Source organism: Amaranthus tricolor, chromosome 10 (genome assembly GCF_026212465.1).
Source record: "Amaranthus tricolor cultivar Red isolate AtriRed21 chromosome 10, ASM2621246v1, whole genome shotgun sequence".
Lineage (NCBI taxonomy): Eukaryota > Viridiplantae > Streptophyta > Magnoliopsida > Caryophyllales > Amaranthaceae > Amaranthus > Amaranthus tricolor.
The window spans coordinates 23,729,130-23,801,218 of record NC_080056.1 but is presented as its reverse complement, the minus strand read 5'-3'; the positions used below and the strand labels follow the sequence as shown (position 1 = coordinate 23,801,218).

Sequence of the window (72,089 nt, the reverse complement as noted above, 5' to 3'; positions counted from 1 at the left end):
TAGTTTCAAGCATACGACTATCTGTTTTTATTATAATCAATTCATCACAAAAAGGTATACCAAATAGTGTTTTGTGCCATGTTTCGTGTCAAATAAACCATGTTTGAACCACTTTATTCGAGAAAGTGCTAAAAATACTAAAAAAACCTAAAAAATGCAACTTAGCACGTAATTTCAAGCATCTGACTATTGTTTTTGATTCTAAACATTTTAAAATTATAACATACACCAAATATTTTTGTGTGCCAAGTCTCGTGCCAAACAAAACGAGTTTGCACCACTTTATGCGAGAAAGTGCAAAAAAACGCTAAAAAACCTCAAAAAATTAATATAGCATGTAATTTCAAGAACATGTCTATTGTTTTCGATTCCAACCATTTCAACACAATAACATATAACAAATTGTATTATGTGCCAAGTTTGGTACCAAACAAACAAAGTTTGAACCACTTTATGCGAGAAAGTGGCAAAAATGCTAAAAAAAACCTCAAATACCCAACTTTGTACGTATTTTCAAGCATATGACTATTGTTTTTTATTCTATCCATTTCAACACCAAAAAATATACCAAATGGTGTAGTGTGCCAAGTTTTGTGGCAAACAAACCAAGTTTAAACCACTTTGTGCGAAAAAGTGCCAAAAACGCTAAACTACCTCAATAACGCAACTTCGCATGTAATTTCAAGCATATGTCTATTGTTTTCGATTGTAACCATTTCAAAACAATAACATATAACAAATTGTATTGTGTGCCAAGTTTCGTGCCTAAAAAACAAACTTTGAACCACTTTATGTGAGAAAATGCGAAAAATTCTAAAAAAACTTCAAAAACGTAACTTTGCACGTAATTTCAAGCATATGACTATCTTTTTTGAGTCTAACAATTTCAAACCAAAAGAATATAGCATATTGTGTTGTGTGCAAAGTTTTCTGGCAAAAAACCAAGTATGTACCACTTTATGCCAGAAAGTGATAAAAACGCTAAAAAAAAACCTTAAAACGTAATTTCAAGCATATCTCTATGTTTTTTGATTTTAACCATTTCAACACAATAATATATACCAAATAGTGTTGTGTGCCATGTTTCGTGCCAAACAAACCAAGTTTGAACCACTTTGTGCGAGAAAGTGCCAAAAACGCTAAAAAAAACCTTAAAAAGGAAACTTAGCTCGTAATTTCAAGCATATGACTATTCATACTGATTCTAACCATTTGAACACAATAACATATACTAAATAGTTTTGTATGCCAAGTTTCGTGGCAAACAAACTATGTTTGAACCACTTTATGCGTAAAAGTGCCAAAAACGCAAAAAAAACCTCAAATAAGCAACTTAGCACGTAATTTCTAGCATATGATTATTTTTTTGGTAGCTAATCACTTTAACACAATAACATATGCCAAATAGTGTTGTGTGCCAAGTTTAGTGGCAAAATAACAAAGCTTGAACCACTTTATGCGAGAAAGTGCTAAAAACGCTAAAAAAACCTTCAAAACGCAACATAGCACGCAATTTCAAGGATATGACTATTGTTTTTGATTATAAACATTTAAAAATTATAACATATACCAAATAGTGTTGTGTGCCAAGTTTCGTGCCAAACAAACCAAGTGTGCTCCACTTTATGCGAGAAAATGTCAAAAACGCTGAGCAACCTCAAAAACGCAAATTCGTGCCAAACAAATTGTATATTGTTTTCGATTCTAACCATTTCAACACAATAACATATAACAAATTGTATTGCGTGCCAAGTTTCGTGCCAAACAAACCAAGTTTGAACCACTTTATGCTAGAAATTGCCAAAAATGCTAAAAATCTTCAAAAAGGTAACTTTGCACGTAGCTTCAAGCATATGACTATCTTTTTTGAGTCTAACCATTTCAACACAATAATCCAAATAGTGTTGTGTTCCATGTTTCGTGTCCAATAAACCAAGTCTGAACCACTTTATTCGAGAAAGTGCAAAAAACGCTAAAAAACCTTCAAAAACGCAACTTAGCACTTAATTTCAAGCATATGACTATTGTGTTTGATTCAAAACATTTTAAAACAATAACATATACCAAATAGTGTTGTGTGCCATGTTTCGTGCCAAATAAACCAAGTTTGCACCACTTTAAGCGAGAAAGTGCAAAAAAACGCAAAAAAACCGCAAAAACGCAACTTAGCATTTAATTTCATGCATATCTCTATTGTTTTTGATTTAAATCATTGCTACACAAAACCATATAAAAATTGCATTGTGTGCCAAGTTTCGTACCAAACAAACCAAGTTTGAACCAATTTATGCGAGAAAGTGGCAAAAATGCTAAAAAAATCTCAAAAACCCAACTTTGCACGTAATTTCAAGCATATGACTATTGATACTGATTCTAACCATTACAACACAATAACATATACTAAATAGTTTTGTATGCCTAGTTTCATGGCAAACAAACCATGTTTGAATGACTTTATGCGAGAAAGTGCTAAAAACGTTAAAAATACCTTAAAAACGAAACTTAGCACGTAATTTAAGGCATATGACTACCTTTTTTGAGTCTAACCATTTCAACATAATAATATATACCAACCAGAGTTCTGTGCCTTGTTTCGTGCCAAACAAACCATGTTTGAACCACTTTATTCATGAAAGTTTCAAAAACGTTTAGAAAACCTCAAAAACGCAACTTAGCACGTAAATTCAAGCATATGACTATTTATTTTGATTCTAACCATTTCAAAACAATAACATATAGCAAATAGTGTTGTGTGCCATGTTTCGTGCCAAACAAACCAAGTTTGCACCACTTTATGCGAGAAAATGAAACTTCGGATGTAATTTCAAGCATATGTCTATTGTTTCGACCACTTTATTTTGTGCCAAGTTTAGTGCCAAACAAACCAAGTTTGGACCACTTTATGCGAGAAAGTGGCAAAATGCCAAAAAAACCTCTAAAACCCAACTTTGCACGTAGTTTCAAGCATATGACTACTGTTTTTTATTCTAACAATTTCAATACAAAAAAATATACCAAATGGTGTTGTGTGCCAAGTTTCGTGACAAACAAACCAAATTTGAACTACTTTATGCGAGAAAGTGCTAAAAACGCAAAAAAACAAACATTAAAAACGCAACTTAGCACGTAATTTCAAGCATATGACTATGTTTATTGATCCTAACCATTTCAACACAATTATATATACCAAATAGTGTTGTGTGCCATATTTCGTGCCAAAAAAACCAAGTTTGAACCACATTGTGCCAAAAACGCTAAAAAAAACCTTAAAAAGGAAACTTAGCACGTAATTTCAAGCGTATGACTATTGATACTGATTCTAACCATTTTAACACAATAACATATACTAATAATTTTGTATGCCTAGTTTCGTGCAAACAAACCATGTTTGAACTAATTTATTCGAGAAAGTGCCAAAAACGCTAAAAAAAACCTTAAAAACGCAATTTAGCACGTAAATTGAAGCATATGATTATTTTTTTGGTAGCTAACCATTTCAATAAAATAACATATGCCAAAAAGTGTTGTGTGCCATGTTTAGTGGCAAAAAAACCAAGTTTGAACCACTTTGTGCGAGAAAGTGCCAAAAACGCTAAAAAAAACCTTACAAAGGAAACTTAGCACATAATTTCAAGGTTATGACTAATGATACTGATTCTAACCATTTCAACACAATAACATATACTACATAGTTTTATATGCCTTGTTTCATGCCAAACAAACCATGTTTGAACAACTTTATGCGAGAGAAGTGCTAAAAACGTTAAAAAAACCTTAGAAACGCAATTTAACACGTAATTTCCAGCATATGACTATCTTTTCTGAGTCTAACCACTTCAAGGCAATAGTATATACCAAATAGTGTTGTGCCTTTTTTCGTGCTAAACAAACCGAGTTTGAACCACTTTATTCGAGAAAGTGCCATAAACGCTAAAAAAACCTTCAAAATGCAACTTAGCACGTAATTTCAAGTATATGACTATCTTTTTTGATTCTAACAATTTCTACACAATAATATCTACCAAATAGTGTTGTGTGCCATATTTCGTGCCAAAACAAACCTAGTTTGAACCACTTTGTGCGAGAAAATGCCAAAAACGCAAAAAAAAAACTTTAAGAAGGAAACTTCACACGTAATTTCAAGCATATGACTATGGATACTAATTCTAACCATTTCAACACAATAACATATAGTAAATAGTTTTGTATGTCTAGTTTCGTGGCAAACAAACCATGTTTGAACGACTTTATGCGAGTAAGTGCAAAAAACGTTAAAAAACCCTTAAAAACGCAACTTACCACATAATTTCAAGCATATGACTATCTTTTTTGAGTATAAAGATTTCAACACTAAAATATATACCCAATAGTGTTGTGTTCCTTGTTTCGTGCTAAACCTCAAAAACCTCAAAAACGCAACTAAACACGAAATTTCAAGCATATGACTATTCATTTTTTATTCTAACCATTTCAAAACAATAAAATATACCAAATAGTGTTGTGTGCCAAGTTTTGTGCCAAACAAAACAAGTTTGCACCACTTTATGCGAAAAAAAATACCAAAAACGTTAAACACCCCAAAATACCAACTTTGCACGTAGTTTGAATCATATGTCTATTGTTTTCGATTCTAACCATTTCAATACACAAAAAAATGTACCAAATGGTGTTGTGTGCCAAGGTACGTGGCAAATAAACCAAGTTTGAACCATTTTTTTCGAGAAAGTGCTAAAAACGCAAAAAAAAATTATTAAAAACGCAACTTAGCACGTAATTTCAAGCATATGACTATGTTTTTTTATTCTAACCATTTCAACACAATTATATATACCAAATAGTGTTGTGTGCCATGTTTCGTGCCAAAAAATCAAGTTTGAACCACTTTGTTCGAAAAAGTGCCAAGAACGCTAAAAAACCTTAAAAAGGAAACTTAGCACGTAATTTCAAGCATATGACTTTTGATAGTGATTGTAACCATTTCAATACAATAAAATATACTAAATAGTTTTGTATGCCTAGTTTCGTGGCAAACAAACCATGTTTGAATCACTTTATGTAAGAAAGTGCTAAAAATGATAAAAAAAACCTTAAAAACGCAACTTAGCACGTAATTTCAAGTATATGACTATTTATCTTGATTCTAACCATTTCAACACAATAACATAAAACATATTGTATTGTGTGGCAAGTTTCGTGCCAAACAAACCACGTTTGGACCACTTTATGCTAGACAGTGTCAAAGATGCTAAAAAAACCTCTAAAACCCAACTTTGCACGTAGTTTCAAGCATATGACTACTATTTTTTATTCTAACCATTTCAACACAAAAAAATATACCAAATGGTGTTGTGTGCCAAGTTTCGTGGCAAACAAACCGAGTTTGAACCACTTTATGCGACAAAGTGGTAAAAACGCAAAAAAAACATTAAAAACGCAAATTAGCACGTAATTTCAAGCATATGACTATGCTTTTTGATTCTAACCATTTCAACACAATTATATATACCAAATAGTGTTGTGTGCCATGTTTTGTGCCAAAAAGTCCAAGTTTGAACTACATTGAGCCAAAAATGTTAAAAAAAAACCTTAAAAAGGAAACTTAGCACGTAATTTCAAGCATATCACTATTGATACTGATTCTAACTATTTTAACAGAATAACATATACTAAATAATTTTGTATGCCTAGTTTCGTGGCAAACAAACCATGTTTGAACCACTTTATTCGAGAATGTGCCAAAAACGTTAAAAAAAATCTAAAAAACGCAACTTAGCACGTAATTTCAAGCTTATGATTAATTTTTTGCTACTTAACCATTTCAAAAAAATAACATGTGCCAAATAATGTTGTGTACCAAGTTTAGCGGCAAAAAAACAAAGTTTGCACAACTTTATGCGAGAAAATGCTAAAAACGCTAGAAAAACCTTCTAAACGCAAATTTGCACGTTATTTCAAGCACATTTCTATCTTTTTTATTCTAACTATTTCAACACAATAACAGATAATAAATTGTATTGCGTGCCAAGTTTCATACCAAACAAACCATGTTTGAACCACTTTCAGCGAGAAAGTGGCTAAATTACTTAAAAAACCTCTAAAACCCTACTTTGCACGTATTTTCAAGCATATGACTATTGTTTTCGATTCTAACCATTTCAACATAATAAAATATACCAAACGGTATTGTGAGCCATGTTTCGTGGCAAACAAACCGAGTTTGAATCACTTTGCTGCGAGAAAGTGCTAAAAACGCTAAAAAAAACCTTAAAAAAACAACTTAGCACGTAATTTTATGCATATGACTATCTTTTTTGATTCTAACCATTTCAACACTATAGTATATACCAAATAGTTTTGTGTGCCATGTTTCTTGTCAAAGAAACCAAGTTTGAACCACTTTGTGCGAGAAAGTGCCAAAAATAGTAAAAAAAACCTTAAAAAGGAAACTTAGCACGTAATTTAAAGGATATGACTAATGATACTGATTTTAACCATTTAAACACAATAATAAATACGAAATAGGTTTGTATGCCTAGTTTCTTGGCAAACAAACCATGTTTGAACAACTTTATGCGAGAAAGTGCTAAAAACGCTAAAAAAACCTTAAAAACGCAATTTAGCACGTAAATTCAAGCATATGACTATCTTTTGTGAGTCTAACCACTTCAAGACAATAATATATACCTATGAGTGTTGTGGGACTTGTTTCATGCTAAACAGACCAAGTTTGAACCACTTTATTCGACAGAGTGCTAAAAACGCTAAAAAAAATCTTCAACGCAACTTAGCACGTAATTTCAAGCATATGACTATCTTTCTTGATTCTAACAATTTAAACACAATAATATTTACCAAATAGTGTTCTGTGCCATATTTCGTGCTAGAACAAACCAAGTTTAAACCACTTTCTACGAGAAAATGCCAAAAACGCTAAAAAAAACCTCAAGAAGGAAACTTAGAACGTAATTTCAATCATATTTCTATAGATACTAATTCTAACTATTTCAACACAATAACATATACTAAATACTTTTGTAAGCCTAGTTTCGTGGCAAACAAACCATGTTTGAACCAATTTATGCGAGAAAGTGCTAAAAACGCTAAAAAAAACCCTTAAAAACGCAACTTAGCACATAATTTCAAGCATATGACTATCTTTTTTGAGTTTAATTATTTCAACACAATAATATATTCCAAATAGTGTTGTGATCCTTGTTTCGTGCTAAGCAAAACAAGTTTGAACCACTTTATTCGAGAAAGTGCCAAAAATGATAAAAAAAATTCTCAAAAACGCAACTAAGCACGTAATTTCAAGCATATGACTATTCATTTTTTATTCTGACCATTTCAAAACAATAACATATACCAAATAGTGTTGTGTGCCAAATTTCATGCCAAACAAAACAATTTTGCACCACTTTATGCGTGAAAAATTGCGAAAAACGCTAAACACCCTCAAAAACCAAACTTTTCACGTAGTTTCAACAATATACCTATTGTTTTCGATTCTAACCAGTTCAATACACAAAAAAATTTACCAAATGGTGTTGCGTGCGAAGTTTCGTGGCAAACAAACCAAGTTTGAACCACTTTATCCGAGAAAGTGCTAAAAACGCAAAAAAAAACATTAAAAACGCAACGTAGCATGTAATTTCAAGCATATGACTATGTTTTTTGATTCTAACCATTTCAACACAATTATATATACCAAATAGTGTTGTGTGCCATGTTTTGTGCCATAAAAACCAAGTTTACTTTGTGCGAAAAAGTGCCAAGAACGCTAAAAATAACCTTAAAAAGAAAATTTAGCTTGTAATTTCAAGCATATGACTATTGATAGTGATTCAAACCATTCCAACACAATAACATACACTAAATAATTTTGTACGCCTAGTTTCGTGGCAAACAAACGAAGTATGAACCACTTTATGCAAGAAAGTGCTAAAGACGCTAGAAAAACCTTCTAAACGCAAATTCGCACGTAATTTCAAGCATATTTCTATCTTTTTTTTATTGTAACCATTTCAACACAATAACATACAATAAATTTTATTGCGTGCAAAGTTTCATACCAAACAAACCATGTTTGAACCGCTTTCAGCGAGAAAGTGGCTAAATTGCTTAAAAAACCTCTAAAACCCAACTTTGCACGTCGTTTCAAGCATATGACTATTGTTTTCGATTCTAACCATTTCAACACAATAAAATATACCAAATGATGTTGTGTGCCATGTGTCGTGGCAAACAAACCAAGTTTGAACCACTTTGCTGCGAAAAAGTGCTAAAAACACTAAAAACAACCTTAAAAAACAACTTAGCACGTAATTTTATGCATATGACTATCTTTTTTGATTCTAACCATTTCAACACAATAATGTATACCAAATATTTTTATTTGCCATGTTTCGTGCCAAAGAAACCAAGTTTTAACCACTTTGTGCGAAAAATTGCCAAAAACGCTAAAAAAACCTTAAAAAGGAAACTTAGCACGTAATTTAAAGGATATGACTAATGATACTGATTCTAACCATTTAAACACAATACAAAATACTAAATAGGTGTGTATGCCTAGTTTTGTGGCAAACAAACCATGTTTGAACAACTTTATGCGAGAAAGTGCTAAAAACGCTAAAAAAAATTGTAAAAACGCAATTTTGCACGTAAATTCAAGCATATGACTATCTTTTGTGAGTCTAACCATGTCAAGACAATAATATAAACCTATTAGTGTTGTGTGCCTTGTTTCGTGCTAAACAGACCGAGTTTGAACCAATTTACTCGACAGAGTGCTAAAAACGCTAAAAAAAACCTTCAAATGCAACTTAGCACGTAATTTCAAATATATGACTATCTTTTTTGATTCTAACAATTTCAACACAACAATATTTACCAGATAGTGTTGTGTGCCATATTTCGTGCCAAAACAAACCAAGTTTAAACCACTTTCTTCGAGAAAATGCCAAAAACGCTAAAAAAACCCTTAAAAACGCAACTTAGCACATAATTTCAAGCATATGACTATCGTTTTTGAGTCTAATTATTTCAACACAATAATATATACCAAATAGTGTTGTGTTCCTTGTTTCGTGCTAAACAAACCAAGTTTGAACCACTTTATCCGAGAAAGTGCCAAAAACGATAAAAAAACCTCAAAAACGCTACTAAGCACGTAATTTCAAGCATATGAATATTTATTTTTTATTCTAACCATTTGAAAACAATAACATATACCAAATAGTGTTGTGTGCCAAGTTTGTGCAAAACAAAACAATTTTGCACCACTTTATGCGTGAAAAAATGCAAAAAACGCTAAACACCCTCAAAAACCCAACTTTTCACGTAGTTTCTAGCATATGCCTATTGTTTTCGATTCAAACCATTTTAATACATAAAAAAAATATACCAAATGGTGTTGTGTGCCAAGTTTAATGGCAAACAAACCAAGTTTGACCACTTTATCCGAGAAAGTGCTAAAAACGCAAAAAAAAAAAACATTAAAAACGCAACTTAGCATGTAATTTCAAGCATATCACTATCTTTTTTGAGTCAAACCAATTCAACACAATAATATATACTAATCAGTGTTGTGCGCCTTGTTTCGTGCCAAACAAACAATGTTTAAACCACTTTATTCGAGTAAGTTTAAAAAACGCTAAAAAAACCTTAAAAACGCAATTTAGCACGTAAATTCAAGCATATCACAATTTATTTTGATTCTAACCATTTCAACACAATAACATATACCAAATAGTGTTGTGTGCCATGTTTCGTGCCAAACAAACAAAGTTTAAACCACTTTGTGCGAGAAAATGCGAAAAACACGAAAAAAAACCCTTAAGAAGGAAACTTAGAACGTAATTTCAAGCATATCACAATTGATACGAATTCTAACCATTTCAACACAATAACATATACTAAATAGTTTTGTATTCCTAGTTTCGTGCTAAACAAACCAAGTTTGAACCACTTTATTCGAAAAGTGCCAAAAACGATAAAATAACCTAAAAAACGCTACTAAGCACGTAATTTCAAGCATATGAATATTCATTTTTCATTCTAACCATTTGAAAACAATAACATATACCAAATAGTGTTGTGTGCCAAGTATCGTGCCAAACAAAACAAGTTTGCACCACTTTATGCGTGAAAAAAATGCCATAAACGCTAAACACCCTCAAAAACCCAACTTTGCACGTAGTTTCAAGCATATGCCTATTGTTTTCGATTCTAACCATTTTAATACATAAAAAAATATACCAAATGGTGTTGTGTGCCAAGTTTCATGGCAAACAAACCAAGTTTGAACCACTTTATCCGAGAAAGTGCTAAAAACGCAAAAAAAAAACATTAAAAACGCAACTTAGCATGTAATTTCAAGCATATCACTATCTTTTTTGAGTCAAACCATTTCAACACAATAATATATACCAATCAGTGTTGTGCGCCTTGTTTCGTGCCAAACAAACAATGTTTAAACCACTTTATTCATGAAAGTTTCAAAAACGCTAAAAAACCCTTAAAAACGCAACTTAGCACGTAAATTAAAGCATATGACAATTTATTTTGATTCTAACCATTTCAAAACAATAACATATACCAAATAGTGTTGTGTGCCAAGTTTCGTGCCAAACAAACAAAGTTTGCACCACTTTATGCGAGAAAATGTCAAAAACGCTAAACAACCTGAAAAACGCAACTTCGTAGGTAATTTCAAGCATATGTCTATTGTTTATGGTTCAAACCATTTCAACACAATAAAATATAACAAATTGTATTGTGTGCCAAGTTTCGCGCCAAACAAACCAAGTTTGGAACACTTTATGCGAGAAAGTGGCAAAGATACTAAAAAAACCTCTAAACCCCAACTTTGCACGTAGTTTCAAGCATATGACTATTGTTTTTTATTCGAACGATTTCATCATAATACAATATACCAAATGGTGTTGTGTGCCATGTTTCGTGGCAAACAAACCATGTTTGAACCACTTTGCTGCGAGAAAGTGCTAAAAACGCTAAAAAAAACCTTAAAAAACAACTTAGCTCGTAATTTTATGCATATGACTATCTTTTTTGATTCTGACCATTTCAACACAATAATATATACCAAATAGTTTTGTGTGCTATGTTTCGTGCCAAAGAAACCAAGTTTGAACCACTTTGTGCGAAAAAGTGCCTAAAACGCTAAAAAAAACCTTTAAAAGGAAACTTAGCACGTAATTTAAAGGATATGACTAATGATACTGATTCTAACCATTTAAACACAAGAAAAAATACGAAATAGGTTTGTATGCCTAGTTTCGTGGCAAACAAACCATGTTTGAACAACTTTAAGCGAGAAAGTGCTAAAAACGCTGAAAAAACCTTAAAAGCGCAATTTAGCACTTAATTTCAAGCATATGACTACCTTTTGTGAGTGTAACCACTTCAAGACAATAATATATACCTATTAGTGTTGTGTGCCTTTTATTTCGTGCTAAACAGACCGAGTTCGAACCACTTTATACGACATAGTGCTAAAAACGCTAAGAAAAACCTTCAAACGCAACATAGCACTTCTAGCCAAAACCGCAGCAAATAATGGCCAAAAACCGCTGCAAATGAGTTTTTTTCCACTAGTGATCTAATTTCAAGCATATGACTATCTTTTTTGATTCTTACAATTTCAACACAATAACATTTACCAAATAGTGTTGTGTGCCATATTTCGTCCCAAAACAAACCAAGTTTAAACCACTTTGTGCGAGAAAATGCGAAAAACACGAAAAAAAACCCTTAAGAAGGAAACTTAGAACGTAATTTCAAGCATATCACAATTGATACTAATTCTAACCATTTCAACACAATAACATATACTAAATAGTTTTGTATTCCTAGTTTCGTGCTAAACAAACCAAGTTTGAACCACTTTATTCGAAAAGTGCCAAAAACGATAAAATAACCTAAAAAACGCTACTAAGCACGTAATTTCAAGCATATGAATATTCATTTTTCATTCTAACCATTTAAAAACAATAACATATACCAAATAGTGTTGTGTGCCAAGTTTCGTGCCAAACAAAACAAGTTTGCACCATTTTATGCGTGAAAAAAATGCCAAAAACGCTAAACACCCTCAAAAACCCAAGTTTGCACGTAGTTTCAAGCATATATGCCTATTGTTTTCGATTCTAACCACCCTCAAAAAGCCAACTTTGCACGTAGTTTCAAGCATATATGCCTATTGTTTTCGATTCTAACCATTTTAATACATTATAAAATATACCAAATGGTGTTGTGTGCCAAGTTTCATGGCAAACAAACAAGTTTGAACCACTTTATCCGAGAAAGTGCTAAAAACGCAAAAAAAATCATTAAAAACGCAACTTAGCATGTAATTTCAAGCATATCACTATCTTTTTTGAGTCAAACCATTTCAACACAATAATATATACCAATCAGTGTTGTGCGCCTTGTTTCGTGCCAAACAAACAATGTTTAAACCACTTTATTCAAGAAAGTTTCAAAAACGCTAAAAAAACCTTAAAAACGCAACTTAGCACGTAAATTAAAGCATATGAAAATTTATTTTGATTCTAACCATTTCAAAACAATAACATATACCAAATAGTGTTGTGTGCCATGTTTCGTGCCAAACAAACAAAGTTTGCATTAATTTATGCGAGAAAATGTCAAAAACGCTAAACAACCTCAAAAACGAAACTTCGCAGGTACTTTCAAGCATATGTCTATTGTTTTTGGTTCAAACCATTTCAACACAATAGAAAATAACAAATTGTATTGTGTGCCAAGTTTCGCGCCAAACAAACCAAATTTGGAACACTTTATGCGAGAAAGTGGAAAAGATACTAAAAAAACCTCTAAAACCCAACTTTGCACGTAGTTTCAAGCATATGACTACTTTTTTATATTCGAACCATTTCAACACAATACAATATACCAAATGGTGTTGTGTGCCATGTTTCGTGGCAAACAAACCATGTTTGAACCACTTTGCTGCGAGAAAGTGCTAAAAACGCTAAAAAAACCTTAAAAAAACAACTTAGCACGTAATTTTATGCATATGACTATCTTTTTTGATTCTGACCATTTCAACACAATAATATATACCAAATAGTTTTGTGTGCTATGTTTCGTGCCAAAAAACCAAGTTTGAACCACTTTGTGCGAAAAGGTGCCTAAAACGCTAAAAAAAACCTTTAAAAGGAAACTTAGCACGTAATTTAAAGGATATGACTAATGATACTAATTCTAACCATTTAAACACAATAAAAAATACGAAATAGGTTTGTATGCCTAGTTTCGTGGCAAACAAACCATGGTTGAACAACTTTATACGAGAAAGTGCTAAAAACGCTGAAAAAACCTTAAAAGCGCAATTTAGCACTTAATTTCAAGCATATGACTACCTTTTGTGAGTGTAACCACTTCAAGACAATAATATATACCTATTAGTGTTGTGTGCCTTTTATTTCGTGCTAAACAGACCGAGTTCGAACCACTTTATACGACATAGTGCTAAAAACGCTAAGAAAAACCTTCAAACGCAACATAGCACTTCTGGCCAAAACCGCAGCAAATAATGGCCAAAAAGCCGCAACAAATGAGTTTTATTTCCACTAGTGATCTAATTTCAAGCATATGACTATCTTTTTTGATTCTTACAATATCAACATAATAACATTTACAAAATAGTGTTGTGTCCCATATTTCGTCCCAAAACAAACCAAGTTTAAACCACTTTGTGCGAGAAAATGCGAAAAACACGAAAAAAAACCCTTAAGAAGGAAACTTAGAACGTAATTTCAAGCATATCACAATTGATACTAATTCTAACCATTTCAACACAATAACATATACTAAATAGTTTTGTATTCCTAGTTTCATGCTAAACAAACAAAGTTTGAACCACTTTATTCGAAAAGTGCCAAAAACGATAAAATAACCTAAAAAACGCTACTAAGCACGTAATTTCAAGCATATGAATATTCATTTTTCATTCTAACCATTTGAAAACAATAACATATACCAAATAGTGTTGTGTGCCAAGTTTCGTGCCAAACAAAACAAGTTTGCACCACTTTATGCGTGAAAAAAATGCCATAAACGCTAAACACCGTCAAAAACCCAACTTTGCACGTAGTTTCAAGCATATGCCTATTGTTTTCGATTCTAACCATTTTAATACATAAAAAAATATACCAAATGGTGTTGTGTGCCAAGTTTCATGGCAAACAAACCAAGTTTGAACCACTTTATCCGAGAAAGTGCTAAAAACGCAAAAAAAAACATTAAAAACGCAACTTAGCATGTAATTTCAAGCATATCACTATCTTTTTTGAGTCTAACCAATTCAACACAATAATATATACCAATCAGTGTTGTGCGCCTTGTTTCGTGCCAAACAAACAATGTTTAAACCACTTTATTCAAGAAAGTTTCAAAAACGCTAAAAAAACCTTAAAAACGCAACTTAGCACGTAAATTAAAGCATATGAAAATTTATTTTGATTCTAACCATTTCAAAACAATAACATATACCAAATAGTATTGTGTGCCTTGTTTCGTGCCAAACAAACAAAGTTTGCATCACTTTATGCGAGAAAATGTCAAAAACGCTAAACAACCTCAAAAACGCAACTTCGCAGGTACTTTCAAGCATATGTCCATTGTTTTTGGTTCAAACCATTTCAACACAATAGAATATAACAAATTGTATTGTGTGCCAAGTTTCGCGCCAAACAAACCAAGTTTGGAACACTTTATGCGAGAAAGTGGCAAAGATACTAAAAAAACCTCTAAAACCCAACTTTGAACGTAGTTTCAAGCATATGACTACTTTTTTTTATTCGAACCATTTCAACACAATAAAATATACCAAATGGCGTTGTGTGCCATGTTTCGTGGCAAACAAACCATGTTTGAACCACTTTGCTGCGAGAAAGTGCTAAAAACGCTAAAAACGCTAAAAAAACCTTAAAAAAACAACTTAGCACGTAATTTTATGCATATGACTATCTTTTTTGATTCTGACCATTTCAACACAATAATATATACCAAATAGTTTTGTGTGCTATGTTTCGTGCCAAAGAACCAAGTTTGAACCACTTTGTGCGAAAAGGTGCCTAAAACGCTAAAAAAAACCTTTAAAAGGAAACTTAGCACGTAATTTAAAGGATATGACTAATCATACTGATTCTAACCATTTAAACACAATAAAAAATACGAAATAGGTTTGTATGCCTAGTTTCGTGGCAAACAAACCATGTTTGAACAACTTTATGCGAGAACGTGCTAAAAACGCTGAAAAAACCTTAAAAGCGCAATTTAGCACTTAATTTCAAGCATATGACTACGTTTTGTGAGTGTAACCACTTCAAGACAATAATATATACCTATTAGTGTTGTGTGCCTTTTATTTCGTGCTAAACAGACCGAGTTCGAACCATTTTATACGACATAGTGCTAAAAACGCTAAGAAAAACCTTCAAACGCAACATAGCACTTCTGGCCAAAACCGCAGCAAATAATGGCCAAAAAGCCGCAGCAAATGAGTTTTTTTCCACTAGTGATCTAATTTCAAGCATATGACTATCTTTTTTGATTCTTACAATTTCAACACAATAACATTTACCAAATAGTGTTGTGTGCCATATTTCGTCCCAAAACAAACCAAGTTTAAACCATTTGTGCGAGAAAATGCGAAAAACACGAAAAAAAACCCTTAAGAAGGAAACTTAGAACGTAATTTCAAGCATATCACAATTGATACTAATTCTAACCATTTCAACACAATAACATATACTAAATAGTTCTGTATTCCTAGTTTCGTGCTAAACAAACAAAGTTTGAACCACTTTATTCGAAAAGTGCCAAAAACGATAAAATAACCTAAAAAACGCTACTAAGCACGTAATTTCAAGCATATGAATATTCATTTTTCATTCTAACCATTTGAAAACAATAACATATACCAAATAGTGTTGTGTGCCAAGTTTCGTGCCAAACAAAACAAGTTTGCACCATTTTATGCGTGAAAAAAATGCCAAAACCGCTAAACAACCTCAAAAACCCAGCTTTGCACGTAGTTTCAAGCATATGCCTATTGTTTTCGATTCTAACCATTTTAATACATAAAAAAATATACCGAATGGTGTTGTGTGCTAAGTTTCATGGCAAACAAACCATGTTTGAACCACTTTATCCGAGAAAGTGCTAAAAACGCAAAAAAAAAACATTAAAAACGCAACTTAGCATGTACTTTCAAGCATATCACTATCTTTTTTGAGTCAAACCATTTTAACAAAATAATATATACCAATCAGTGTTGTGCGCCTTGTTTCGTGCCAAACAAACAATGTTTAAATCACTTTATTCAAGAAAGTTTCAAAAACGCTAAAAAAACCTTAAAAACGCAACTTAGCACGTAAATTAAAGCATATGAAAATTTATTTCGATTCTAACCATTTCAAAACAATAACATATACAAATAGTGTTGTGTGCCATGTTTCGTGCCAAGCAAACAAAGTTTGCATCACTTTATGCGAGAAAATGTCAAAAACGCTAAACAACCTCAAAAACGCAACTTCGCAGGTACTTTCAAGCATATGTCTATTGTTTTTGGTTCAAACCATTTCAACACAATAGAATATAACAAATTGTATTGTGTGCCAAGTTTCGCGCCAAACAAACCAAGTTTGGAACACTTTATGCGAGAAAGTGGCAAAGATACTAAAAAAAACCTCTAAAACCCACCTTTGCACGTAGTTTCAAGCATATGACTACTTTTTTTTATTCGAACCATTTCAACACAATACAATATACCAAATGGTGTTGTGTGCCATGTTTCGTGGCAAACAAACCATGTTTGAACCACTTTGTTGCGAGAAAGTGCTAAAAACGCTAAAAAAACCTTAAAAAAACAACTTAGCACGTAATTTTATGCATATGACTATCTTTTTTGATTCTGACCATTTCAACACAATAATATATACCAAATAGTTTTGTGTGCTATGTTTCGTGCCAAAGAACCAAGTTTGAACCACTTTGTGCGAAAAGGTGCCTAAAACGCTAAAAAAAACCTTTAAAAGGAAACTTAGCACGTAATTTAAAGGATATGACTAATGATACTGATTCTAACTATTTAAACACAATAAAAAATACGAAATAGGTTTATGGTTGAACAACTTTATGCGAGAAAGTGCTAAAAAGCTGAAAAAACCTTAAAAGCGCAATTTAGCACTTAATTTCAAGCATATGACTACCTTTTGTGAGTGTAACCACTTCAAGACAATAATATATACCTATTAGTGTTGTGTGCCTTTTATTTCGTGCTAAACAGACCGAGTTCGAACCACTTTATACGACATAGTGCTAAAAACGCTAAGAAAAACCTTCAAACGCAACATAGCACTTCTGGCCAAAACCGCAGCAAATAATGGCCAAAAAGTCACAGCAAATGAGTTTTTTTCCACTAGTGATCTAATTTCAAGCATATGACTATCTTTTTTGATTCTTACAATTTCAACATAATAACATTTACCAAATAGTGTTGTGTCCCATATTTCGTCCCAAAACAAACCAAGTTTAAACCACTTTGTGCGAGAAAATGCGAAAAACACGAAAAAAAACCCTTAAGAAGGAAACTTAGAACGTAATTTCTAGCATATCACAATTGATACTAATTCTAACCATTTCAACACAATAACATATACTAAATAGTTTTGTATTCCTAGTTTCGTGCTAAACAAACCAAGTTTGAACCACTTTATTCGAAAAGTGCCAAAAACGATAAAATAACCTAAAAAACGCTACTAAGCACGTAATTTCAAGCATATGAATATTCATTTTTCATTCTAACCATTTGAAAACAATAACATATACCAAATAGTGTTGTGTGCCAAGTTTCGTGCCAAACAAAACAAGTTTGCACCACTTTATGCGTGAAAAAAATGCCAAAAACGCTAAACACCCTCAAAAACCCAACTTTGCACGTAGTTTCAAGCATATGCCTATTATTTTCGATTCTAACCATTTTAATACATAAAAAAATATACCAAATGGTGTTGTGTGCCAAGTTTCATGGCAAACAAACCAAGTTTGAACCACTTTATCCGAGAAAGTACTAAAAACGCAAAAAAAAACATTAAAAACGCAACTTAGCATGTAATTTCAAGCATATCACTATCTTTTTTGAGTCAAACCATTTCAACACAATAATATATACCTTTCAGTGTTGTGCGCCTTGTTTCGTGCGAAACAAACAATGTTTAAACCACTTTATTCAAGAAAGTTTCAAAAACGCTAAAAAAACCTTAAAAACGCAACTTAGCACGTAACATATGACAATTTATTTTGATTCTAACCATTTGAAAACAATAACATATACCAAATAGTGTTGTGTGCCAAGTTTCGTGCCAAACAAAACAAGTTTGCACCATTTTATGCGTGAAAAAAATGCCAAAAACGCTAAACACCCTCAAAAACCCAACTTTGCACGTTGTTTCAAGCATATGCCTAATGTTTTCTATTCTAACCATTTTAATACATAAAAAAATATACCGAATGGTGTTGTGTGCCAAGTTTCAAGGAAAACAAACCAAGTTTGAACCACTTTATCCGAGAAAGTGCTAAAAAGGCAAAAAAAAACATTAAAAACGCAACTTAGCATGTTCTTTCAAGCATATCACTATCTTTTTTGAGTCAAACCATTTCAACACAATAATATATACCAATCAGTGTTGTGCGCCTTGTTTCGTGCCAAACAAACAATGTTTAAACCACTTTATTCAAGAAAGTTTCAAAAACGCTAAAAAAAACCTTAAAAACGCAACTTAGCACGTAAATTAAAGCATATGAAAATTTATTTTGATTCTAACCATTTCAAAACAATAACATATACCAAATAGTGTTGTGTGCCATGTTTCGTGCCAAACAAACAAAGTTTGCATCACTTTATGCGAGAAAATGTCAAAAACGCTAAACAACCTCAAAAACGCAACTTCGCAAGTACTTTCAAGCATATGTCTATTGTTTTTGGTTCAAAACCATTTCAACACAATAGAATATAAAAATTGTATTGTGTGCCAAGTTTCGCGCAAAACAAACCAAGTTTGGAACACTTTATGCGAGAAACTGGCAACGATACTAAAAAAAACCTCTAAAACCCCAACTTTGCACGTAGTTTCAAGCATATGACTACTTTTTTTTATTCGAACCATTTCAACACAATACAATATACCAAATGGTGTTGTGTGCCATGTTTCGTTGCAAACAAACCATGTTTGAACCACTTTGCTGCGAGAAAGTGCTAAAAACGCTAAAAAAAACCTTAAAAAAAACAACTTAGCACGTAATTTTATGCATATGACTATCTTTTTTGATTCTGACCATTTCAACACAATAATATATACCAAATAGTTTTGTGTGCTATGTTTCGTGCCAAAGAACCAAGTTTGAACCACTTTGTGCGAAAAGGTGCCTAAAACGCTAAAAAAAACCTTTAAAAGGAAACTTAGCACGTAATTTAAAGGATATGACTAATGAACTGATTCTAACCATTTTAAACACAATAAAAAATACGAAATAGGTTTGTATGCCTAGTTTCGTGGCAAACAAACCATGGTTGAACAACTTTATGCGAGAAAGTGCTAAAAACGCTGAAAAAACCTTAAAAGCACAATTTAGCACTTAATTTCAAGCGTATGACTACCTTTTGTGAGTGTAACCACTTCAAGACAATAATATAAACCTATTAGTGTTGTGTGCCTTTTATTTCGTGCTAAACAGACCGAGTTCGAACCACTTTATACGACATAGTGCTAAAAACGCAAAGAAAAACTTTCAAACGCAACATAGCACTTCTGGCCAAAACCGCAGCAAATAATGGCCAAAAAAGCCGCAGCAAATGGTTTTTTTCCACTAGTGATCTAATTTCAAGCATATGACTATCTTTTTTGATTCTTACAATATCAACATAATAACATTTACCAAATAGTGTTGTGTCCCATATTACATCCCAAAACAACCAAGTTTTAAACCACTTTGTGCGAGAAAATGCGAAAAACACGAAAAAAAACCCTTAAGAAGGAAACTTAGAACGTAATTTCAAGCATATCACAATTGATACTAATTCTAACCATTTCAACACAATAACATATACTAAATAGTTTTGTATTCCTAGTTTCGTGCTAAACAAACCAAGTTTGAACCACTTTATTCAAAAAGTGCCAAAAACGATAAAATAACCTAAAAAACGCTACTAAGCACGTAATTTCAAGCATATGAATATTCATTTTTCATTCTAACCATTTGAAAACAATACATATACCAAATAGTGTTGTGTGCCAAGTTTCGTGCCAAACAAAACAAGTTTGCACCACTTTATGCGTGAAAAAAAATTGCCAAAAACGCTAAACACCCTCAAAAACCCAACTTTGCACGTAGTTTCAAGCATATGCCTATTGTTTTCGATTCTAACCATTTTAATACATAAAAAAATATACCAAATGGTGTTGTGTGCCAAGTTTCATGGCAAACAAACCCAGTTTGAACCACTTTATCCGAGAAAGTGCTAAAAACGCAAAAAAAAACATTAAAAACGCAACTTAGCATGTAATTTCAAGCATATCACTATCTTTTTTTGAGCCAAACCATTTCAACACAATAATATATACCAATCAGTGTTGTGCGCCTTGTTTCGTGCCAAACAAACAATGTTTAACACACTTTATTCAAGAAAGTTTCAAAAACGCTAAAAAAACCTTAAAAACGCAACTTAGCACGTAAATTAAAGCATATGACAATTTATTTTGATTCTAACCATTTCAAAACAATAACATATACCAATAGTGTTGTGTGCCAATTTTCGTGCCAAACAAACAAAGTTTGCACCACTTTATGCGAGAAATGTCAAAAACGCTAAACAACCTGAAAAACGCAACTTCGCAGGTAATTTCAAGCATATGTCTATTGTTTTTGGTTCAAACCATTTCAACACAATAAAATATAACAAATTGTATTGTGTGCCAAGTTTCGCGTCAAACAAACCAAGTTTGGAACACTTTATGCGAGAAAGTGGCAAAGATACTAAAACAACCTCTAAACCCCAAATTTGCACGTAGTTTCAAGCATATGACTACTGTTTTTTATTCTAACCATTTCAACACAATACAATATACCAAATGGTGTTGTGTGCCATGTTTCGTGGCAAACAAACCATGTTTGAACCACTTTGCTGCAAGAAAGTGCTAAAAACGCTAAAAAAAACCTTAAAAAAACAACTTAGCACGTAATTTTATGCCTATGACTATCTTTTTTGATTCTGACGATTTCAACACAATAATATATACCAAATAGTTTTGTGTGCTATGTTTCGTGCCAAAGAAACCAAGTTTGAACCACTTTGTGCGAAAAAGTGCCAAAAACGCTAAAAAAAACCTTTAAAAGGAAACTTAGCACGTAATTTAAAGGATATGACTAATGATACTGATTCTAACCATTTAAACACAAGAAAAAATACGAAAAAGGTTTGTATACCTAGTTTCGTGGCAAAAAAACCATGTTTGAACAACTTTATGCGAGAAAGTGCTAAAAACGCTGAAAAAACCTTAAAAGCGCAATTTAGCACTTAATTTCAAGCATATGAATACCTTTTGTGAGTGTAACCACTTCAAGACAATAATATATACCTATTAGTGTTGTGTGCCTTTTATTTCGTGCTAAATAGACCGAGTTCGAACCACCTTATACGTCATAGTGCTAAAAACGCTAAGAAAAACCTTCAAACGCAACATAGCACTTCTGGCCAAAACCGCAGCAAATAATGGCCAAAAAGCCGCAGCAAATGAGTTTTTCTCCACTAGTGATCTAATTTCAAGCATATGACTATCTTTTTTGATTCTTACAATTTCAACACAATAACATTTACCAAATAGTGTTGTGTGCCATATTTCGTCCCAAAACAAACCAAGTTTAAACCACTTTGTGCGAGAAAATGCGAAAAACACGAAAAAAAACCCTTAAGAAGGAAACTTAGAACGTAATTTCAAGCATATCACAATTGATACTAATTCTAACCATTTCAACACAATAACATATACTAAATAGTTTTGTATTCCTAGTTTCGTGCTAAATAAACCAAGTTTGAACCACTTTATTCGAAAAGTGCCAAAAACGATAAAATAACCTAAAAAACGCTACTAAGCACGTAATTTCAAGCATATGAATATTCATTTTTCATTCTAACCATTTGAAAACAATAACATATACCAAATAGTGTTGTGTGCCAAGTTTCGTGCCAAGCAAAACAAGTTTGCACCACTTTATGCGTGAAAAAAATGCCAAAAACGCTAAACACCCTCAAAAACCCAACTTTGCACGTAGTTTCAAGCATATGCCTATTGTTTTCGATTCTAACCATTTTAATACATAAAAAAATATACCAAATGGTGTTGTGTGCCAAGTTTCATGGCAAACAAACCAAGTTTGAACCACTTTATCCGAGAAAGTGCTAAAAATGCAAAAAAAAAACATTAAAAACGCAACGTAGCATGTAATTTCAAGCATATCACTATCTTTTTTGAGCCAAACCATTTCAACACAATAATATATACCAATCAGTGTTGTGCGCCTTGTTTCGTGCCAAACAAACAATGTTTAAACCACTTTATTCAAGAAAGTTTCAAAAACGCTAAAAAAACCTTAAAAACGCAACTTAGCACGTAAATTAAAGCATATGACAATTTATATTGATTCTAACCATTTCAAAACAATAACATATACCAAATAGTTTTGTGTGCCAAGTTTCGTGCCAAACAAACAAAGTTTGCACCACTTTATGCGAGAAAATGTCAAAAACGCTAAACAACCTGAAAAACGCAACTTCGCAAGTAATTTCAAGCATATGTCTATTGTTTTTGGTTCAAACCATTTCAACACAATAAAATATAACAAATTGTATTGTGTGCCAAGTTTCGCGCCAAAAAAACCAAGTTTGAAACACTTTATGCGAGAAAGTGGCAAAGATACTAAAACAACCTCTAAACCCCAAATTTGCACGTAGTTTCAAGCATATGACTACTGTTTTTTATTCGAACCATTTCAACACAATACAATATACCAAATGGTGTTGTGTGCCATGTTTCGTGGCAATCAAACCATATTTGAACCACTTTGCTGCAAGAAAGTGCTAAAAACGCTAAAAAAAACCTTAAAAAAACAACTTAGCACGTAATTTTATGCCTATGACTATCTTTTTTGATTCTGACCTTTTCAACACAATAATATATACCAAATAGTTTTGTGTGCTATGTTTCGTGCCAAAGAAACCAAGTTTGAACCACTTTGTGCGAAAAAGTGCCAAAAACGCTAAAAAAACCTTTAAAAGGAAACTTAGCACGTAATTTAAAGGATATGACTAATGATACTGATTCTAACCATTTAAACACAAGAAAAAATACGAAATAGGTTTGTATGCCTAGTTTCGTGGCAAACAAACCATGTTTGAACAACTTTATGCGAGAAAGTGCTAAAAACGCTGAAAAAACCTTAAAAACGCAATTTAGCACTTAATTTCAAGCATATGACTATCTTTTGTGAGTCTAACCACTTCAAGACAATAATATATACCTATTAGTGTTGTGTGCCTTTTATTTCGTGCTAAACAGACCGAGTTCGAACCACTTTATACGACATAGTGCTAAAAACGCTAAGAAAAACGTTCAAACGCAACATAGCACTTGTGGCCAAAACCGCAGCAAATAATGGCCAAAGAGCCGCAGCAAATAAGTTTTTTTCCACTAGTGATCTAATTTCAAGCATATGACTATCTTTTTTGATTCTTACAATTTCAACACAACAACATTTACCAAATAGTGTTGTGTGCCATATTTCGTGCCAAAACAAACCAAGTTTAAACCGCTTTGTGCGAGAAAATGCGAAAAACACTAAAAAAAAACCTTAAGAAGGAAACTTAGAACGTAATTTCAAGCATATGACAATTGATACTAATTATAACCATTTCAACACAATAACATATACTAAATAGTTTTGTATGCCTAGTTTCGTGGCAAATAAACCATGTTTAAATCAATTTATCCGAGAAAGTGCTAAAAACGATAAAAAAAACCCTTAAAAACGCAACTTAGCACATAATTTCAAGCATATTACTATTTTTTTCTAGTCTAATTATTTCAACACAACAATATATATCAAATAGTGTTGTGTTCCTTGTTTCGTGCTAAACAAACCAAGTTTGAACCACTTTATTCGAGAAAGTGCCAAAAACGCCAAAAAAAAAACTCAAAAACGCTACTAAGCACTTAATTTCAAGCATATGACTATTCATTTCTTATTCTAACCATTTCAAAACAATAACATATATACCAAATAGTGTTGTTTGCCAAGTTTCGTGCCAAACAAAACAAGTTTGCAGTACTTTATGCGTGAAAAAATGACAAAAACGCTAAACACCCTCAAAAACCCAAGTTTTCACATAGTTTCAAGCATATGCCTATTGTTTTCGATTCTAACCATTTCAATACACAAAATAATATACCAAATGGTGTTGTGTACCAAGTTTCGTGGCAAACAAACCAAGTATGAACCACTTTATCCGAGAAAGTGCTAAAAATGCAAAAAAAAAATTAAAAACGCAACTTAGCATGTAATTTCAATTATATGACTATGTCTTTTGATTCTAACCATTTCAACACAATTATATATACCAAATAGTGTTGTGTGCCATGTTTCGTGCCATAAAAACCAAGTTTGAACGACTTTGTGTGAAAAAGTGCCAAGAACGCTAAAAATAACCTTAAAAACGAAATTTAACACGTAATTTCAAGCATATGACTATTGATACTGATTCTAACCATTTCAACACAATAACATATACTAAATAATTTTGTATGCCTAGTTTCGTGGCAAACAAACCATGTTTGAATCACTTTATGTGAGAAAGTGCTAAAAACACTATAAAAAAACATTAAAAACGCAACTTAGCAAGTAATTTCAAGCATATGACCTTATTTTTTGAGTCTAACCATTTCAACACAATAATATATACCAATCAGTGTTGTGTGCCTTGTTTGGTACAAAACAAACCATGTTTGAACCACTTTACTTAAGAATGTTTCAAAAACGCAAAAAAAACTCAATAACGCAACTTAGCACGTAAATTCAAGAATATGACTATTTATTTTTATTCTAACCATTTCAAAACAATAAAATACAGCAAATAGTGTTGTGTGCCAAGTTTCGTGCCAAACAAACCTCAAAAACATATAACAAATTGTATTGTGTGCCGAAATTCGTACGAAACCTAAAAAAAAAAACTTTGCACGTAGTTTCAAGTATATGATATTCTTTTCGATTCTGACCATTTCAACACAATAAAATATACCAAGGTGTTGTGTTCCAAGTTTCGTGGCAAACAAACCAAGTTTGAACCACTTTATGCGAGAAAGTGCTAAAAACGCTAAAAAAATCTTTAAAACGCATCTTAGCACATAATTTCAAGCATATGACTGTATTTTTTGATTCTAACCATTTCAACACAATAATATATACCAAGTAGTGTTGTGTGCCATGTTTCGTGCCAAACAAACGGAGTTTGAACCACTTTGTGGGAGAAAGTTCCAAAAACGCTAAAAAAAAGCTTAAAAAGGAAACTTAGCACGTAATTTCAAACATATGACTATCGATACTGATGCTAACCATTTTAACACAATAACATATACTATATAGTTTTGTATGCCAAGTTTCGTGGCAAACAAACCATGTTTGAACCACTTTATTCGAGAAAGTGCTAAAAACGCTAAAAAAACCCTTAAAAACGCAACTTAGCACGTAAATTCAAGCATATATGACTATCTGTTTTGATACTAACCATTTCAAAACAATAAGATGTACCAAATAGTGTTGTGTTCCAAGTTTCGTGCCAAACAAACCAAGTTTGCACCACTTGATGCGATAAAATGCCAAAAACGCTAAACAACCTTAAAAACGCAACGTCGCTTGTAATTTCAAGCATATGTCTATTGTTTTCGATTCTAACCATTTCAACACAATAACATATAACAAATTGTATTGTGTGCCATGTTTCGTTCCAAAAAAACCAAGTTGGAACCACTTTGTGCAAGAAAGTGCCAAAAACGCTAAAAAATACCTCAAAAACGTAACTTAGCACGTAATTTCAAGTAGATGTTTATGTTTTTGGTAGCTAACCATTTCAACACAATAACATATGCCAAATAGTGTTGTGTGCCAAGTTTCGTGTCAAATAAACCAAATTGTAACCACTTTGTTCGAGAAAGTGCCAAAAACGCTAAAAAAAACCCTCAAAAACGCAACTTAGCATGTAATTTCAAGCATATGACTATTTTTTTTATTCTAAAAATTTTTAAACAATAACATATACCAAATAGTGTTTTGTGCCATGTTTCGTGCCAAACAAACCAACTTTGCACCACTTTATTCGAGAAAGTGCAAAAAGCGTTAAACAATCTCAAAAACGCAACTTAGCATGTAATTTAAAACATAGGTCTATTGTTTTTGATTCTAACCATTTCAACACGATAACATATAACAAATTGTATTGTATTCCAAGTTTCGTACCAAACAAAACACGTTTGAACCAATTTGTGCGAGAAAGTGCCAAAAAAGCTAAAAAAAAACCTTAAAAGAGAAACTTAGCACGTAGTTTCATGCATATGATTATTGATATTAATTCTAACCATTTTAACACAATAAAATATAATAAATAGTTTGAATGGCTTGTTTCGTGCCAAACAAACCGTGTTTGAACCACTTTTTTCGAGAAAGTGCAAAAAACGCTAAAAAAACCTCAAAAACGCAACTTAGCACATAATTTGAAGTAGATGTTTATGTGTTTTGTAGCTAACCATTTCAACACAATATCATATGCCAAATAGTGTTGTGTTCCAAGTTTCGTGTCAAATAAACTAAGTTTGAACAACTTTATTCGATAAATTGCCAAAAACGCTAAAAAAACCACAAAAATGCAACTTGGCACGTAATTTCAAGCATATGTTTATTGTTTTTTATTCTAAAAACTTTAAAACAATAACATATACCAAATAGTGTTGTGTGCTAAGTTTCGTGCCAAACAAACCAACTTTGCACCACATTATTCGAGAAAGTCGAAAAAGCACTAAAAAAACCTCAAAAACGTAACTTAACATGTAATTTAAAGCATATATCTTTTGTTTTCGATTCTAACCATTTTAACACATTAACCTATAACAAATTGTATTGTATTCCGAATTTCGTACCAAACAAACCAAGTTTGAGCCACTTTAAGCGAGAAAGTGGCAAAAATGCTAAAAAACCTCTAAAGCCCAACTTTGCACATAGTTTCAAGCATATGAATATTTTTTTCGACTCTAACCATTTCAATACAATAAAATATACCAAATGGTGTTGTTTGCCAAGTTTCGTGGCAAACAAAGTAAGTTTGAACAACTTTATGCGAGAAAGTGCAAAAAACGTTAAAAAAAACCTTAAAAACGCAACTTAGCACGTAATTTCAAACATCTGACTATCTTTTTTAATTTTAACAATTTCAACACAATAATATATATCAAATAATAATGTGTCCCATGTTTCGTGCCAAACAAACCAAGTTTGAAACACTTTGTGCAAGAAAGTGCCAAAAACGCTAAAAAAAACCTTAAAAGGAAACTTAGCACGTAATTTCAAGCATATGACTATTGATATTGATTCTAACCATTTTAACACAATAACATATACTAAATAATTTTCTATACCTAGCTTCGTGGCAAACAAACCATGTTTGAACGACTTTATTCGAAGAAGTGCCAAAAACGCTAAAAAAAAACCTAAAAAACGTAACTTAGCAGGTAATTTCAAGCATATGATTATTTTTTTTGTAGCAAACCATTTCAACACAATAACATATGCCAAATAGTGTTGTGTGCCAAGTTCGGTGGCAAAAAAGTTAAGTTTGAACCACTTTATGCGAGAAAATGCCCAAAACGCTAAAAAAACTTTCAAAACGCAACTTAGCACGTAATTTCAAGCATATGACTATATTTTTTTATTCTAACCATTTCAAGACAATAACATATAATAAATTGTATTACGTTCCAAGTTTCATACAAAACAAACCAAGTTTGAACCACTTTTTGCGAGCAAATGACTAAAATGCTAAAAGAACCTTTAAAACCCAACTGTGCACGTAGTTCCAACTATATGACTAGTGTTTTCGATTCTAACCATTTCAAAAAAATAAAATATACCAAATGGTGTTGTGTGCCAAGTTTCGTGGCAAACAAACCATGTTTGAACCACTTTATGCGAGAAAGTGCTAAAAAGGCTAAAAAAAACTTAAAAACGCAGCTTAGCACGTAATTTAAAGCATATGACTATATTTTTTGATTCTAACCATTTTAACACAATAATATATATCAAATAGTTTTGTGTGCCATGTTTCGTGTCAAACAAACCAATTTGGAACCACTTTGTATGAGAAAGTGCCAAAAACGCTAAAAAACACCTTAAAAAGGAAAGTTAGCACGTAATTTCAAGCATATGACTATTGATACTGATTCTAACAATTTTTAACAAAATAACATATGCTAAATAATTTTGTATGCCTAAGTTCGTGTCAAACAAACCATGTTTGAACCACTTTATTCGAGAAAGTGCTAAAAACGCTAAAAAACCTTTAAAATGCAACTTACCACGTAATTTCAAGCAAATGTTTAAGTTTTTGGTAGCTAACCATTTCAAAACAATAACATATACCAAATAGTGTTGTGTGCCATGTTTCGTGCCGAACAAGCCAAGTTTGAACCATTTTATACGAGAAATTGCTAAAAACGGTAAAAGAACCTTCAAAATGCAACTTAGCACGTAATTTCAAGCATATAACTATCGTTTTGATTCTAACCATTTCAACACAATAATATATATACCAAATAGTGTTTTGTGCCATGTTTCGTTCCAAACAAACCAAGCTTGATCCATTTTGTGCGAGAAAGTGCCTAAAAACGCTAAAAAAACCATAAAAAGGAAACTTAGCACGGTTACTAATTCTAACCATTTCAACACAATAACATCTACTAAACAGTGTTGTGTGTCAAGTTTCGTGGGAATTAAACCATGTTTGCACCATTTTTTGCGATAAAATGCCAAAACGCTAAACAACCTAATAAACGCAACTTCGCATGTAATTTCAAGCATATGTCTATTGTTTTCGATTCTAACCATTTCAACACAATAACATATAACAAATTGTATTGTGTGCAATGTTTCCTTCCAAACAAACATGGTTGGAACCACTTTGTGCGAGAAAGTGCCAAAAACGCTAAAAAAAACCTCAAAAACGCAACTTAGCACGTAATTTCATGTAGATGTTTATGTTTTTGGTAGCTAACTATTTCAACATAGTAACATATGCCAAATAGTGTTGTGTGCCAAGTTTCGTGTCAAATAAACCAAATTTGAACCACTTTATTCGAGAAAGTGCCAAAAACGCTAAAAAACCCTCAAAAACGCAACTTAGCACGTAATTTCAAGCATATCACTACTTTTTTTGATTCTAAACATTTTAAAACAATGACATATATCAAATAGTGTTGTGTGCCATGTTTCGTGCCAAACAAACCAACTTTGCACCACTTTATTCGAGCAAGTCGAAAAAGCGCTAAAAAAAACTCAAAAACGCAACTTAACATGTAATATAAAACATATGTTTATTGTTTTAGATTCTAACCATTTTAACACATTAACATATAACAAATTGTATTGTATTCCAAGTTTCGTACCAAACAAACCAAGTTTGAGCCACTTTATGCGAGAAAGTGGCAAAAATGCTAAAAACACCTCTAAAACCCAACTTTTCACATAGTTTCAAGCATATGACTATTGTTTTCGACTCTAACCATTTAATTACAATAAAATATACCAAATGGTGTTGTTTGCAAAGTTTCGTGGCAAACAAAGTAAGTTTGAACCACTTTATGCGAAAAAGTGTTAAAAATACTAAAAAAAACCTTAAAAACGCAACTTAGCACGTAATTTCAAACATATGACTATCTTTTTTGATTTTAACAATTTCAACACAATAACATATACCAAATAGTAATGTGTCCCATGTTTCTTGCCAAACAAACCAAGTTTGAACCACTTTGTGCAAGAAAGTGCCAAAAACGCTAAAAAAAACCTTAAAAAGAAAACTTAGCACGTAATTTCAAGCATATGACTATTGATATTGATTCTAATCATTTTAACACAATAACATATACAAAATAATTTTCTATGCCTAGCTTCGTGGCACACAAACCATGTTTGAAAGACTTTATTCGAGAAAGTGCCAAAAACGCTAAAAAAAACCTAAAACACGTAACTTAGCAGGTAATTTCAAGCATATGATTATTTTTTTGGTAGAAAACCATTTCAACACAATAACATATGCCAATTAGTGTTGTGTGCCAAGTTTGGTGGAAAAAAAATCAAGTTTGAACCACTTTACGCGAGAAAATGCTAAAAACGCTAAAAAAACCTTCGAAACGCAACTTAGCACGTAATTTCAAGCATATGACTATCTTTTTTTATTCTAACAATTTCAAGACGATAAGATATAATAAATTGTAATACGTGCCAAGTTTTATACCAAACAAACCAAGTTTGAACCACTTTCTGCGAGCAAATGACTAAAATACTAAAAAATCCTCTAAAACCCAACTGTGCACGTAGTTCCAACTATATGACTAGTGTTTTCGATTCTAACCATTTCAAAACAATAAAATATACCAAATGGTGTTGTGTGCCAAGTTTCGTGGCAAACAAACCATGTTAGAACCACATTATGCGAGAAAGTGCTAAAAAGGCTAAAAAAACCTTAAAAACGCAGCTTAGCACGTAATTTGAAGCATATGACTATATTTTTTGATTCTAACCATTTTAACACAATAATATATATTAAATAGTGTTGTGTGCCATGTTTCATGTCAAACAAACCAAGTTGGAACCACTTTGTACGAGAAAGTGCCAAAGACGCTAAAAAACACCTTAAAAAGGAAAGTTAGCACGTAATTTCAAGCATATGACTATTGATACTGATTCTAACCATTTTAACACAATAACATATACTAAATAATTTTGTATGTCTAGGTTCGTGGCAAATAAACCATGTTTGAGCAACTTTATTCGAGAAAGTGCCAAAAATGCTAAAAAAAAACCTTAAAAACGCAACTTACCACGTAATTTCAAGCAGATATTTTTCTTTTTGGTAGCTAACCATTTCAAAACAATAAAATAAACCAAATAGTGATGTGTGCCATGTTTCGTGGCAAACAAACCAAGTTTGAACCATTTTACGCGAGAAATTGCTAAAAACGGTAAAAGAACCTTCAAAACGCAACTTAGCACGTAATTTCAAGCATATAAATATCTTTTTGATTCTAACCATTTCAACACAATAATATATATACCAAATAGTGTTTTGTGCCATGTTTCGTTCCAAACAAACCAAGTTTGAACCACTTTGTGCGAGAAAGTGCCTAAAACGCTAAAAAACACCTTAAAAAGAAAAGTTAGCACATAATTTCAAGCATATGACTATTTATACTGATTTTAACCATTTTAAGACAATAAAATATACTAAATAATTTTGTATGCCTAGGATCGTGTCAAACAAACCATGTTTGAACCACTTTATTCGAGATGGTGCTAAAAACGATAAAAAAAAACCATAAAAATGAACCTTACCACGTAATTTCAAGCAGATGTTTATGTTTTTGGTAGCTAACCATTTCAAAACAATAACATATACCAAATAGTTATGCCAAATAGTGTTGGGTTCCAAGTTTCGTGTCAAATAAACCAAGTTTGAACCACTTTATTCGAGAAATTGCAAAAAATGCTAAATAACCTTCAAAAATGCAACTTAGCACGTAATTTCAAGCATATGACTATTTTTTTTTATTCTAAAAATTTTAAAACAATAACATATATGAAATAGTGTTCTGTGCCAAGTTTCGTGCCAAACGAACCAAGTTTGCACCACTTTATTCGAGAAAGTGCAAAAAGCGCTAAAAACCTCAAAAACGCAACTTAGCATGTATTTTAAAACAGATGTCTATTGTTTTCGATTCTAACCATTTCAACACATTAAAATATAACAAAAGGTATTGTATTCCAAGTTTCGTACCAAACAAACCAAGTTTGAGCCACTATAAGAGAGAAAGTGGCAAAAATGCTAAAAAAACCTCTAAAACCCAACTTTGAACATAGTTTCAAGCATATGACTATTGTTTTCGACTCTAACCATTTCAATACAATAAAATATACCAAATGGTTTTGTGTGCCAAGTTTCGTGGCAAACAAACTAAGTTTGAACCACTTTATGCGAGAAAGTGTAAAAACGCTAAAAAAACCTTTAAAACGCAACTTAGCACGTAATTTCAAACATATGACTATCTTTTTTGATGTTAACCATTTTAACACAATAATATATACCAAATAGTAATGTGTCCCGTGTTTCGTACCAAACAAACCAAGTTTGAACCACTTCGTGCGAAAAAGTGCCAAAAACGCTAAAAAATCTTAAAAAGGAAACTTAGCACGTAATTTCAAGCATATGACTATTGATACTGATTCTAACCATTTTAACACAATAACATATACTAAATAATTTTCTATGCCTAGCTTCGTGGAAAACAAACCATGTTTGAACCACTTAATTCGAGAAAGTGTCAAAAACGCTAAAGAAAGCTCAAAAACGTAACTTAGCAAGTAATTTCAAGCATATGATTATTTTTTTTGTAGCAAACCATTTCAACACAAGAACATATGCCAAATAGTGTTGTGTGCCAAGTTTGGTGGCAAAAAAGTCAAGTTTGAACCACTTTATGCGAGAAAATGCTAGAAATGTTAAAATACCTTCGAAATGCAACTACGCACGTAATTTCAAGCATATGACTATCTTTTGTTACTCTAACAATTTCAACACAATAACATATAATAAATTGTATTATGTGCCAAGTTTCACACCAAACAAACCAAGTTTGAACCACTTTCTGCGAGCAAATGACTGAAATGCTAAAAAAACCTCTAAAACCCAACTGTGCATGTAGTTTCAAGTATATGACTAATGTTTTCGATTCTAACCATTTCAACACAATAATATATACCAAATGGTGTTGTGTGCCAAGTTTCGTGGCAAACAAACCATGTTTGAACCACTTCATGAGAGAAGTACTAAAAAGGCTAAACAAACCATTAAAACGCAGCTTAGCACGTAATTTCAAGCATATGACTATATTTTTTGATTCTAACCATTTCAACACAATAATATATACCAAATAGTGTTGTGTGTCATGTTTCGTGTCAAACAAAACAAGTTGGAACCACTTTGTGCGAGAAAGTGCCAAAAACGCTAAAAAAACCTCAAAAACGCAACTTAGCACGTAATTTCAAGTAGATGTTTATGTTTTTGGTAGCTAACTATTTCAACACAATAACATATGCCAAATAGTGTTGTGTGCCAAGTTTTGTGTCAAATTAACCAAATTTGAACCACTTTATTCGAGAAAGTGCAAAAAGCGCTAAAAAACCTCAAAAACGCAACTTAGCTTGTAATTTAAAGCATAGGTCTATTGTTTTTGATTCTAACCATTTCAACACAATAACATATAACAAATTGTATTGTATTCCAAGTTTCGTACCAAACAAACCAAGTTTGAACCACTTAAAGCGACAAAGTGGCAAAAATGCTAAATTAAACCTCTAAAACTCAACTTGGCACGTAATTACAAGCATATGACTCTAACCATTTCAACACAATAAAGTATACCAAATGGTGTTGTTTGCCCAATTTCGTGGCAAACAAACCAAGTTTGAACGACTTTATGCGAGAAAGTGCTTAAAACGCTAAAAAAAACCTTAAAAACGCAACTTAGAACGTAATTTCAAACATATGACTATCTTTTTTCATTTTAACCATTTCAACACAATAATATATACCAAATAGTAATGTCTCCCATGTTTCGTGCGAAACAAACCAAGTTTGAACCACTTTGTGCAAGAAAGTGCCAAAAACGCTAAAAAAAACCTTAAAAAGGAAACTTAGCACGTAATTTCAAGCATATGACTATTTATACTGATTCTAACCATTTTAATACAATAACATATACTAAATAATTTTCTATGCATAGGTTCGTGGAAAACAAACCATTTTTAAAACACTTTATTCGAGAAATTGCCAAAAATGCTAAAAAAACATTTAATACGCAAATTAGCACGTAATTTCAAGCAGATGTTTATGTTTTTGGTGGCTAACCATTTCAACACAATAAAATATACCACAAGGTGTTGTGTGCCAAGTTTGGTGGCTAACAAACCAAGTATGAAACACTTTATCCGAGAAAGTACTAAAAACACAAAAAAACACATTAAAAACGCAACTTAGCATGTAATTTCAAGCACATGACTATGTTTTTTGATTATAACCATTTCAACACAATTATATATACCAAATAGTGTTGTGTGCCATGTTTCGTGCCATAAAAACCAAGTTTGAACCACTTTGTGCGAAAAAGTGCTAAGAACGCTAAAAATAACCTTAAAAAGGAAATTTAGCACGTAATTTCAAGCATATGAGTATTGATACTGATTCTAACCAGTTCAACACAATAACATATACTAAATAATTTTGTGTGCCTTGTTTCGTGTCAAACAAACCATGTTTGAACCACTTTATGCGAGAAAGTTCTAAAAACACTAAAAAAACCTAAAAAAACGCAACTTAGCACGTAATTTCAAACATATGACTATCTTTTTTGATTTTAACCATTTCAACACAATAATATATACCAAATAGTGATTTGTCCCATGTTTCGTGCCAAACAAACCAAATTCGAACCACTTTGTGCAAGAAATTGCCAAAAACGCTAAAAAAACCTTTAAAAGGAAACTTAGAACCTAATTTCAAGCATATGATTATTGATACTGATTCCAACCATTTTATCACAATAACATATACTAAATAATTTTCTATACATAGCTTCGTGGAAAACAAACCATGTTTGAACCACTTTATTCGAGAAAGTTCCAAAAACGTTAAAAAAACCTCAAAAATGTAACTTAACAGGTAAATTCAAGCATATGATTATTTTTTTTGTAGCAAACGATTTCAACACAATACCATATGCCAAATAGTGTTGTGTGCCAAGTTTGGTGGCATAAAAAATCAAGTTGGAACCACTTTATGCGAGAAAATGCTAAAAACGCTAAAAAAACCTTCGAAACGCAACTTAGCACGTAATTTCAAGCATATGACTTTCTTTTTGTATTCTAACCATTTCAACACAATAACATATAATAAATTGTATTACGTGCTTAGTTTCATACCAAACAAACCAAGTTTGAACCACTTTCTCTGAGCAAATGACTAAAATGCTAAAAAAACCTCTAAAACCCAACTTTGCACGTAGTTTCAAGCATATGACTATTTTTTTCAATTCTAACCATTTCAACACAATAAAATATACCAAATGGTGTTGTGTGCCAAGTTTCGTGGCAAACAAACCATGTTTGAACCACTTATGGGAGTAAATGCTAAAAAGACTAAAAACAAACCTTTAAAACGCAGCTTAGCACGTAATTTCAAGCATATGACTATTTTTTTTGATTCTATCTATTTCAAAAACAATAATATATACCAAATAGTATTGTGTGCCATGTTTCGTGTCAAACAAACCAAGTTGGAACCACTTTGTGCGAGAAAGTGCAAAAAACGCTTAAAAAAACCTTAAAACGGAAAGTTAGAACGTAATTTCAAGCATATGGCTATTGATACTGATTCTAACCATTTTAACACAATAACATATACCAAATAATTTTGTATGCCATGGTTCGTGGCAAACAAACCATGTTTGAACCACTTTATTCGAGAAAGTGCCAAAAACGCTAAAAAAACCTTAAAAACGGAACTTAGCAGGTAATTTCAAGCATATGATTATTTTTTTTGTAGCAAACCATTTCAATACAATAACATATCCCAAATAGTGTTGTGTGCCAAGTTTGGTAGCAAAAAAATCAAGTTTGAACCACTTTATGCGAGAAATTGCTAATAACGCTAAAAAAACATTCGAAACGCAACTTAGCACGTAATTTCAAGCATATGACTATCTTTTTTTATTCTAACCATTTCAACACAATAACATATAATAAATTGTATTACGTGGCAAGTTTCATACCAAACAAACAAAGTTTGAACCACTTTCTGCGAGCAAATGGCTAAAATAATAAAAAAACCTCTAAAACCCAACTTTGCACGTAGTTTCAAGTATATGACTATTGTTTTCAATTCTAACCATTTCAACACAATAAAATACACCAAATGGTGTTGTGTGCGAAGTTTCGTGGCAAACAAACCAAGTTTGAACCACTTTATGCGAGAAAGTGCTAAAAATGCTAAACAAAACCTTAAAAACGCAGCTTAGCACATAATTTCAAGCATATGACTATATTTTTTGATTCTAACCATTTTAACACAATAACATATACTAAATAGTGTTGTGTGCCATGTTTCGTGTCAAACAAACCAAGTTGGAACCACTTTGTGCGAGAAAGTGCCAAAAACGCTAAAAGAACCTTAAAAAGGAAAGTTAGCACGTAATTTCAAGCAGATGACTATTGATACTGATTCTAAGCATTTAAACACAACAACATATACTAAATAATTTTCTATGCGTAGGTTCGTGACAAACAAAACATGTTTGAACCACTTTATTCGAGAAAGTGCCAAAAATGCAAAAAAAACCTTAAAAACGCAACTTAGCACGTAATTTCAAGCTGATGTTTACGTTTTTGGTAGCTAACCATTTCAAAACAATAACATATACCAAATAGTGTTGTGTGCCAAGTTTCGTGCCAAACAAACCAAGTTTCAACCATATTATGCGAGAAATTGCAAAAAACGCTAAAAGAACCTTCAAAACCCAACTTAGCACGTAATTTCAAGCATTTAACTATCTTTTTGATTCTAACCATTTCAACACAATAATATATACCAAATCGTGTTTTATGCCATGTTTCGTGCCAAACAAACCAAGTTTGAACCACTTTGTGCGAGAAAGTGCCTAAAACGCTAAAAAAACCTTAAAAAGGAAACTTGGCACGGTTACAAATTCTAACCATTTCAACACAGTAACATATACTAAATAGTGTTGTGTGTTAAGTTTCGTGGGAAACAAACCATGTTTGCACCACTTTATGCGATAAAATGCCACAAACGCTAAACAACCTAAACAACGCAACTTCGCATGTAATTTCAAGCATATGTCTATTGTTTTAGATTCTAACCATTTTAACACAATAACATATAACAAATTGTATTGTGTGCAATGTTTCGTTCCAAACAAACCAAGTTGGAACCAATTTGTGCGAGAAAGTGCCAAAAACGCTAAAAAAACCTTAAAAGAGAAACTTAGCACGTAATTTCAAGCATATGACTATTGATATTAATTCTAACCATTTTAACACAAAAAAATATACTAAATAGTTTGTATGCCTTGTTTCGTGTCAAACAAACCATGTTTGAACCACTTTTTTCGAGAAAGTGCAAAAAATGCTAAAAAAACCTCAAAAACGCAACTTAGCACATAATTTCAAGTAGATGTTTATGTTTTTTGTAGCTAACCATTTCAACAAAAAAACATATGCCAAATAGTGTTGTGTTCCATGTTTTGTGTCAAATAAACCAAGTTTGAACCACTTTATTCGAGAAATTCCAAAAACGCTAAATAACATTCAAAAATGCAACTTAGCACGTAATTTCAAGCATATGACAATTTTTGTTTTTGATTCTAAAAATTTTAAAACAATAACATATATGAAATAGTGTTCTGTGCCAAGTTTCGTGCCAAACGAACCAAGTTTGCACCACTTTATTCGAGAAAGTGCGAAAAGCGCTAAAAACCTCAAAAACGCAACTTAGCATGTATTTTAAAACATATGTCTATTGTTTTCGATTGTAACCATTTCAACACATTAAAATATAACAAAAGGTATTGTATTCCAAGTTTCGTACCAAACAAACCAAGTTTGAGCCACTATAAGAGAGAAAGTGGCAAAAATGCTAAAAAAACCTCTAAAACCCAACTTTGAACATAGTTTCAAGCATATCACTATTGTTTTCGACTCTAACCATTTAAATACAATAAAATATACCAAATCATGTTGTGTGCCAAGTTTCGTGGCAAATAAACTATGTTTGAACCACTTTATGCGAGAAAGTGATAAAAACGCTAAAAAAACCTTAAAAACGCAACTTAGCACGTAATTTCAAACATATGACTATCTTTTTAGATTTTAACCATTTCAACACAATAATATATACCAAATAGTAATGTGTCCCGTGTTTCGTGCCAAACAAACCAAGTTTGAACCACTTCGTGCGAAAAAGTGCCAAAAACGCTAAAAATCTTAAAAAGGAAACTTAGCACGTAATTTCAAGCATATGACTATTGATACTGATTCTAACCATTTTAACACAATAACATATACTAAATAATTTTCTATGCCTAGCTTCGTGGAAAACAAACCATGTTTGAACCACTTAATTCGAGAAAGTGTCAAAAACGCTAAAGAAAGCTCAAAAACATAACTTAGCAGGTAATTTCAAGCATATGATTATTTTTTTGGTAGAAAACCATTTCAACACAAGAACATATGCCAAATAGTGTTGTGTGCCAAGTTTGGTGGCAAAAAAATCAAGTTTGAACCACTTTATGCGAGAAAATGCTAGAAACGCTAAAATACCTTTGAAATGCAACTAAGCATGTAATTTCAAGCATATGACTATCTTTTTTTATTCTAACCATTTCAACACAATAACATATAATAAATTGTATTACGTGCCAAGTTTCACACCAAACAAACCAAGTTTGAACCACTTTCTGCGAGCAAATGACTGAAATTCTAAAAAAACCTCTAAAAAGGCTAAAAAAAACCATTAAAACGCACCTTAGCACGTAATTTCAACCATATGACTAAATTTTTTTATTCTAACCATTTCAACACAATAATATATACCAAATAGTGTTGTGTGTCATGTTTCGTGTCAAACAAACCAAGTTGGAACCACTTTGTGCGAGAAAGTGCCAAAAACGCTAAAAAAACCTTAAAAAGGAAAGTCAGCACGTAATTTAAAACATATGACTATTGATACTGATTCTAACCAATTTAACACAATAATATATACTAAATAATTTTGTACGCCAAGGTTCGTGGCAAACAAACCATGTTTGAACCACTTTATTCGAGAAAGTGCCAAAAACGCTAAGTAAACCTAAAAAACGTAACTTAGTAGGTAATTTCAAGCATATGATTATTTTTTTTGTAGAAACCCATTTCAACACAATAACATATGCCAAATAGTGTTGTGTGCCAAGTTTAGTGGCAAAAAAATCAAGGTTGAACCACTTTATGCGAGAAAATGCTAAAAACGCTAAAAAAAACGTTCGAAACGCAACTTAGCACGTAATTTCTAGCATATGACTATCTTTTTTTATTCTAACCATTTCAACACAATAACATATAATAAATTGTATTACGTGCCAAGTTTCATACCAAACAAACCAAATTTGAACCATTTTCTGCGAGCAAATGATTAAAATGCTAAAAAAACTTCTAAAACCCAACTTTGCACGTAGTTTCAAGTATATAACTATTGTTTTCGATTCTAACCATTTCAACACAATAAAATATACCAAATGGTGTAGTGTGCCAAGTTTCATGGCAAACAAACCATGTTTGAACCACTTTATGCGAGAAAGTGCTAAAAAGGCTAAAAAAACCTTAAAAACGCAGCTTATAACGTAATTTCAAGCATATGACTATATTTTTTTATTCTAACCATGTCAACACAATAATATATACCAAATAGTATTGTGTGCCATTTTTCATGTCAAACAAACCAAGTTGGAACCACTTTGTGCGAAAAAGTGCCAAAAACACTAAAAAAACCTTAAAAAGGAAAGTTAGCACGTAATTTCAAGCATATGACTATTGATACTGATTCTAACCATTTTAACACAATAACATAACTAAATAATTTTGTATGCCTAGGTTCGTGGCAAACAAACCATGTTTGAACCACTTTATTTAAGAAAGTGCCAAAAACGCAAAATAACCTTAAAAACGCAACTTAGCAAGTAATTTCAAGCAGATGTTTATGTTTTTGGTAGCTAACCATTTCAAAACAATAACATATACCAAATAGTGTTGTGTGCCAAGTTTCGTGCCAAACAAACCAAGTTTGAACCATTTTATGCGAGAAATTGCTAAAAACGCTAAAAGAACCTTCAAAACGTAACTTAGCACGTAATTTCAAGCGTATAACTATCTTTTTTATTCTATCCATTTTAACGCAATAATATATTCCAAATAGTGTTTTGTGCCATGTTTCGTGCCAAACAAACCAAGTTTGAACCACTTTGTGCGAGAAAGTGCCTAAAACGCTAAAAAAACCTTAAAATGGAAACTTAGCACGGTTACTAATACTAACCATTTCAACACAATAACATATACTAAATAGTGTTGTGTGTCAAGTTTCGTGGGAAACAAACTATGTTTGCACCACTTTATGCGATAAAATGCCAAAATCGCTAAACAACCTAAAAAACGCAACTTCGCATGTAATTTCAAGCATATGTCTATTGTTTTCTATTCTAACCATTTCAACACAATAACATATAACAAATTGTATTGTGTGCAATGTTTCGTTCCAAACAAACCAAGTTGGAACCAATTTGTGCGAGAATGTGCCAAAAACGCTAAAAAAACCTTAAAAGAGAAACTTAGCATTTAATTTCAAGCTTATGACTATTGATATATATTATAACCATTTTAACACAATAAAATATACTAAATGTTTATTATGCCTTGTTTCGTGCCAAACAAACCGTGTTTGAACCACTTTTTTCGAGAAAGTGCAAAAAACGCTAAAAAAACCTCAAAAACGAATCTCAACACGTAATTTCAAGTAGATGTTTATGTTTTTGGTAGCTAACCATTTCAACACAATAACAAATGCCAAATAGTGTTGTGTTCCAAGTTTCGTGTCAAATAAACCAAGTTTGAACCACTTTATTAGAGAAAGTTCCAAAAACGCTAAAAAACCCTCAAAATGCAACTTAGCATGAAATTTCAACCATATGACTAATGGTTATGATTATAAAAATTTTAAAACAATAACATATACCAAATAGTGTTGTGTGCCAAGTTTCGTGCCAAACAAACCAACTTTGCACCACTTTATTCGAGAAAGTGCAAAAAGCGCAAAAAGACATCAAAAACTCAACTTAGCATGTAATTTAAAACATAAGTCTATTGTTTTCGATTCTAACCATTTAAACACATTAACATATAACAAATTGTATTGTATTCCAAGTTTCGTACCAAACAAACCAAGTTTGAGCCACTTTAAGCGAGAAAGTGGCAAATGATGACTCAATTAGGAACGGGAACAGCAACAAGAGGGAGGGGGGGTGAATTGTTGTTGTTGCTAGTTTAAGCGTTTATGCCCTGTTTTTGCGGAATTGAGTAAATTAAATAAAGCTTAAACTTAGAGCAAAATAATAAAAGAGACACACGATTTTTACGTGGAAACCTTCTGGGCCTAAACAGAAGGAAAAACCACGACCCCTCGGGATTTCTAAAAACTCCACTATGTTTAAGGCAATTAGTTATAATTACAATAAACATCTTACTTCACTCGAAGCAAATCTACTAGGCCAGCTCTTCTCTCTCAAATTGCTTTACTCAAAGCAACAAACTTAGCTTCACAAAAAGCTAAACTCCTCAATAGCTTCACTCAAAGCTATTAAATTCTCCCTTAGACTTACCCGAGTCTAATTACAAGTTCTCTCAAAAACCCTTACAAAAGGAATGAAATTCTCTAAAATAAATCAATGAGTTGCACAAGAAAATATTATGAATTAATTGGCAATTTTAAAAGAAAAATATTTCTTGTAGAATTTCCAAAAATAATCACATGAAAAAAGTTTATACGTTTTTTCTCTCAATGCATGCGCTTAGGAACAGCTGAGTTCATTAGCTATTTATAAAAAATAAAATCTCTAAAAATAGAGAAATATTCCAATCCATTATTCCCTGTCAAAAGATCATGGGAATGATGTGGATTAAACTACCAAACGGTTATTTCCACAAGCCTTGAATAAATCAAACATATGGTTAAAGCAATAATAACCGATGTTTCCTAATAATAACCGTTGTTCCCTTAAGCAGCAGTTTTTTTCAGCAATTGTTCCCATTCCAGTACTAACTGCTGGAATGTTTTTGCTATTTTTAGAAACGGTTATACTTAATAAAACTAGACACAATAACCTTTTATCAAAAGTAAAGACCGGTTAAAAATAATAGCTAAGACCCATTCAACAACCACTATTTCTATTTTTAGCAAATCCAATATTTACTAAAAATAGATCCTAAAATAAAGGATCTTTATATGGAAATTCATACGAAAAGAAATTTTTAGAAAACTTTTTGCCAATTAACTATAATAAATAAATGCAACAAATTAATTTAAATACATTAACTAAAAAATAAAAATCAGAATTTATTAGTTGACGTAGGCTGACTTTGGTTTGGGAACAGTGCGCTGTCTCCAGAATCCAGTTTTGCTAGAACATCCAACTTAGGAACAGTAGACCTGCTGTCTCCATTTTACATCCCAAGCGATATACTTCTTCCAACATCCCTTGAATCCTTTTGACACGTGCATTCCCATGAACTAAGCCATAGGTACTATCAACGATCACCATTTCAATCGGATATCGACCTGCACACAATCTCTAAACACATATTTGCTTAAGTGTAGTAATCATCAAAACTCAAGAGGTCCAACAGCAAAAATGCTAAAAAAAACCTCTAAAACCCAAATTTGCACATAGTTTCAAGCATATGACTATTGTATTCGACTCTAACCAAGTTTCGCTGCAAACAAACCAAGTTTGAACTACTTTATGCGAGAAAGTGCTAAAAATGTTAAAAAGAAACCTTAAAAACGTAACTTAGCACGTAATTTCAAACATATGACTATCTTTTTTGATTTTAACCATTTCAACACAATAATATATAGAAAATAGTAATGTGTCCCATGTTTCGTGCCAAACAAACCACGCTTTGTGCGAGAAAGTGCCAAAAACGCTAAAAAAACCTTAAAAAGGAAACTTAACACGTAATTTCAATCATATGACTATTGATATTGATTCTAACCATTTTAACAGAATAACATATACCAAATAATTTTCTATGCCTAGCTTCGTGGCAAACAAACCATGTTTGAACCACTTTATTCGAGAAAGTGCCAAAAATGCAAAAAAACCTCAAAAACGTAACTTAGCAAGTAATTTCAAGCATACGATTATTTTTTTGGTACAAAACCATTTCAACACAATAACATATGCCAAATAGTGTTTGTGCCAAGTTTGGTGGCACAAAAATAGTGTTTTTACCACTTTATGCGAGAAAATGCTAAAAACACTAAAAAAAACCATCGAAACGCAACTTAGCACGTAATTTCAAGCATAAGACTATCCTTTTTTATTCTAACCATTTCAACAAAATAACATATAATAAATTGTATTACGTGCTAAGTTACCAAACAAACCAAGTTTGAACCACTTTTTGCGAGCAAATGACTAAAATGCTAAAAAAACCTCTAAAACCCAACTGTGCACGTAGTTTCAAGCATATGACTATTGTTTTCGATTCTAACCATTTCAAAACAATAAAATATACTACATGGTTTTGTGTGCCAAGTTTCGAGGCAAACAAACCATGTTTGAACCACTTTATGCGAGAAAGTGCTAAAAACGATAAAAAAAAAAACCTTTAAAACGCAGCTTTGCACGTAATTTCAAGCATATGACTATGTTTTTTTATTCTAACCATTTCAACACAATAATATATACCAAATAGTGTTGTGTTCCATGTTTCGTGTCAAACAAACCAAGTTGGAACCACTTTGTGCGAGAAAGTGCCAAAAACGCTAAAAAAAACCTTAAAAAAGAAAGTTAGCACGTAATTTCAAGCATATGACAATTGATACTGATTTTAACCATTTTAATACAATAATATATACTAAATAATTTTGTATGCCAAGGTTCGTGGCAAATAAACCATGTTTGAACCACTTTATTCGACAAAGTTCTAAAAACGCTAAAAAAAATCTTAAAAACGCAACTTAGCACGTAAGTTCAAGCAGATGTTTATGTTTTTGGTAGCTAACCATTTCAAAACAATAACATATACCAAATAGTGTTGTATGCCAAGTTTCATGCCAAACAAAAAAAGTTTGAACCATTTTGAGAAATTGCAAAAAACGCTAAAAGAACCTATAAAACGCAACTTAGCATGTAATTTCAAGCATATAACTATCTTTTTGATTCTAACCATTTCAACACAATAATATAAGCCAAATAGTGTTTTGTGCCATGTTTCGTGCCAAACAAACCAAGTTTGAACCACTTTGCGCGAGAAAGTGCCTAAAACGCTAAAAAAACCTTATAAAGGAAACTTACCACGGTTACTAATTCTAACCATTTCAACAAAATAACATATACTAAATAGTGTTGTGTTTCATGTTTCGTGGGAAACAACCTATGTTTGCACAACTTTATGCGATAAAATGCCAAAAACGCTAAACAACCTAAAAAACGCAACTTCGCATGTAATTTCAAGCATATGTGTATTGTTTTTGATTCTAACCATTTCAACACAATAACATATAACAAATTTTGTGTGAGAAAGTACCAAAGACGCTAAAAAAAACCTTAAAAGTGTAACTTAGCACGTAATTTCAAGCATATGACTATTGATATATATTCTAACCATTTTAACAAAATAAATCATACTAAATAATTATTATGCCTTGTTTCGTGCCAAACAAACCATGTTTGAACCACTTTTTTCAAGAAAGTGCAAAAAACGCTAAAAAAATCTCAAAAACGCAACTTAGCACGTAATTTCAAGTAGATGTTATGTTTTTGGTAGCTAACCATTTCAACACAATAACATATGCCAAATAGTGTTGTGTTCCAAGTTTCGTGTCAAATAAACAAAGTTTGAACCACGTTATTCGAGAAAGTGCCAAAAACGCTAAAAAACCCTCAAAAATGCAACTTAGCACGTAATTTCAAGCATATGACTATTGTTTTTGATTCTTAAAATTTTAAAACAATTACATATACCAAATAGTGCTGTGTCCCAAGTTTCGTGCCAAACAAACCAACTTTGCACCACCTTATACGAGAAAGTGCAAAAAGCGCTAAAAAACCACAAAAACGCAACTTAGCATGTAATTTAAAACATGTCTATTGTTTTCGATTCTAACCATTTCAACACATTAACATATAACAAATTGTATTGTATTCCAAGTTTCGTACCAAACAAACCATGTTTGAGCCATTTTAAGCGAGAAAGTGGCAAAAATGCTAAAAAAAACCTCTAAAACCCAACTTTGCACATAGTTTGAAACATATGACTAATCTTTTTGACTCTAACCATTACAATACAATAAAATATACCAAATGGTGTTGTTTTCCAAGTTTCGTGGCAAACAAACCAAGTTCGAACCACTTTATGCGAGAAAGTGCAAAAAACAATAAAAAAAACCTTAAAAACAAAACTTAGCACATAATTTCAAACATATGACTATCTTTTTTGATTTTAACCATTTCAACACAATAATATATGCCAATTAGTGTTGTGTGCCATGTTGCGTGCCAAACAAATCAAGTTTGAACCACTTTGTGCGACAAAGTACTAAAAATGCTAAAAAAAACCTTAAAAAGGAAACTTAGCACGTAATTTCAAGTATATGACTATTGATACTGATTCTAACCTTTTTAAAACAATAAAATATACCAAATAGTGTTGTGTGTCAAATTTCGTGCCAACAAACCAAGTTTGCACTACTTTATGCGAAAAAGTGCAAAAAACGCTAAAGAACCTCAAAAACGCAATTTAGCATGTACTTTCAAGCATATGTTTATTGTTTTCGATTTTAACCATTTCATCACAATAACATATAACCAATTTTATTGTGTGCCGAGTTTCATACAAAATCTCAAAAAAAAACATTGCACGTACTTTCAAGCATATGACTATTTTTTTCGATTCTAACCATTTCAACACAATAAAATATACCAAATGGTGTTGTGTGCCAAGTTTCATGGCAAACAAACCAAGTTTGAACCACTTTATGGGAGAAAGTGCTAAAAACGCTAAAAAAAAACTTTAAAAACGCAACTTATCACATAATTTCAAGCATATGACTATCTTTTTTGATTCTAACCATTTCAACACAATAATATATACCAAATAGTGTTGTGTGCCATGTTTCGCAACAAACAAACCGAGTTTGAGCCACTTTGTGGGAGAAAGTTCCAAAAACGCTAATAAAAACCTTAAAAAGGAAACTTAGCACATAATTTCAAGCATATGACTATTGATACTGATGCTAACCATTTTAACACAATGACATAAACTATATAGTTTTGTATGCCTAGTTTCGTGGCAAAGAAACCATGTTTGAACCATTTTATTTGATTAAGTGTCAAAAATGCTAAAAAAAATTCAAAAATGCAACTTAGTACGTAATGTTGTGTTCCAAGTTAGAACAACTTTATGCGAGAAAGTGCTAAAAACGCTAAAAAAAACCTTAAAAACGCATCTTAGCACGCAATTTTAGACATATGACAATCTGTTTTGACTCTAACCATTTCAACACAATAATATTTACCAAATAGTGTTGTGTGCCATGTTTCGTGCTAAACAAACCATGTTTGAGCCATTTATTCGAGAAAGTGCTAAAAATGCTAAAAAAACATTAATAACGCAACTTAGCACGTAATTTCAAGCATATGACTATATTTTTTGATTCTAACCTTTTAAACACAATAATATATACCAAATAGTGTTGTGCGCCAAGTTTTGTGCCAAACAAATCAAGTTTGAACCAATTTGTGCGAGAAAATGCCAAAAACGCAAAAAAAAAACCTTGAAAAGGAAACTTAGCACGTAATTTCAAGCATATGACTATTGTTACTAATTCTAACCATTTCAACACAACAACATATACGAAATAGTTTTGTATGCCTAGTTTCATGGCAAACGAACCATGTTTGAACCACTTTATGCGAGAAAGTGCTAAAAACGCTAAAAAAAACTTTTAAAACGCAATTTAGCATGTAATTTCAAGAATATGACTATATTTCTTGAGTCTAACCATTTCAACACAATAATATATAACAAATAGTGTTGTGTGCCTTGTTTCGTGCTAAACAAAGTTTGAACCACTTTATTCGAGAAAGTGCCAAAAACGCTAAAAAAAAACCTCAAAAACACAACTTAGCACGTAATTTCAAGCATATGACTATTTGTTTTGATTCTAACCATTTCAATACAAAAACATATACCAAATAGTGTTGTGTGTCGAGTTGCGTGCCAAACAAACCAAGTTTCCGCCACTTTATGCGAGAAAACGCCAAAAACGCTGAACAACCTTAAAAACACAACTTCGCATGTAATTTGAAGCATATATCTATTGGTTTCGATTCTAAAAATTTCCACAAAATAACATATAACAAATTGTAATGTGTGCCAAGTTGTGTGCCAAACAAAACAAATTTGAACCACATTATGCGAGAAAGTGCAAAAAATGCCAAAAAAACATCAAAACCGTAACATTTCACGTAGTTTCAAGCATATGACTATATTTTTTTAGTCTAACCAATTCAACACAATAAAGTATACCAAATAGTGTTGTGTGCCATGTTTCGTGTCAAATAAACAATGTTTGAACCACTTTATGCGAGAAAGTGCTAAATACGCTAAAAAAAAACCTTAAAAACTCAACTTAGCATGTAATTTCAAGCATATGACTATGTTTTTTCATTATAACCATTTCAACACAATAATATATACCAAATAGTGTTGTGTGCCATTTTCGTGCCAAACAAACCAATTTTGAACCACTTTATGCGAGAAAATGCCAAAAACGCTAAAAAAAACCTTAAAAAGGAAACTTAGCATGTAATTTCAAGCATTTGACTATAGATACTGATTCTAACCATTTTAACACAATAACATATACTAAATAGTTTTGTATGCATAGTTTCGTGGCAAACAAACGATGTTTGAACCACTTTATTCCAAAAGTGCCAAAATCGCTAAAAAAAACCTCAAAAACGCAATTAGCACGTAATTTCAAGCATATAATTATTTAATTGGTAGCAAACCATTTCAACACAATAACATATGCCAAATAGTGTTGTGTGCCAAATTTAGTGGCAAACAAACCAAGTTTGAACCATTTTATGCGAGAAATTGCTAAAAGCGCTAAAAAACCTTAAAAACACAACTTAGCACGTAATTTCAAGCATATATGACTATTTATTTAGATTCTAACCTTTTCAAAACAATAAGATGTTCCAAATAGTGTTGTCTTCCAAGTTTCGTGCCAAACAAACCAAGTTTGCACCACTTTATGCGATAAAATACCAAAAACGCTAAACAACCTAAAAAACGCAACTTCGCATGTAATTTCAAGCATATGTCTATTGTTTTCGATTCAAACCATTTCAACACAATAACATATAACAAATTGTATTGTGTGCCAAGTTTCGTTCCAAACAAACCAAGTTGGAACCACTTTGTGCGAGAAAGTGCAAAAAAACGCTAAAAAAACCATAAAAGAGAAACTTAGCACTTACTTTCAAGAATATGACTATTGATATTAATTATAACCATTTTAACACAATAAAATATACTAAATAGTTTGTATGCCTTGTTTCATGCCAAAAAAACAATGTTTGAACCAATTTTTTCGCGAAAGTGCCAAAAACGCTAAAAAAACCTCAAAAACGCAACTTAGCATGTAATTTCAAGTAGATGTTTATGTTTTTGGTTGCTAATCATTTCAACATAATAACATATGAAAAATAGTGTTGTGCGCCAAGTTTCGTGTCAAAGAAACCAAGTTTGAACCACTGTATTCGAGAAAGTGCCAAAAACGCTAAAAGACCCTGAAAAACGCAACTTAGCACGTAATTTCATGCATATGACTATTGTTTTTGATGCTAAACATTTTAAAACAATAACATATATACCAAATAGTGTGGTGTGACAAGTTTCGTGCGAAACAAACCAACTTTGCACTACTTTATTCGAGAAAGTGCAAAAAGCGCTAAAAAACCTCAAAAATGCAACTGAGCAGGTAATTTAAAACATATGTCTATTGTTTTCGAATCTAACCTCAAAAACATATGTATTGTATTCCAAGTTTCGCACCAAACAAACCAAGTTTGAGCCACTTTAAGCGACAAAGTGGCAAAAATGCTAAAAAACCTCTAAAACCCAATTTTGCACATACTTTCAAGCATATGACTATTGTTTTCGACTCTAACAATTTCAACACAATAAAATATACCAAACGGTGTTGTTTGCCAAGTTTCGTAGCAAACAAACCAAGTTTGAACCACTTTATGCGAGAAAGTGCTAAAAACGCTAAAAAAAACTTTAAAAACGCAACTTAGCATGTAATTTCAAGCATATGACTATCTTTTTTTATTTTAACCATTTTAACACAATAATATATAACAAATAGTGTTGTGTGCCATGCTTCGTGCCAAACAAACCAAGTTTGAACCACTTTGTGCGAGAAAGTGCATAAAACGCTAAAAAAAACCTTAAAAACGAAACTTAGCACGTAATTTGAAGCATATGACTATTTATACTGATTCTAACAAATTTAACACAATAACATATTCTAAATAATTTTGTATGCCGAGTTTCGTGGCAAACAAACCATGTTTGAACCACTTTATTCGAGAAAGTGCCAAAAATGCTAAAAAAACCTTAAAACGCAACTTAGCAGATAATTTCAAGCAGATGTTTATATTTTTGGTATCTACCCATTTAAAAACAATAACATATACCAAATAGTGTTGTGGGCCAAGCTTCGTGCCAAACAAACAAACTTTGCACTACTTTATGAGAGAAAGTGCAAAAAGTGCAAAACAACCTCAAAAACGCAACTTCGCATGTAATTTAAAAAATATGTCCATTGTTTTCGATTCTAACCATTTCCACACAATTACATATAACATATTGTATTGTATTCCAAGTTTCGTACCAAACAAACCAAGTTTGAACCACTTTATGCGAGAATGTAGAAATATGCTAAAAAAAAACCTCTAAAACCCAACGTTGCATGTAGTTTAAAGCATATGACTATTGTTTTCGATTCTAACCATTTCAAAACAATAAAATATACCAAATATTGCTGTTTGCCAAGTTTCGTGACAAAAAACAAGGTTTGAACCACTTTATTCGAGAAAGTGTTAAAAACGCTAAAAAAAACCTTAAAAACACAACTTAGCACGTAATTTCAAGCATATGACTATCTTTTTTGATTCTAACCATTTCAGCACAATAATATTTACTAAATAGTGTTGTGTGCCATGTTTCATTCCAAAAAACCAAGTTTGATCCACTTTGTGCTAGAAAGTGCCTTTTCAACTTAGCACGTAATTTCAAGCATATGACTATTGTTTCTAATTCTAACCTTTTCAACACAATAACATATACTAAATAGTTTTGTATGCCTAGTTTCGTGGCAAACAAATCATGTTTGAACCACTTAATGTGAGAAAGTGCTAAAAACGCTAAAAAAACCTTTAAAACGCAACTTAGCTCGTAATTTCAAGCATATGACTATATTTTTTGTGTCTAACCATTTCAACACAATAATATATACCAAATAGCGTTGTGTGCCTTGTTTCGTGCCAAACAAACCAAGTTTGAACCACTTTATCGAGAAAGTGTCAAAAACGCTAAAAAAATCTCAAAAACGCAACTTTGCACGTAATTTCAGGCATATGACTATTTATTTTGACTCTAACCATTTCAAAACAATAACATATACAAAATAGTGTTGTGTGCCAAGTTTCGTGCCAAGAAAATCAAGTTTGCACCACTTTATGCGAGAAAGAGCAAAAAGCGCTAAAAAACTTGAAAAACGCAACTTAATATGTAATTTATAGCATATGTCTATTGTTTTCTATTCTAACCATTTCAACACAATAACATATAACAAATTGAATTGTGTACCAAATTTCGTACCAAACAAACCAAGTTTGAGCCACTTTGTGCGAGAAAATGGCAAAAATGCTAAACAAAACCTCTAAAACCCAACTTTTCACGTAGTTTCAAGCATATGACTATTGTTTTTGATTCTAACCATTAACTCACAATAAAATATACCAATTGGTGTTGTGTGCCAAGTTTCGTGGCAAACAAACCAAGTTTGAACCACTTTCTGTGAGAAAGTGCTAAAAAGGCTAACAAAACCTTAAAAACGCAACTTAGCACGTAATTTCAAGCATATGACTATCTTTTTTGATTCTAACCATTTCAACACAATTATATATACCAAATAGTGTTGTGACTTGTGTGCCATGTTTCGTGCCAAATAAACCAAAATTGAACCACATTATGCGAGAATGTGCCAAAAACGCTAAAAGAAACCTTAAAAACGAAACGTAGCACGTAATTTAAAGCATATGACTATTGATACCGATTCTAACCATTTTAACACACTAACATATACTAAATAGTTTTGTATGCCTAGTTTAGTGGCAAACAAACCATGTTCGAACCACTTTATTCGAGAAAATGTCAAAAATGCTAAAACAACCTCAAAGACGCAACTTAACACTTAATTTCAAGCATATGATTATTTTTTTGGTAGCTAACCATTTCAACAAAATAAAATATGCCAAATAGTGTTGTGTGCCAAGTTTAGTGGCAAAAAAAACCAAGTTTGAACCACTTTATACGAGAAAGTGCCCAAAACGCTAAAAAAACCATAAAAAGGAAACTTAGCACGTAATTTCAAGCATATGACTATTGTTACTAATTCTAACCATTTCAACACAATAACATATACTAAATAGTTTTGTATGCCTAGTTTCGTGGCAAATAAACCATGTTTGAACCACTTTATGCGAGAAAGTGCTAAACACGCTAAAAAAAACCTTAAAAACGCAACTTAGAATGTAATTTCAAGCATATGACTATCGTTTTTCAGTCTAACCATTTCAACATAATAATATATAGCAAATAGTGTTGTGTTCCTTGTTTCGTGCCAAATAACCAAGTTCGAACCACTTGATTCGAGAAAGTGCCAAAAAAACTAAAAAAAAAACCCTCAAAAACGCTACTTAGCACGTAATTTCAAGTATATGACTATTTATTTTGATTCTAACCATTTCAAAAAAATAACATATATCAAAAAGTATTGTGTACCAAGTTTCATGCTAAACAAACCAAGTTTGCACCACTTTGTACGAGAAAATGCCAAAAACGCTAAACAACCTAAAAAACGCAACTTTGCATGTAATTTCAAGCATATGACTACTGTTTTCGATTCTAAGCATTTCAACACAATTATATATAACATATTGTATTGTGTGCCAAGTTTCATTCCAAACGCTAAACAACCTTTAAAATGCAACTTAGCACGTAATTTCAAACCTATGACTATTTTTTTTTTTTGATTCTAACCAATCCAGCACAACATTATTTACCAAATAGTGTTGTGTGCAATGTTTCTTGCCAAACAAACCAAAACTGAACCACTTTGTGCGAGAAAATGCAACAAACGCTGAAAAAAACCTTAAAAAGGAAACTTAGCACGTAATTTAAAACATATGACTATTGTTACTAAATCTAACCATTTCAACACAATAACATATGCTAAATTCTTTTGTATGCCTAGTTTAGTGGCACACAAACCATGTTTGAACCTCTTTATGCGAGAAAGTGATAAAAACGCCAAAAAATCTAAATAACGCAACTTAGCTCGTAATTTCAAGCATATGACTATCGTTTTTTATTCTAACCATTTCAACACAATAATATATACCAAGTATTTTTGTGTTCCTTGTTTCGAGCAAAACAAACCAAGTTTGAACCACTTTATTCGAGAAAGTGCCAAAAACGCTAAAACAAAATCTCAAAAACGCAACTTAGCTTGTAATTTAAAGCATATGTGATATGACCATTTATTTTGATTCTAACCATTTCAAAAAAAATAACATATACCAAATAGTGTTGAGTGCTAAGTTTCGTGCTAAACAAACCAAGTTTGGACCACTTTATGCGAGATAATGCCAAAAACGCTAAACAACCTCAAAAACGCTATTTCGCATGTAATTTAAAGCATATATCTAATGTTTTTGATTCTAACCATTTCAACACAATAACATATAAAAAATTGTATTGTGTGCCAAGTATCGTTTCAAACAAACCAAGTTTGAACCACTTTATGCGAGAAAGTGCTAAAAAGGCTAAAAAAAACCTTAAAAACGCAACTTAGCACGTAATTTCAAGCATATGACTATCTTTTTTTATTCTAACCATTTCAAAACAATAAAATATACCAAATAGTGCTGTGTGCCATGTTTCGTGCCAAATAAACCAAGTTTGAACCATTTTAAGCGAGAAAATGTCTAAAACGCTATAAAAAGGAAACTTAGCACATAATTTCAAGCATATGACTATCGTTTTTGAGTCTAACCATTTCAACACTTACCAAAAAATGAGATTCTTGCCGAATCCGAGTTTGCTGCTCCAACCATTACCAAACTAATACCTATTCTGTTTAGTACTTCAGGTGCTTCTGTTGCGTATAATGTAAATGCCGTAGCGGATCAATTCCAACGAGTCTTTCAAACTAGTACTTTTTGTAATCGACTCTATAGCTTCTTCAATAAACGCTGGTTCTTCGATCAAGTTTTGAATGACTTTCTAGTCAGATCGTTCTTGCGTTTCGGGTATGAAGTCTCATTCGAAGCTTTAGACAAAGGTGCTATTGAGATATTGGGCCCCTATGGTATCTCGTACACATTCCGACGATTGGCCGAGCGAATAAGTCAACTTCAAAGTGGATTTGTTGTGCGAAGAGTGCGTTATGACCCGTGGCCGCCTGCCCGGTGGGGGCGGCTCCTCCGTTGTGGGTAAACGGGAAACCCGACTCTACGAACCCGAGGAAAGGCTGCACAGCAGTAGTAGGGGCGTTAAGACCGGAGCTTTTTGTAGTGCTAGCAAGAATGCAAGTGAATAAATTTCATTCCCTAGCGAGTGAAGTGCTTACGCCCGTTTAGAGAGAGGGGCCAGCAAAAGAACTCGTTCTTTTTAGATCTTTCAATTCGTAAGATCATGAGAGAGTCCCCTTTACTAATAGAATATCAAGGTTAGGGGGCTGAGCTGTCTACTTCGCGAGCCTTCTGTGCCCTGTTTTTTAACTTCCCTTTTTTTCTTCCGTCCACGAGGTTCTGAAAGAAAGAAAGGGGCGGCTATCTGGCGGGAGTCGTTTCGGTTGTATGCCACGAGGTCCCTATGGACAAGGGGACAAGTGAATTCTCGCTTTTGAGCGCAGGCAGCCTTCTACCATCCATCCCATTGAATTCTATCATCTTGTATTGTACTGTACCGTATCAGACCAGATAGATCTATTGAGTGAGAGAAAGGTAGTGTAACTAATTCTATATTCTTTCTTTTTATATTGATAGGGATCCCCATTCATTCCGTCATTCTCGTCACTACGGATTGATTGTCCCTACCTAACTACATGGTAGTGGTCTAGAGAGTGCAATTGCTAGAGCACGGGAGAATGAAGAGTAATGATTTCAGCAAGAGCAGCCGGGCGGACTACTATAGTGAGTCTAGTGACTACTAGAGTAGAGTTAAGTCAAAAGGTATAGTATAGCAGCCTTTCCGAGCGAGCCTCTGGGATCTCCTGTAAACCCCCATGATGCGGTAAAGGGAGGATATTAGGGGAAGCAGTGAGTGGAGATTCTCCTGCGGAGAGCCGGATGAGGGGAGACCTTCACGTCCGGTTCGGAGGGCGGGGATATCCCGACCCTACTATCATTATGCCTTTGCAATGTTACTTGGTTCAACTCTATTTGTGACCTTTTCTTGTATGTGGGACTTTCTATCTTCTTGGGTAGATAATCGATCGTCTTTCATTTGGATAGTGAGCAGTTTTTATTTTTATAATAATAAGTCAAGTCAAGAATAATAATCGAACTGGAGGAGCTTGCCGGGATGGCTTGGTAAGCAAGCAACCAGGCGCCAACTCCCAGTTCTTTCTCTTCTTTCTTTTTTAGTTTAATGACAGTTCATCAAAACAATTGTCCAAGATTGCTAGATCGAGCACGCGACGCGCATAGTCTTAAGCCCAAGAACGGGTTGTACCCTTTGTTTTAAACATTTTTACTACTTCCTTGCCTCTTCCTTTTCAGAGATCTCGTTGTTCTCTTCCCAGATTTTTCTATACTTTCGCAGTCTTCTTCATTATGTTGTTCGCTTACTTTCTAAGGTCTAACCTTTCGCTCCTTGAGCTCTTTTGCTACTCTTCTACTCTCAGGGAAGTTGTAGTTGATAGCTCCCCGAGCCGAGCATTCCAGAGGCATCCGATGGAATGATTGAATGTAGTAAGGCTCTACTCCTTATTAGAAAAAGATATTATATAACCTTCTGTAGCGGAGGAGTTAAGGATTGATTCAGCTCTTCTAGCAGCTATTGAGTTAGGAAGCTAATCCACCCCATTGGGGTTCCGGGTATAAAGCAAGAAGACTAGCGAGTGACTCGGAAGTCAGAAAGGCAGGGTCATGGCACTCTTTAGAGGAAAGCAAAAGAGTGAAGTAGCTAACGAGGTAAGGAGCAGTTGTAGTTATGGAGAGAAAAGGTCAAGCAAATGAATCGAACTAGGAAGCTTTGCTAGAGCTTAAAAGGGATATATTCATTAAACCATTAACAGTCGCCCCGGCAGTAAGAGGGATGATTCTTGCGGCTTATTTTGGTCACGCTAGTAACTGCAGTAGCCGGCAGGTAATCATAATATTTTATTAGCCTGTCTGTGTGCGGGCTTCGTATTGATCCTAAAGATCTCCCAAAAGGGGAAACTTCGCTCCCTCAAACCCCGAGTCTTTAGTCGATCCATTAGCTCCCTTTAAACCCGGAGAGAATTAGATATTTAGGAATGACTTACGTTATTAACAAGTTCTTACTTACTTTCATTGCTACATGCAGGTATAGGCAAAGGTGAATCAAGTCCGTTCTCTCTGTCAGCATTCATTCCTTAGCCAATGTAAGGAGTTAGACAGACTTTATTCAGCTGGTTACCAGATCTGATTTCATATCTGATCTTTCCGGGACGTTTATGCCATTACTAGAACAAATCCCCGGATTAGGATTATCTAAAGCAATTGCCTTCCATGCAAGCAAAGCAGTTTAGTGACTTTTGTGCTTCATTTAGTTTTGCGTATCAGTTAAGTTTCAGGTCTGTGCCTGAGGCCTGGACCAGAAAGCTTTCATGGCGGGGGCAGAAACGGAAGCAGGTACGAATAGAAGAAGGCCCAGAATAGCCAAGCCAAAGGGGTCCAATCAGTCTAATGCGTAATGTCTGGTATCGGGAGTCTTTTAGTAATCCACAGATTAGGAACCGAGTGGGGAAGTGAGCTCTACTCGAAACTAGAAAGGCTGCTCTGCCACCTAGGGGATAGGAAACCTATTCCTTTTAGTCCGATTCGTCGGAATCTTCCTTTACTCCAAGCTTTTCCATTACTATGAAAGCATAGAATATCGTGAGTTAAGATAGCCATTAAAGGAGTGAGTGTGGATAGATGCCTATAAAACCACTAGGAGAAGTCATAGTATCGGATGATGGAAATACAGGGTCCGGAAACTTCCAATTCTATTCCAGTTCCACTATCGGATTTATACGAAATAGTGTTGTGGGCCTTGTTTCGTGCAAAAAAAACCAAGTTTGAACCACTTTATTCGACAAAGTGCTAAAAACACAAAAAAAAAAAAAAAAAAAAAAAAAACCTCAAAAACGCAACTTAATATTTAATTTCAAGCATATAACTATCTATTTTAATTCTATTCATTTCAATACAATAACATATACGAAATAGTGTTATGTGCCAAGTTTCGTGCCAAACAAAACAAGCTTGCACCACTTTATGCGAGAAAATGCGAAAAACGCTAAATAACCTCAAAAACGCAACTTGGCATGTAATTTCAAGCATATGTCTATTGTTTTCGATTCTAGCCATTTCAACACAATAACATATAACATATTGTATTGTGTGCCAAGTTTCGTGCCAAACAAACCAACTTTGAACCACTTTATGCGAGAAAGTGCCAAAAATGCTAAAAAAAAAACTTCAAAAACGTAACTTTGCACGTAGTTACAAGCATATGACTATCTTTTTTGAGTCTAACCATTTTAAAACAATAGATTATACCAAATAGTGTTGTGCACCAAGTTTTGTGGCAAAAAACCAAGTTTGAACCACTTCATGCGAGAAAGTGCTAAAAACGCTAAAAAAAACTTTAAAAATGCAACTGAGCAAGTAATTTAAAGCATATGACTATCTTTTTTAATGCTAACCATTTAGTCACAATAATATTTACCAAATAGTGTAGTGGGCCATGTTTCGTGCCAAACAAACCGAGTTTGAACCACTTTGTGCAAGAATGTGCCCCAAACGCTAAAAAAAACCTTAAAAATGAAACTTAGCACGTAATTTCAAGCATATGACTATTCTTTCTAATTCTAACCATTTCAACACAATAACATATACTAAATAGTTTTGTATGCCTAGTTTCGTGGCAAAAAAAATCATGTTTGAACCACTTTATGCGAGAAACTGATAAAATCGTTAAAAAAACCTTTAAAACGCAACTTAGCTCGTAATTTCAAGCATATGACTATCTTTTTTGTGTGTAACCATTTCAACACAATAATATATACCAAATAGTGTTGTGTGCTTTGTTTCGTGCCAAACAAACCAAGTTTGAACCACTTTATTCGAGAAAGTGCCAAAAACGCTAAAAAAATCTCAAAAACGCAACTTAGCATGTAATTTCAAACATATGACTATTTATTTTGACTCTAACCATTTCAAAACAATAACATATACAAAATAGTGTTGTGTGTCAAGTTTCGGGCCAAAAAAACCAAGTTTGCACCACTTTATGCGAGAAAGTGCAAAAAGCGCTTAAAAAACCTAAAAAACGCAACTTAGCATGTAATTTAATGCATATGTCAATTGCTTTCGATTCTAACCATTTCAACACAATAATATATACCAAATAGTGTTGTGTGCCTTGTTTCGTGCAAAACAAACCATGTTCGAACCACTTTATTCGACAAATTGTTAAAAACGCAAAAAAAAAAAAACCTCAAAAACGCAACTTAGCAATTAATTTCAAGCATATAACTATCTATTTTGATTCTAAGAATTTCAAAACAATAACATATAAGAAATAGTGTTGTGCGCCAAGTTTCGTCCCAAACAAAACAAGTTTGCACCACTTTATGCGAGAAAATACCAAAAACGCTAAACAACCTCAAAAACGCAATTTGGTATGTAATTTGAAGCATATGTCTATTGTTTTCAGTTCTAACCATTTCAACACAATAACAAATAACAAATTGTATTGTGTGCCAAGTTTCGTGCCAAACAAACCAAGTTTGAACCACTTTATGCGAGAAAGTGCCAAAAAAGCTAAAAAAACTTCAAAAACATAACATTGCACGTAGTTTCAATCATATGACTATCTTTTTTGAGTCTAACGATTTCAAAACAATAGACTATACCAAATAGTGTTGTGTGCCAAGTTTTGTGGTAAAAAACCAAGTTTGAACCAATTTATGCGAGAAAGTGCTAAAAGCGCTAAAAAAAACCTTTAAAACGCAGCTTAGCACGTAATTTCAAGCATATGACTATCTTTTTTTATTCAAACAATTTCAGCACAATAATATTTACCAAGTAGTGCCAAAAACTCTAAAAGAAACCTTAAAAACGAACCTTAGCATGTAATTTCAAGCATAGGACTATTGTTACTAATTCTAACCATTTCAACACAATAACATATACTAAATAGTTTTGTATGCCTAGTTTCGTGGCAAACAAATCGTGGCAAACAAACCATGTTTGAACCACTTTATGCGAGAAAGTGCTAAGAACGCTAAAAAATCCTTAAAAACGCAACTTATCACGTAATTTCAAGCATATGACTATCTTTTTCTAGTCTAACCATTTCAACACAATAATATTTACCAAATAGTGTTGTGTGCCTTGTTTCGTGCAAAACAAACCATGTCTGAACCACTTTATTCGACAAAGTGTTAAAAACGCAAAAAAAAAACTCAAAAATGAAACTTAGCAATTAATTTCAAGCATATAACTACCTATTTGATTCTAAGAATTTCAAAAGAATAACATATAAGAAATAGTGTTGTGCGCCAAGTTTCGTCCCAAACAAAACATGTTTGCACCACTTTATGCGAGAAAATGCCAAAAACGCTAAACAACCTCAAAAACGCAACTTGGTATGTAATTTGAAGCATATGTCTATTGTTTTCAATTCTAGCCATTTCAACACAATAACAAATAACAAATTGTATTGTGTGCCAAGCTTCGTGCCAAACAAACCAAGTTTGAACCACTTTATGCGAGAAAGTGCCAAAAAAGCTTTAAAAAACTTCAAAAACATAACTTTGCAAGTAGTTTCAATCATATGACTATCTTTTTTGAGTCTAACGATTTCAAAACAATAGACTATACCAAATAGTGATGTGTGCCAAGCTTTGTGGTAAAAAACCAAGTTTGAACCAATTTATGCGAGAGAGAGCTAAAAGCGCTAAAAAAAACCTTTAAAACGCAGCTTAGCACGTGATTTCAAGCATATGACTATCTTTTTTTATTCAAAAAATTTCAGCACAATAATATTTACCAAGTAGTGCCAAAAACTCTAAAAGAAACCTTAAAAACGAACCTTAGCATGTAATTTCAAGTATAGGACTATTGTTACTAATTCTAACCATTTCAACACAATAACATATACTAAATAGTTTTGTATGCCTAATTTCGTGGCAAACAAACCATGTTTGAACCACTTTATGCGAGAAAGTGCTAAGAACGCTAAAAAAAAACCTGAAAAACGCAACTTAGCACGTAATTTCAAGCATATGCCTATCTTTTTCTAGTCTAACCATTTCAACACAATAATATATACCAAATAGTGTTGTGTGCCTTGTTTCGTGCAAAACAAACCATGTTTGAACTACTTTATTCGACAAAGTGTTAAAAACGCAAAAAAAAAACCTCACAACGCAACTTACCAATTAATTTCAAGCATAGAACTATCTATTTGATTCTAAGAATTTCAAAACAATAACATATAAGAAATAGTGTTGTGCGCCAAGTTTCGTCCCAAAAAAAACAAGTTTGCACCACTTTATGTGAGAAAATGCCAAAAACGCTAAACAACCTCAAAAACGCAACTTGGTATGTAATTTGAAGCATATGTCTATTGTTTTCAATTCTAGCCATTTCAACACAATAACAAATAACATATTGTATTATGTGCCAAGTTTCGTGCCAAACAAACCAAGTTTGAACCACTTTATGCGAGAAAGTGCCAAAAAAGCTTAAAAAAACTTCAAAAACATAACTTTGCACGTATTTTCAATCATATGACTATCTTTTTTGAGTCTAACGATTTCAAAACAATAGACTACACCAAATAGTGTTGTGTGCCAAGTTTTGTGGTAAAAAACCAAGTTTGAACCAATTTATGCGAGAAAGTGCTAAAAGCGCTAAAAAAAAAACCTTTAAAACGCAGCTTAGCACGTAATTTCAAGCATATGACTATCTTTTTTTATTCAAACAATTTCAGCACAATAATATTTACCAAGTAGTGCCAAAAACTCTAAAAGAAACCTTAAAAACGAACCTTAGCATGTAATTTCAAGCATAGGACTATTGTTACTAATTCTAACCATTTCAACAGAATAACATATACTAAATAGTTTTGTATGCCTAGTTTCGTCGCAAACAAACCATGTTTGAACCACTTTATGCGACAAAGTGCTAAGAACGCTAAAAAAAACCTTAAAAACGCAACTTAGCACGTAATTTCAAGCATATGACTATCTTTTTCAAGTCTAACCATTTCAACACAATAATATTTACCAAATAGTGTTGTCTGCCATTTTCGTGCAAAACAAACCATGTTTGAACCACTTTATTCGACAAAGTGTTAAAAACGCAAAAAAAACTCAAAAACGCAACTTAGCAATTAATTTCAAGCATAGAACTACCTATTTTGATTCTAAGAATTTCAAAAGAATAACATATAAGAAATAGTGTTGCGCGCCAAGTTTCGTCCCAAACAAAACAAGTTTGCACCACTTTATGCGAGAAAATGCCAAAAACGCTAAACAACCTCAAAAACGCAACTTGGTATGTAATTTGAAGCATATGTCTATTGTTTTCAATTCTAGCCATTTCAACACAATAACAAATAACAAATTGTATTGTGTGCCAAGTTTCGTGCCAAACAAACCAAGTTTGAACCACTTTATCCGAGAAAGTGCCAAAAAAGCTTAAAAAAACTTCAAAAACATAACTTTGCACGTAGTTTCAATCATATCACTATCTTTTTTGAGTCTAACGATTTCAAAACAATAGACTATACCAAATAGTGTTGTGTGCCAAGTTTTGTGGTAAAAAACCAAGTTTGAACCAATTTATGCGAGAAAGTGCTAAAAGCGCTAAAAAAAAACCTTTAAAACGCAGCTTAGCACGTAATTTCAAGCATATGACTATCTTTTTTTATTCAAACAATTTCAGCACAATAATATTTACCAAGTAGTGCCAAAAACTCTAAAAGAAACCTTAAAAACGAACCTTAGCATGTAATTTCAAGCATAGGACTATTGTTACTAATTCTAACCATTTCAACAGAATAACATATACTAAATAGTTTTGTATGCCTAGTTTCGTCGCAAACAAACCATGTTTGAACCACTTTATGCGACAAAGTGCTAAGAACGCTAAAAAAAAACCTTAAAAACGCAACTTAGCACGTAATTTCAAGCATATGACTATCTTTTTCAAGTCTAACCATTTCAACACAATAATATATACCAAATAGTGTTGTGTGCCTTGTTTCGTGCAAAACAAACCATGTTTGAACCACTTTATTCGACAAAGTGTTAAAAACGCAAAAAAAAAAACCTCAAAAACGCAACTTAGCAATTAATTTCAAGCATATAACTATCTATTTTGATTCTAAGAATTTCAAAACAATAACATATAAGAAATAGTGTTGTGCGCCAAGTTTCGTCCCAAACAAAACAAGTTTGCACCACTTTATGCGAGAAAATGCCAAAAACGCTAAACAACCTCAAAAACGCAATTTGGTATGTAATTTGAAGCATATGTCTATTGTTTTCAGTTCTAACCATTTCAACACAATTACAAATAACAAATTGTATTGTGTGCCAAGTTTCGTGCCAAACAAACCAAGTTTGAACCACTTTATGCGAGAAAGTGCCCAAAAAGCTAAAAAAACTTCAAAAACATAACATTGCACGTAGTTTCAATCATATGACTATCTTTTTTGAGTCTAACGATTTCAAAAATATAGACTATACCAAATAGTGTTGTGTGCCAAGTTTTGTGGTAAAAAACCAAGTTTGAACCAATTTATGCGAGAAAGTGCTAAAAGCGCTAAAAAAAAACCTTTAAAACGCAGCTTAGCACGTAATTTCAAGCATATGACTATCTTTTTTTATTCAAACAATTTCAGCACAATAATATTTACCAAGTAGTGCCAAAAACTCTAAAAGAAACCTTAAAAACGAACCTTAGCATGTAATTTCAAGCATAGGACTATTGTTACTAATTCTAACCATTTCAACACAATAACATATACTAAATAGTTTTGTATGCCTAGTTTCGTGGCAAACAAACCATGTTTGAACCACTTTATGTGAGAAAGTGCTAAGAACGCTAAAAAAAACCTTAAAAACGCAACTTAGCACGTAATTTCAAGCATATGACTATCTTTTTCTAGTCTAACCATTTCAACACAATAATATTTACCAAATAGTGTTGTGTGCCTTGTTTCGTGCAAAACAAACCATGTCTGAACCACTTTATTCGACAAAGTGTTAAAAACGCAAAAAAAAAAAAAAACTCAAGAACGCAACTTAGCAATTAATTTCAAGCATATAACTACCTATTTGATTCTAAGAATTTCAAAAGAATAACATATAAGAAATAGTGTTGTGCGCCAAGTTTCGTCCCAAACAAAACATGTTTGCACCACTTTATGCGAGAAAATGCCAAAAACGCTAAACAACCTCAAAAACGCAACTTGGTATGTAATTTCAAGCATATGTCTATTGTTTTCTATTCTAGCCATTTCAACACAATAACAAATAACAAATTGTATTGTGTGCCAAGCTTCGTGCCAAACAAACCAAGTTTGAACCACTTTATGCGAGAAAGTGCCAAAAAAGCTTTAAAAAACTTCAAAAACATAACTTTGCAAGTAGTTTCAATCATATGACTATCTTTTTTGAGTCTAACGATTTCAAAACAATAGACTATACCAAATAGTGATGTGTGCCAAGTTTTGTGGTAAAAAACCAAGTTTGAACCAATTTATGCGAGAGAGAGCTAAAAGCGCTAAAAAAAACCTTTAAAACGCAGCTTAGCACGTGATTTCAAGCATATGACTATCTTTTTTTATTCAAAAAATTTCAGCACAATAATATTTACCAAGTAGTGCCAAAAACTCTAAAAGAAACCTTAAAAACGAACCTTAGCATGTAATTTCAAGTATAGGACTATTGTTACTAATTCTAACCATTTCAACACAATAACATATACTAAATAGTTTTGTATGCCTAGTTTCGTGGCAAGCAAACCATGTTTGAACCACTTTATGCGAGAAAGTGCTAAGAACGCTAAAAAAAACCTTAAAAACGCAACTTAGCACGTAATTTCAAGCATATGACTATCTTTTTCTAGTCTAACCATTTCAACACAATAATATATACCAAATAGTGTTGTGTGCCTTGTTTCGTGCAAAACAAACCATGTTTGAACTACTTTATTCGACAAAGTGTTAAAAACGCAAAAAAAAAACCTCAAAACGCAACTTAGCAATTAATTTCAAGCATAGAACTATCTATTTGATTCTAAGAATTTCAAAACAATAACATATAAGAAATAGTGTTGTGCGCCAAGTTTCGTCCCAAACAAAACAAGTTTGCACCACTTTATGTGAGAAAATGCCAAAAACGCTAAACAACCTCAAAAACGCAACTTGGAATGTAATTTGAAGCATATGTCTATTGTTTTCAATTCTAGCCATTTCAACACAATAACAAATAACATATTGTATTGTGTGCCAAGTATCGTGCCAAACAAACCAAGTTTGAACCACTTTATGCGAGAAAGTGCCAAAAAAGCTTAAAAAAACTTCAAAAACATAACTTTGCACGTAGTTTCAATCATATGACTATCTTTTTTGAGTCTAACGATTTCAAAACAATAGACTATACCAAATAGTGTTGTGTGCCAAGTTTTGTGGTAAAAAACCAAGTTTGAACCAATTTATGCGAGAAAGTGCTAAAAGCGCTAAAAATTACCTTTAAAACGCAGCTTAGCACGTAATTTCAAGCATATGACTATCTTTTTTTATTCAAACAATTTCAGCACAATAATATTTACCAAGTAGTGCCAAAAACTCTAAACGAACCTTAGCATGTAATTACAAGCATAGGACTATTGTTACTCAATCTAACCATTTCAACACAATAACATATACTAAATAGTTTTGTATGCCTAGTTTTGTGGCAAACAAACCATGTTTGAACCACTTTATGCGAGAAAGTGGTAAGAACGCTTAAAAAAAACCATAAAAACGCAACTTAGCACGTAATTTCAAGCATATGACTATCTTTTTCTAGTCTAACCATTTCAACACAATAATATTTACCAAATAGTGTTGTGTGCCTTGTTTCGTGCAAAACAAACCATGTTTGAACCACTTTATTCGACAAAGTGTTAAAAACGCAAAAAAAAAAACTAAAAAACGCAACTTAGAAATTAATTTCAAGCATATAACTACCTATTTTGATTCTAAGAATTTCAAAAGAATAACATATAAGAAATAGTGTTGTGCGCCAAGTTTCGTCCCAAACAAAACAAGTTTGCACCACTTTATGCGACAAAATGCCAAAAACGCTAAACAACCTCAAAAACGCAACTTGGTATGTAATTTGAAGCATATGTCTATTGTTTTAAATTCTAGCCATTTCAACACAATAACAAATAACATATTGTATTGTGTGCCAAGTTTCGTGTCAAACAAACCATGTTTGGACCACTTTATGCGAGAAAGTGCCAAAAAAGCTAAAAAAAACTTCAAAAACATAACTTTGCACGTAGTTTCAATTATATGACTATCTTTTTTGAGTCTAACGATTTCAAAACAATAGACTATACAAAATAGTGTTGTGTGCCAAGTTTTGTGGTAAAAAACCAAGTTTGAACTAATTTATGCGAGAAAGTGCTAAAAGCGCTAAAAAAAAACCTTTAAAACGCAGCTTAGCACGTAATTTCAAGCATATGACTATCTTTTTTTATTCAAACAATTTCAGCACAATAATATTTACCAAGTAGTGCCAAAAACTCTAAAAGAAACCTTAAAAACGAACCTTAGCATGTAATTTCAAGCATAGGACTATTGTTACTAATTCTAACCATTTCAACACAATAACATATACTAAATAGTTTTGTATGCCTAGTTTCGTGGCAAACAAATCGTGGCAAACAAACCATGTTTGAACCACTTTATGCGAGAAAGTGCTAAGAACGCTAAAAAATCCTTAAAAACGCAACTTATCACGTAATTTCAAGCATATGACTATCTTTTTCTAGTCTAACCATTTCAACACAATAATATATACCAAATAGTGTTGTGTGCCTTGTTTTGTGCAAAACAAACCATGTTTGAACCACTTTATTCGACAAAGTGTTAAAAAACACAAAAAAAAAAACCTCAAAAACGCAACATAGCAATTAATTTCAAGCATATAACTATCTATTTTGATTCTAACCATTTCAAAACAATAACATATAAGAAATAGTGTTGTGCGCCAAGTTTCGTCCCAAACAAAACAAGTTTGCACCACTTTATGCCAGAAAATGCCAAAAACGCTAAACAACCTCAAAAACGCAACTTGGTATGTAATTTGAAGCATATGTCTATTGTTTTCAATTCTAGCCAATTCAACACAATAACAAATAACATATTGTATTGTGTGCCAAGTTTCGTGCCAAAAAAACCAAGTTTGAACCACTTTATGCGAGAAAGTGCCAAAAAAGCTAAAAAAAAACTTCAAAAACATAAATTTGCACGTAGTTTCAATCATATGACTATCTTTTTTGACTCTAACGATTTCAAAACAATAGACTATACCAAATAGTGTTGTGTGCCAAGTTTTGTGGTAAAAAAACAAGTTTGATCTAATTTATGCAAGAAAGTGCTAAAAGCGCTAAAAAAAACCTTTAAAACGCTGCTTAGCACGTAATTTTAAGCATATGACTATCTTTTATTATTCAAACAATTTCAGCACAATAATATTTACCAAGTAGTGCCAAAAACTCTAAAAGAAACCTTAAAAACGAACCTTAGCATGTAATTTCAAGCATAGGACTATTGTTACTAATTCTAACCATTTCAACACAATAACATATACTAAATAGTTTTGTATGCCTAGTTTCGTGGCAAACAAACCATGTTTGAACCACTTTATGCGAGAAAGTGCTAAGAACGCTAAAAAAAAAACCTTAAAAAACGCAACTTAGCACGTAATTTCAAGCATATGACTATCTTTTTCTAGTCTAACCATTTCAACACAATAATATTTACCAAATAGTGTTGTCTGCCATTTTCGTGCAAAACAAACCATGTTTGAACCACTTTATTCGACAAAGTGTTAAAAACGCAAAAAAAAACTCAAAAACGCAACTTAGCAATTAATTTCAAGCATAGAACTACCTATTTTGATTCTAAGAATTTCAAAAGAATAACATATAAGAAATAGTGTTGTGCGCCAAGTTTCGTCCCAAACAAAACAAGTTTGCACCACTTTATGTGAGAAAATGCCAAAAACGCTAAACAACCTCAAAAACGCAACTTGGTATGTAATTTGAAGCATATGTCTATTGTTTTCAATTCTAGCCATTTCAACACAATAACAAATAACAAATTGTATTGTGTGCCAAGTTTCGTGCCAAACAAACCAAGTTTGAACCACTTTATCCGAGAAAGTGCCAAAAAAGCTTAAAAAAAACTTCAAAAACATAACTTTGCACGTAGTTTCAATCATATCACTATCTTTTTTGAGTCTAACGATTTCAAAACAATAGACTATACCAAATAGTGTTGTGTGCCAAGTTTTGTGGTAAAAAAACCAAGTTTGAACCAATTTATGCGAGAAAGTGCTAAAAGCGCTAAAAAAAAACCTTTAAAACGCAGCTTAGCACGTAATTTCAAGCATATGACTATCTTTTTTTATTCAAACAATTTCAGCACAATAATATTTACCAAGTAGTGCCAAAAACTCTAAAAGAAACCTTAAAAACGAACCTTAGCATGTAATTTCAAGCATAGGACTATTGTTACTAATTCTAACCATTTCAACAGAATAACATATACTAAATAGTTTTGTATGCCTAGTTTCGTCGCAAACAAACCATGTTTGAACCACTTTATGCGACAAAGTGCTAAGAACGCTAAAAAAAACCTTAAAAAACGCAACTTAGCACGTAATTTCAAGCATATGACTATCTTTTTCAAGTCTAACCATTTCAACACAATAATATATACCAAATAGTGTTGTGTGCCTTGTTTCGTGCAAAACAAACCATGTTTGAACCACTTTATTTCGACAAAGTGTTAAAAACGCAAAAAAAAAACCTCAAAAACGCAACTTAGCAATTAATTTCAAGCATATAACTATCTATTTTGATTCTAAGAATTTCAAAACAATAACATATAAGAAATAGTGTTGTGCGCCAAGTTTCGTCCCAAACAAAACAAGTTTGCACCACTTTATGCGAGAAAATGCCAAAAACGCTAAACAACCTCAAAAACGCAATTTGGTATGTAATTTGAAGCATATGTCTATTGTTTTCAATTCTAACCATTTCAACACAATTACAAATAACAAATTGTATTGTGTGCCAAGTTTCGTGCCAAACAAACCAAGTTTGAACCACTTTATGCGAGAAAGTGCCCAAAAAGCTAAAAAAACTTCAAAAACATAACATTGCACGTAGTTTCAATCATATGACTATCTTTTTTGAGTCTAACGATTTCAAAAATATAGACTATACCAAATAGTGTTGTGTGCCAAGTTTTGTGGTAAAAAACCAAGTTTGAACCAATTTATGCGAGAAAGTGCTAAAAGCGCTAAAAAAAAAAACCTTTAAAACGCAGCTTAGCACGTAATTTCAAGCATATGACTATCTTTTTTTATTCAAACAATTTCAGCACAATAATATTTACCAAGTAGTGCCAAAAACTCTAAAAGAAACCTTAAAAACGAACCTTAGCATGTAATTTCAAGCATAGGACTATTGTTACTAATTCTAACCATTTCAACACAATAACATATACTAAATAGTTTTGTATGCCTAGTTTCGTGGCAAAACAAACCATGTTTGAACCACTTTATGTGAGAAAGTGCTAAGAACGCTAAAAAAAAACCTTAAAACGCAACTTAGCACGTAATTTCAAGCATATGACTATCTTTTTCTAGTCTAACCATTTCAACACAATAATATTTACCAAATAGTGTTGTGTGCCTTGTTTCGTGCAAAACAAACCATGTCTGAACCACTTTATTCGACAAAGTGTTAAAAACGCAAAAAAAAAAAAAACTCAAGAACGCAACTTAGCAATTAATTTCAAGCATATAACTACCTATTTGATTCTAAGAATTTCAAAAGAATAACATATAAGAAATAGTGTTGTGCGCCAAGTTTCGTCCCAAACAAAACATGTTTGCACCACTTTATGCGAGAAAATGCCAAAAACGCTAAACAACCTCAAAAACGCAACTTGGTATGTAATTTCAAGCATATGTCTATTGTTTTCTATTCTAGCCATTTCAACACAATAACAAATAACAAATTGTATTGTGTGCCAAGCTTCGTGCCAAACAAACCAAGTTTGAACCACTTTATGCGAGAAAGTGCCAAAAAAGCTTTAAAAAACTTCAAAAACATAACTTTGCAAGTAGTTTCAATCATATGACTATCTTTTTTGAGTCTAACGATTTCAAAACAATAGACTATACCAAATAGTGATGTGTGCCAAGTTTTGTGGTAAAAAACCAAGTTTGAACCAATTTATGCGAGAGAGAGCTAAAAGCGCTAAAAAAAACCTTTAAAACGCAGCTTAGCACGTGATTTCAAGCATATGACTATCTTTTTTTATTCAAAAAATTTCAGCACAATAATATTTACCAAGTAGTGCCAAAAACTCTAAAAGAAACCTTAAAAACGAACCTTAGCATGTAATTTCAAGTATAGGACTATTGTTACTAATTCTAACCATTTCAACACAATAACATATACTAAATAGTTTTGTATGCCTAGTTTCGTGGCAAGCAAACCATGTTTGAACCACTTTATGCGAGAAAGTGCTAAGAACGCTAAAAAAAAAACCTTAAAAACGCAACTTAGCACGTAATTTCAAGCATATGACTATCTTTTTCTAGTCTAACCATTTCAACACAATAATATATACCAAATAGTGTTGTGTGCCTTGTTTCGTGCAAAACAAACCATGTTTGAACTACTTTATTCGACAAAGTGTTAAAAACGCAAAAAAAAAAAACCCTCAAAACGCAACTTAGCAATTAATTTCAAGCATAGAACTATCTATTTGATTCTAAGAATTTCAAAACAATAACATATAAGAAATAGTGTTGTGCGCCAAGTTTCGTCCCAAACAAAACAAGTTTGCACCACTTTATGTGAGAAAATGCCAAAAACGCTAAACAACCTCAAAAACGCAACTTGGAATGTAATTTGAAGCATATGTCTATTGTTTTCAATTCTAGCCATTTCAACACAATAACAAATAACATATTGTATTGTGTGCCAAGTATCGTGCCAAACAAACCAAGTTTGAACCACTTTATGCGAGAAAGTGCCAAAAAAGCTTAAAAAAAACTTCAAAAACATAACTTTGCACGTAGTTTCAATCATATGACTATCTTTTTTGAGTCTAACGATTTCAAAACAATAGACTATACCAAATAGTGTTGTGTGCCAAGTTTTGTGGTAAAAAACCAAGTTTGAACCAATTTATGCGAGAAAGTGCTAAAAGCGCTAAAAATTACCTTTAAAAACGCAGCTTAGCACGTAATTTCAAGCATATGACTATCTTTTTTTATTCAAACAATTTCAGCACAATAATATTTACCAAGTAGTGCCAAAAACTCTAAACGAACCTTAGCATGTAATTACAAGCATAGGACTATTGTTACTCAATCTAACCATTTCAACACAATAACATATACTAAATAGTTTTGTATGCCTAGTTTTGTGGCAAACAAACCATGTTTGAACCCACTTTATGCGAGAAAGTGGTAAGAACGCTTAAAAAAAAACCATAAAAAACGCAACTTAGCACGTAATTTCAAGCATATGACTATCTTTTTCTAGTCTAAACCATTTCAACACAATAATATTTACCAAATAGTGTTGTGTGCCTTGTTTCGTGCAAAACAAACCATGTTTGAACCACTTTATTCGACAAAGTGTTAAAAACGCAAAAAAAAAAAACTAAAAAACGCAACTTAGAAATTAATTTCAAGCATATAACTACCTATTTTGATTCTAAGAATTTCAAAAGAATAACATATAAGAAATAGTGTTGTGCGCCAAGTTTCGTCCCAAACAAAACAAGTTTGCACACTTTATGCGACAAAATGCCAAAAACGCTAAACAACCTCAAAAACGCAACTTGGTATGTAATTTGAAGCATATGTCTATTGTTTTAAATTCTAGCCATTTCAACACAATAACAAATAACATATTGTATTGTGTGCCAAGTTTCGTGTCAAACAAACCATGTTTGGACCACTTTATGCGAGAAAGTGCCAAAAAAGCTAAAAAAAAACTTCAAAAACATAACTTTGCACGTAGTTTCAATTATATGACTATCTTTTTTGAGTCTAACGATTTCAAAACAATAGACTATACAAAATAGTGTTGTGTGCCAAGTTTTGTGGTAAAAAACCAAGTTTGAACTAATTTATGCGAGAAGTGCTAAAAGCGCTAAAAAAAAACCTTTAAAACGCAGCTTAGCACGTAATTTCAAGCATATGACTATCTTTTTTTTATTCAAACAATTTCAGCACAATAATATTTACCAAGTAGTGCCAAAAACTCTAAAAGAAACCTTAAAAACGAACCTTAGCATGTAATTTCAAGCATAGGACTATTGTTACTAATTCTAACCATTTCAACACAATAACATATACTAAATAGTTTTGTATGCCTAGTTTCGTGGCAAACAAATCGTGGCAAACAAACCATGTTTGAACCACTTTATGCGAGAAAGTGCTAAGAACGCTAAAAAATCCTTAAAAACGCAACTTATCACGTAATTTCAAGCATATGACTATCTTTTTCTAGTCTAACCATTTCAACACAATAATATATACCAAATAGTGTTGTGTGCCTTGTTTTGTGCAAAACAAACCATGTTTGAACCACTTTATTCGACAAAGTGTTAAAAACACAAAAAAAAAACCTCAAAAAACGCAACATAGCAATTAATTTCAAGCATATAACTATCTATTTTGATTCTAACCATTTCAAAACATAACATATAAGAAATAGTGTTGTGCGCCAAGTTTCGTCCCAAACAAAACAAGTTTGCACCACTTTATGCCAGAAAATGCCAAAAACGCTAAACAACCTCAAAAACGCAACTTGGTATGTAATTTGAAGCATATGTCTATTGTTTTCAATTCTAGCCAATTCAACACAATAACAAATAACATATTGTATTGTGTGCCAAGTTTCGTGCCAAAAAAAACCAAG

At 32.4% G+C, this 72,089-nt stretch overlaps 1 protein-coding gene across 1 annotated transcript; it reads left to right on the top strand.

Annotated features, from left to right (window-relative positions):
* Positions 1–53,677: 53,677 nt before the first annotated feature.
* LOC130824986 (uncharacterized) lies at positions 53,678–55,568 on the top strand. Its single transcript, XM_057690012.1, has 6 exons — positions 53,678–53,699; positions 53,753–54,071; positions 54,518–54,608; positions 54,651–54,712; positions 54,904–55,117; positions 55,386–55,568. Exons 1-6 carry the CDS (start codon positions 53,678–53,680, stop codon positions 55,566–55,568), a joined length of 891 nt encoding a protein of 296 aa, XP_057545995.1.
* Positions 55,569–72,089: the final 16,521 nt, after the last annotated feature.

What these genes read in the sequence shown, in the direction of transcription:
- LOC130824986 (XM_057690012.1), top strand. Translation starts at nt 53,678, where the DNA reads ATGAGATTCTTGCCGAATCCGA. An exon ending in GAGATTCTTGCCGAATCCGA is followed by an intron (nt 53,700 to 53,752) that starts GTTTGCTGCTCC and finishes TTAGTACTTCAG; the next exon opens with GTGCTTCTGTTGCGTATAAT. An exon ending in ATCTATTGAGTGAGAGAAAG is followed by an intron (nt 54,609 to 54,650) that starts GTAGTGTAACTA and finishes TTATATTGATAG; the next exon opens with GGATCCCCATTCATTCCGTC.